Source organism: Poecile atricapillus, chromosome 5, assembly GCF_030490865.1.
Source record: "Poecile atricapillus isolate bPoeAtr1 chromosome 5, bPoeAtr1.hap1, whole genome shotgun sequence".
Lineage (NCBI taxonomy): Eukaryota > Metazoa > Chordata > Aves > Passeriformes > Paridae > Poecile > Poecile atricapillus.
In genome coordinates this window covers 30,578,184-30,629,417 of record NC_081253.1, presented here as the reverse complement: position 1 = coordinate 30,629,417, position 51,234 = coordinate 30,578,184, and the positions used below count along the sequence as shown (strand labels likewise).

Genomic DNA, 51,234 nt, shown 5'->3' with positions numbered 1-51,234 from the left:
AGGCACTTTTTGTTGGGAAAATGCAGTGTCAGGTACAGGTACAAGAACACAGTGTCATGTGGCACAGCATTCCACCCTCCCTCTCAGTATAATGGGCAGGATCTAATATGGATAACTTCCAAATTGTGGTATAAGCAAGCTGTGGGTGAGCTGCAGACATTGGTGTTTGCTGTAAGCTGGTGGAGAATGTGTTGCTAAATCTCTGAGTGAGATCCATGGCAACGCTGCCAAGGAACAATTGGCTTCCAAACTAGAATTAGGGTCCGTGGGAGCGGATCTGGAAAAGCCTCATGAAGGCTGCGTGGCCAAAACTGAGTAATTGCATTTTGTTGTAACTAAGCTCCTTCTTAATCACAATCAAGAGAAATTTGTGGAACCAGTTTTCAGTTGTTTTTCAACTGAAGACCTGAAGTTTAGCCATGTCCAACCCAAACAATGGGTGCTGAGGATTGTGTTGTGCCTTCTCTATAGACACGATCTGTTTTATCCATGAGGATTGTCGTTTGTGTTCATGTGGCAGTAGCAATTACTACAGCTCTGTTCAGATGAGGTCTTTTACAAGTGCAGTCAGTGTAAAGAAGTGGGCAGTCAAGGACAGCTACAGATTTCTGAAACATTTTGTTAAGGCCTGTAGTTTTCACACAAGTACACTGATAAAAGCAAGGCATTAGGGGTATCACTGCGATGAAAATGAAGTTGTGGTAAAAGACACCACTTGGTGTAGGATCTGTTTCCAGAGCAGTACCCTGCTAAAAATGATGGTTAAGATGGAAAAGTGCATTTATTGAAAAATACCTTTTCTAATTTTTTTAAATGTTCATAAGACTGCAATTTTGAAATACAAATCAGTAAATTAATCCCTAAGGTGATAGTCAGCTTTGGGTTTATAATTTTGTGATAACTAGAGCTTGAGTCTAGATCAGCATTGGTTAAAAAGAAAAGTTGAGACAGTTTGCGAGCAACAAGAGTAAAATGCTCCTAGAAAACAGAGGAGAGTTCTGTGAGGATGCTTTAGTAGTATTCCCAGCTTTGGTAAAGTATTGGAGAACTGAAAATACAGGAGTACAAAAAAATGTATTAGTAAATAAGTCACAAACTATAAAAGAAAAGGGTAAGGCAAGTATGCTGAGACTATTTCAGAGATAACACAGTGGCCTCAAAAGAGAATATTTTGAGTAGCTGCCTTTTCTATCTCAGGCAAATGGTGTAACTGTAAATGGGATTTGCCATGGTAGCAAAAAACAGGTTAAATAAATAATATTATTTTGATTTATCAAGTTTATTGGTGACTGTTGATACAAGGTGTTGTGAGGACTCAGGTCTGTGAGATCTGACTGCAGGTTGGAGTGTAACATTCTGATGCTACAGCTGCATGTCATAATATGATGAGAGGAACACTTCTGCATTGGGGAAAAGTCCAGTTTTAGGGTGCTCTTAGAATATTTCCTTTCTAGAAGGAAAAGACTCAGTTATGATGAAGTTACGCTGCTGTTTGTCAGAATAACCCATGTTCTTTGGTACCTCTGGGTACACAGTGATCATGACCGGAATCCTGTCAGATTTCTTGTCCCACCCCATGGTGGGTGAGCAACACAAGTGAGCAGAGAGCTCTGGCCAGCCAGCAGCACATTGTGGTAGGTGTCACCTCCAGCAGCGAAGCAATGGGCATTTTCCCCTGGACCAGCACCTAGGCTGAGCTTCCCCACATGACAGCAGCATACAGTAGGCAGCTGAGCTCAGCCCTAAGGCATGTGTTTGACGTGCCTCCCACTCCTCCGACCACCTGGCGCTGCGCAAAGCTGCAACCTGATGCCATAATGCGTGACAGCCAGGTGTTCAGTTTGCTGCTTCGTATGTCAGCGTTGCCGGATTTGAGGGATAACAACAGGGAAAAATGATGATGAAAACGTTAGTAGGAGAGAAGATTGCTGTTTGACTGAAATCAGAATAGACCTTCTCTTCAAATGCACAGATGCAAAAGCGTAAAGAAAATCTTTGCTCTTCATGCTGTTGTGTATGATGCTTAAGAATGTCTAATTGGATGCCACAGAGTGCCCTGAAATAATGCTCTAACTCCCTGGTACTTACTATGGCTTGGCTGGGAAGATAATTGCTCCTCTCCTACGTAAGAAACTAATAAGGATTTCTGCAGAAAGAGTGCATGAATCATGAACCTTAGCTGCAAGCTATTAGCCAAGTTATGAGTAATAATATTTTGGACTGCTACATATTCAAATTATGAAGCAACAGATTATACTTTAACTAGATTTGCTGTAAAACATCTTTTAATTTTGTCAAAGAGCAAACCTTTTCAGGTTAAGCATTCTTAAGACAGAAGAAGTAAAAGTTTAGCAAATGCCTTCAGTATCATTCTGGATTTGGGAAGATAAAATCTTTCTTGCTGCCTTGGTTTCATCCCTTAAATTATTTAACTGCTTTAAATTTCACTTTTTGTATTGTACTCAGCTCCTTGAAATGCATAGAAGCAGACCAGTGTTAGCACATGACTGCTTTACAATGACTGTTACACCTTGATTTCATGTTTATACCATTTTATACCATGATTTCAGTATATTGTCCTGTTTGTGTTGCAGCTGCCTCCCAAACTGCTTTTTTCTAAGTTCAGTGCAAGCTGTCTTCCAAGTAATGCCTCCATAATGGTTTCCCAGGTATTCTTCCCATACCATCATAACCTTTAGGTGCTCCTGGTAATTTTACTGGTGAAACATGGAACATAATGCCAAAACCAAGTATTTTTATTCTTTCCTAAGCAGAGATCCTAACAAGATCTCACCTAAGATCATACAGGCCTCATCAGGAGTAACAGAAAAGGCACTGCTGAGGCAGGGCTTGTTCCTCTGCCTTTCCACTGGTAGGATTCATTCGAGCTGAATACTTTCAGCTCTTGAGAGATTCTCTTTAGTTGTACAGAGGTAGTATGATAAATATAATGGAAAAGCTACAGGTTTGAAATATAACTTGATTATTGACTTGTAGGTAAAAGGCATTTCTATGGGGAGAAATTTCAACAGCTTTTAGGACCATTGATTACTTTTGATTCATAATTAGATTTAGAGCACAGCGAGCCTCTAAGTTAAGAGCACAGGTTCAATATCACAAGCTGACTCGTGTTTCACAGCTGACTAAGCTGTTTTATATTTTCTGAAAACACTGTTTTAAAAGCATGTATAGTGTGAGAGTTATGTCCACTAGTAAAGAAAAGGATCAATCTTTCTTGTCACCTCAGAGTGGCTAAGGCTGGTGAAAATCAGCTAGATTTAAACCCAAAATGCTGCAAAGCTTGTTGCTGCTCTTGACACCTCATCTACAGAGGGCTTCATGGCTGATTCTCATCTATATTCTGGAGCAATAAAAACACACAGTTTTTCATTTCATACTCACTGTAGTAGTTCTTTATCCCTCAAATTCACCCTGTCTAGACACCAAAGAGAATAGTTTTGTTTAATTTATCAGTACACCTAATAATTAATTTGAGTTGTTCACTGTTGAATGAGCTATACATTCGCATTTCTCGATTTCTTCTTGTTTTGCAAGATTGCTACAACAGATGTTAATGCTATCACTTTTTTTGGAGATTATTTAAGTGGCCAAGAGTGAACAGAGCTGTACTTCTTGCCTATTCAAATTCAGATGTTGGCCTGTAGCCCTAACTTTTTCCTTTGGATTTTATCAGGGCTTTTATAAACTAAATAGGAGAATTGGAGCTTTAGTTTTTCCAGAGTTTGTTAACATCTTATTTTTATGGATTCAAACATGTTACACTTGCATTTCAAGCCAGAGTTATAGTCTTACTTCTTGCAGGGGAAGACTTGACAGAAAAGCAGATGCAGTTGCATTACTGGTTTCATTGCTGATGTTAAATCAATGTATTGATATCTACTTGCTGCAGTTAAAATTGTTGAGAGGAAGCTGAAGTGAAAGCACAGGGCTAACTTGAGTCAGTTAAAACACACTGCTAAGGTTCTTCCTGGCAATTTTGCTGTTACATAGGTACAGCATTGTTTGTAAAGCTTCTAGCTTGTGCCTCCCATAAAGTACTGTTTCCTAACATTCTTTTTTTATTGAAATGCACTAAATTTATAAGTTGAGGTGGGATATTTTGGTTATTAAGTTTGTCCATACAGTACTTCTGATTATAATAACCTGCTTTGTTTTACTGCAGCTTTAACAAAATCTATCTGACTGGACTGAGCTGTCCAAACCTAATCTCATGCAGATTTATTTTTTGAGACGTTTAGCCAAAATAGGTCATTTGTATCCAAGATCCGATTAAAAAAGAAACCACCAAAAAAAAACCTTTAAAAAACCCCAAACCCCCAATGAACAACCACAAACCCCAAACCTAGACTCCACAGAATTGAGGAAAAGCTACCTAAAGCTATGAATGGATTTGGCCTTTAGTTCTTCATTTGAAATCTGCACATATTTAGCAAAACAGTCCATCTGTGAAAAATTGCAGTGCATTTATGCTTAGTGGTGACAGCTTCTGTGTTCAGCTGTTAAATTCCCCACGGGCTTCTTCTCCACAATAATGGGAAAGTTTCTCCCCTAACCTCAGATTGCGGCAGAAGCAGGATGCACTGGATCTGCTTAAGGGACAGGAGGGCAGTACTGCAGGGGGGCTGTTCCCCCTGCAAAAGGGGCCATAGGGCAGGAGTCTGGGGTGTGCTGGGGATGGACATGGGCTGGGATGGGATGGGAAATGCTGTTTAAGTTAGAGTGTAACTGAAGCTGGGTAGGAGGTAGGAGTGGAACAGCACTAGAAAAGGACTGGCTCACATTGGGAGGGAAGGGACTGGGCAGTAGAGCCAAGAGGAAGAACTGAAGCAGTGTAGAGATGAGGGACTGCCCTATTGCAGGTGTGCACATGCATCTTGGGGCACTTGGACATTGTCTTAGAAAGCTGGATTCTGCCTGGTTCATTCCTGTCAGGATTCTTAGGATGCCAGGCAAGGAAATAATGCTGTGTCTCACACATCATCCCTCATTGGCTATTTTCATTATTCTGAATACACAGCTGAACAGTGAGGTTTGAGAGCATACAAAAAATTCACAAATGCTGCTGAAGTCTCTCAGATCTGAGCCTTGTAAATATAAGGATGTGATTATAAGAACAGAAGGAATCATTGATGTTTTAAATTGATTGTCAATAAACACATTAATAATGAACTGTTCAGCAGCTAAAATCAACAAGATCAAAGCCCACAACATGTTCCATGAGTAGCCACTTATCTGTAAGGTGAGTATTAAATCATGGGAGCCATAATTGCTCTATGATAATTTTAAGTTTGGCAAAATATAAAAGATGCATACTGCCTAAAATTTACATGGAATAAAATTTGTCTGAGTGTTAAGATGGGATGCTGGTTGGAGTAGATACTTTTTTGAATTCCTACTACTTATTTTCTTGGTTTAATTTTGTTTTCATTGATTCCAGGAATAAAAAATTCCATCGCTTTTGCACTGCCTTTGGGCAGGGTACAGTTACTACCAGGCAGCCAATGATGTCACTTGTGTAGGGGTAGATGAATTTGCATTAGGTTTACTTTACCTATCATGAGTAAAAATAATCCTGCAGGTGTTGTAACTGGACTTTGGTGCAGACTGGGAGTATGTTTTGTTCCCTATCAACTACGAAATCCACTCTGCTGCATCTCTGCAGCTGTTGCTATATGAACTGGTCCAATTAAAGCAGTGAATGTTTAACTTCAGGGTATATGGAAGTTAATTGGAAGTCTCTGAATGGTTTAAGAGCCTCACTCGAGCACTCGAGGGGATGCTATTGATAGTTCACATGAGCAGGATGGCACTGCTTGGTGCCTGAATGTCACGAGTTAAAAGTCAAAGGGCAAAATGCTGGTCTCTGTTAAAGCCAGTGGAAGTTTTGCCATTGACTTCAACAAACAGAGGATTTCTCCCTTAATTCTGTAACTTTGGTTAGGAGCAGAATTGTGTTGTACTTTAAATTCTTGTGGCTTCACCGAGAGTCTGTACTCCAAAAGTTTTTAGATTTTTATTTAGTCTGATGGTGTTTTGTGGGAAACTAAATTGAAAGTGTATTTAAGGGCCCCAGGGACCTGCTCTGGTGAACTGCATCAGGAGAAGCTGAACATCTGCTTGATGCTCGGACACAGCTTTAGCAGAACTCCTAATCATTCAAAAGAAATTGCAGAAAATCTGTTTGCTTTTAAATTTCAAACCTCATAGCTCAAACTTTAAGTTTTAATGTCCTTACATACAAGTTTTAAAAAAAAGTTAAAAAAACCTCAATACAAAATATTTACCACCAAGGCAGAAAATATATAAAAGAGGAAGGGAAAGAAAAGCAGTTTTGCAGTTTTAGGGTGGTTTTACACAAAGGAAAATTAAAAACTGAATTCTGGAATATAACAAAAACGTGCATCATACTAACATGAAGATGTTTTAACAGTGATTGTGTTGTCTTAACAAACACTTGGTTTACCAGTTCTATTTCACATGTGAAATAAAATGGACTTTATAGTAAATAGATCTTTTTAATTTCAATTAACATTTTTTAACTATAAGGAATTGTACAGAATTTGTGTGGAAATCCATGTACTATGTTTACTCAAATACAGAAAATACTTTGCTGCAAACTTTTAAATATAATAAAATGCATTTAATAGCAATCTTTTTTGGTTTCATCATTATTTATGAACATAACATTCAAAATATGGAAATTCAGTTGTGGATCAAAATGACCATAAAAACAGTAACCCAAAGAACCTTATAAACATGTCAACAGCCATCATTTATCCTAGATGGCTCTACCAATGTAAAAAACATATAAAATGTAGAATAATTCTTAACATATGGTTTACTTTGTTGCATTGTTCCTACATATTATTTGTGTTAAAATCCAGAAAATTATATTATGAAGAGAATATTGGTGTTTGTTTATTAAACTAAAGTACAGGTTAAAGTCATTCTTTTCTTGTGATGAACATATACCAACAGTGATTAAAAAATAAACATTTATTTACAAAATATTGATGCATACATATTACACAAGTCAGTTATATCAAAGTGGTTTTTAAACAATATCTGTAGCAACCAACTATTTGCATTGGTTTACCATAGTGCAAACGGTAATGTTGCAAGGCAGGTTAAAATGTGGGACTGCAATTTTAATGTTGGATTTATCTGCTGCCTTCTGTTTTTTCTATGGCTAGAAAACTATTCCTTTTAATTTAAAAAATATCTATTTCTTGCGAATGTTGAATAGTGTACCTGAGGATAGGGCAAATTCATTATTAAGCCTAAATTCTTTCACTTATATAACTATCTTTCTGTTTACTCAGCCTGCTTACGTAGCACCATTGCCATTGATTACTAACATACTAATGAGAAAAAGGAATGGAAACACGCTAAATACATTATGCCATCCCTAATTTCAGGGTTTGTCCATTTATGTGGAATTTCATCTGATACATTTCACAAGTATGCACTATATATTCAAGTGTTTAAGGATGAATCTGGTGGTATTGTGTAGTGGCGTATATGTTACCAGTATATATGTTCCTGTAAATATGATAATAAATGAAGCTGAGAAGAAAAGAACCTAAAAGCCTTCTGTCCTCAGGTGAGAAGGAGCTTGCCTTTGATTACCAATGTGTACTGAAATCTGCACATAAATTTGCATCCAAATGACTGAATATTGATTCCCTCATAATGTAAGAACTTGGTGGATTAAATCCGGTGATTTTTGATTGTAGCTTTTCTCTTTTGCTGGCTTACGAGCAGCCATCAGGTAATTACATTGTCCCTTAGTTCACGTTCTGTAGCTGGTGCTGGTAGCACACAGGAGGTCGGCAATGCCTTGTGTACGTAACTTCACAGTTTGAAAGACTGGTGAGGGGGTACAACTTTTTCTATTTTTTCTCTTTTTTTTTTCTCTTTTTTTTTCTTTCTTTTTTTTTTTTTTTTGGTAGCTTCCACGATTTGTGAAGCGGCGGATCTGACGAGGATCTCATGAGCACCCGCAGCGATCTACAACCATGGCCGGTATCTTGCCGTAGATGATTTGTTCCTTGCCGTTGAAGTACAGCATGTTGATGGGGGACATCTTGGTGGGCGTGCAGCAAGGGCCTGCCGAGCCCCTGGGGTTGGCTTGGTGCACGAGGTGGGTGTGGGGGTACTTTTGTAAAAACACAAATTCACATTCCCCGGAGCAATAGTTGGCTTTGTATCTTTTAGGAGCGATAATCCAATCCCATCCGAAAGCTTCGAAATCCACCGTCAGTGGGTAGCGGCAACATCGGGATTCTGTCGAGTGCTCGTCACAGTCGAGACCGAAATCTCTGCGGGACCGTTTTGGTGTGTCTGTGACTCTGACCTCTAAAAATGGGTTCTGTGAGAAGAGGAGAAGGAATTGGAATAATTTCTGAGGTAAGCCCAAGTTCACTAAAAACATGCAAACAATTTTTCAGATTATGAAATGAAGTTTGCAAACAAAATTTGACTTACAGTTCTTTTATAGTTATCTCTGTATTTCCCTGCTGTTTCTCTCCATAGAGCTTTAAGACCTGAGAATTTGTCTCTGAAATTACCATTGTCTCAGTGCTAGTATCTTTTAACTGCTATAAGAACAGATTTTTATTTTGATGTGGAGTTTGTTCGTTTGTTTGCTTGCTTTAAACTCCATAAGAGCTTTTTTTGAGTCCTTCCGAAATTCCCTTCATTAAAATCATATTGAATTCAGGCTTTCTGGATATCAACGAAAGATTTTTGTGCAGACCAAGGAGGACAAAAGTTGCTTCTCTATTACTTCCATGCTTGAATGACACTATGACTGAATGAATTTGGAGGGGCAGCTAAGTATTTTGACTCCTGGAAGAGTTCTGTGGCCAGGAATGTACTTTTGGCACATCTCTGAGCGACATGCCTCCTACCGAAGGTGTGTTTCCACAGTCACCAACTTAGTCTAGAAGGAAATTGCAACCTTCACGACCGTGAGTTTGAAAAAGTTCCCAAAGTTTCTCCCTTCCACACACTGATTTCTGCCCCATGTGTTGGTTTGGCACTGATGGGTCCATCCCTTGGAGACCATTCTTCAGGAGTTACAGCCCAGCTGACTTTGTTACACAGGTTTCCCTCTCCCCAGATACTTGTGAGCTGTGGAGCCGCTGGAAGTGCCCTTTCCAAAGGTAAATTATATGGGGAGGTGTTTGATGGGAGGGGCACCCCTGTCCCGGGAGGGGAGCTGCTGGAGAGGAGCTGGAGGGAAGAGAGATTTCCTCTCCTATTATCAGCTGTCCCTCTACCCCTTCTCTGCTGCTGAAATGTTTATTTATAGATGATGATAGCCATGTATGTATCATCATTTGAATGGATGGAGGTGGTAAGGACATGCCTGATCATGATATCCAGCTGGCCTGTTTCAAATACACGAGATCCACATTTGTATTGAATGTACAATCAAGATATCACAGAGTTTTCCTTTTAAGCACTTTTAAATTATATTATACTGCTGTGAAGTTAAATGTTGCATAAATATGGTTGGACACAATGTTTATTTCCAACCTAAATATTTCTATATTTCTGTGATCAACAGATTCACCTACTACATAGAAGTAAAAGTAGAATAATATTCTTCATACAGTATTCAAAAGGAGGTATCACTTGGTTGTGATAAATTCAGAAATTTGTATAGGTTGTAGATGATTAGTGATAAACAGAAACAAATAGCAAGGGAAGTGCTGTAATTTCACTTTAGGTTTACTTCAGGTGTAATTGTAGGTGCACTTCAGATGTAATTTTTTCATCTATTTTTATAAAAACAAACCAGATAGTTATTTTGTGCTCTTTCTTATCATGTCTCGATTATTGTATCAAGCAGAATTTCTCTATTCAGATATTTCTAATAGATAGAATGATACACTCTACCAAATAACGAAATGTGAAGATCTTAACATTATGAACATCTGTTCTTACCTTCATAAAGAGACAATTTTTGTTGTTGTTAATAGAAAATATACATATAGAGAGTACGTAGGAACTCCCTTGACTTCTCAATATTGGAAGCATCTTTCCTAACCAGTGAAAGAATCTAAAGACTGTTTTTTAACATTAAGTAAAATAGCTTCTTATTAAGAAGTATTTGCTCTCAAAATTGAAAACAATGTTACTTTTATAGTATCATCTATCAGTAATTGCCAAAACCTTTTCTAGTTACTGCCTTGCAATGTCTCTCTGAAATACTGCAATTTCTTTCAATTTTTTAGATAGGGAAATGGAGGCAGAGGAAAGCTATTGATTTCTGGCATAATCACAGAGCAAAGAATGAATGAATTGAATACCCAGAACTTTTATCTTCCATTCCCTAAACAATGCATCCATTTTATCCTTAAAACAGAACTTAAATGCTTTTCAATCAAATGGGATTTTTCTAAATAGACTTACCAATCCATCTTCCCCCGGTCCTGGGAAAGTTACAGCAAGATTCCGTCCGTTCTCATCAAAAGCTTTTATTTCGATGCCTAAATTGGATTCAGGCTGTTTGAGCCAGTTTTGCAACACTGTCTTCACATCAATACTCTGCCAAATACCGGTGCCTGGGTTCATGTCAAGTTTCAAAGATCGAATTCCAGTGTATCTTGTACCATCTTTCATGGGTTTAATAAGTCTCAGGATCTGCACAAACACCGTTGTAGGTTTTTGGACTTGCCTCAAGTATATCCACAATTGTGCTTTTACTACTTTGTTATATTGTATTTTAGAGCTAAACTTAAAGAAGCAACATTTTGGTTTTCCCTCCATTTGTACAAGAAAATCAGCTATAAATGAATGGAAAGAACAGATTACTGAACAGGGAACAAGAAAAAATGCGTATATAAACCTGACTATTTTTTTTTCAGACTGTATAGAAAATATTACATGATGTTATAAAGAGTACCAGTAACAAAGTGGATTTAACTTAATTCATTTTCTATGGTTTACACTCTGCAGCAATTTTAGTGGATGTCAACAAAATTATTATTCTATCACCTACTATCAATTCACTTCTGCCAGTCACCTCCTGAGGACCTTCATAAAGCACGCAGAATAGCAGCTTTGCATAAGCTGACTCAACACGTGTGTGGTGATCCAGCTATTTCTAATTTACTCCAAAGCCTCAGCCTGCTGCAGACCATACAGCCCTGGGCAAACTGCACAAACACTTACATTTATTTTCTCAGTGGGAAGAAAATAATTGAGGGGATTAATATAAGGATCATTTTGTTTTCATTTGAATAATATTAGAGAAAAGTCACATGCAGCGCTGCGTTCCTCCTTCCTGTAGCCTACGATGCAGCTGTCATACCTAGTCATGGCAATATCTTTCCATGCCAGGATAAAATGGGTAGTACTAATCCTAAATGGTGCAGGGCTTTAACGTTCATAAATCTCATCACTTAAGATACCTGTCTCTTTAGTGAATTTAAAATAGCTCATGGGCTTTTTATAAGAGGTAGGAAATGAACTCAGAGCAATGAAATACAGTGACTTTTCTTCAGTCACTGTAACTATGTAGCAGTTTGATTAAAAATGGTTATAAGCCCTTGAATATAAAAGTCTGGAATAAAAGTGCAGGCAGACCTCAGCTTTGTGATAAGGCTGCAGTAAAATAATGTTATTAAGTGCCCATCTTAATAATTACTAAGTTGAAAAATTTCAGTGAAAAATTTACTTTTTCATCTCTGGGCTCATTTTTAGCTGGTGAGAGCAGCTGATACAATTCTCGTCTGCATATCATAACGATATCTATAACTGCTAACATGCCTTATATGTCCTGTCATATTTTTCCTTTTTGACATCATATTCATAAGTGTTATTTAAAAAAACAGCTGCCATAGTCAAATACTTTAGCTGATGAAGAACATGAGATACTACAGTATTAACTGTGCAAAAGATACTTGATAGGAGCCATAGCAGATGTTTAGCACTCGAAAGATAACTCAGAATCTGCTCATTCAGTAAATGCCTTCATTCTTCCTTGGCACGGTTACGTGAGCTGATTGCTATAGCACGGACATTTTTGCATTTAATCTGTTACACACATATTTGCTTTAAATATATAGTTTTAACTCCGAGGTGGGTGGTGCTAGTTTATGGGATCAGCAAAGAGGCAAGAATTTAACTCTCTACTTGCACTTGCTGTAGCATGTTGCAGTTAGGTAGGTGTAGTGCTCTAAGCTGCATTTCTGTTGATTTCTATTGCTTCCAAAAATACTGGCCAGTGAAACCTCCCTCACAAAATTATAGTTCTCTCATTATCTGCACTTGTACTTTATATTTGCAAGAGGAAATGCCCCGAGTGCTGCAGATAACGAAGTTCACTAAACTGCAGATCTCCCTTTGCTTTCTAAGGCAATGGGTAAATCCTGAGTGCTACAGGGCACACACATTATAAGGAGCTGAAAACCAAACAGTAAAACAAAGGATCGCCACACGGTCATTTGAACCTGGCTCAAATTCTTTAGAAATAACGCTCTTCTCCCTCCCTCCAGCAGACTTCAGCCAGCAGCCTGTTGGGAGAGCCTGAGGAGGAGTTGTGTGGCTCTACAGCAGGGAGACAACTCTCTCGGAGGGGCGGTGGGAGGTGAAAGAAGCAGGGTTACTTACACTCTGTAGGCATTGTGATAATCGTTTCGGTGGTGGCATGATAGTCATCATCTTCCAAAGAGCCATCGCTACTGTCATCTCTCTGCACATCATACTGATCAATCAGTTCCTGCAGTGGAGGAGCCTTGGGTAAAAGTTGTTTAATAACATCCCTGCTAATGTTAGGAGCTTGTTCCAGACGCAGTTTGCTGAGGATTTGAATTTTTATGGCTTCTATTCTGGAAGATTTTGTATTCTGTCTCCACGTACAAGCATTGCACAGTCCGTCCTTTTCAGCGTTCTCTGTGGGCTGACTACTGTCATCAAGAGCCACCGGATCAACCGAAATCAGCATGAACAGGTAAATAGAAGCATAGAGCACTAGCTTTTGCATGATCTCACATTCAGTGCAGCACTTTTCCCTTCTTTTTTTTCCCCCTCCCCCTTTCCCTTTCAGTACTAAACAGATCCGTGAAAGCAAATGCAATCTGAGAGACAGCTTGCCACACTGGTGTACCTTATATATTCCAAGGGGGCTTTTTATACTCCAACTTTGATTAGGCTCATGTCGTCAAACCCGACGATTGGTTGCTGTCCCAACAATGAATCTGGCTGTCAGAGGGTAAAGCCCTGTCGATCACAAGTCACTAGACAGCGTTTAGTTACAGCCAAGGGTGAACTGATTTATCTGGGTACTTTGCAGAGGATATGCCTTCACATTCTGAAAGGATATATTTCCCAAGTATTGTGGGCAGCAGTACTGAAAGACAGCACTGTCATTCTTAAATATTATACTAACTGTGTACTTGTACTATGAATCAAGAGAAACCTTGCTCTAAACTTGCTTTAGGCTTCTACCAGTCTTTCTGACTTGAAAGTTTGTTCTATTTAAAATAAAATCCCAAGGGGTTACTTTTAGCAGGCAGGAAAATAATACTTTAGAAATGGATTAAGAGTACTAATTTATGTTGTTCAACAACTAATATATATTCAGCAGTTCTTGTTTCAGAAAAGCTTGCTGGGTTTTCTTAGACACTAGCTAATGCAGTATTTTGTGCATATCTGACACTATGCAAATGCCTGTCTTATTTGTTTGCCCCTTTAGCATATATTAAAATACACAGAACAAATCCTTTACTGAATTAACAATCAGTAATGAAAAATGAGTCTCTCCTCTCTTCATGCTGTCACCAGAATCCTGGGCAGTAAATTAAGTAGCTTTAGTAGCAAAGGTATTTTTAAGGAATATCTTTAGCTACTCACTCTAATACTAAACAGGAATACTTCAACTTGCTTTTTTCATTATTAGTGAAAGCATTAAAAGACTTAAAATATTTAAATCTCTACTGTGTCTCTGTCTTCTCCTTGTAACCTTTTCTTTCACTTCAAAATGTCTCTGTATTATGTCAACTTAAGTGATATCTCTGTGCTTTTTTACTTTCCACTCAAATACTTAGAAATTCTCTTATGTCCTGCTTATATGTTAAAAATACAGATTTCATATGCTTTCTGCATAAGACATACATCTCTGTGTGATTGTATTGGTTATGGCTTATAAAATCTTACGTTTGCTCTTAAAATCAAATGTAGTTCACATTTGATATGCTGCTAGCAATAATTATGGAGCTCACACTTAATGAGAGGGGTGAGGGGGTTAACACAGGCTGCATGTCACAGCAAACAGAAACTCTGGAACTGGTATGTATTGTATACATTTGTATATTTGGAATCTATGTATTACAACAATGGGAAATCCTGGAATTTCATGCAATATGCCAAAGTTTCTCTAATTTAGGACTGAATTTTCAGTTTCTCACAGAGTTTATTTTCTTTTTCCATTCTGATTACACCTAAAAATATGTCAGACAAAGTGTTTTGCATGTGTTTCTGTAGGAAAAATGTTAGTATAAGTAAAGCTGTGGACAGAACTCTAAAAAAAATTTTTTTTCCTCCTGGTCATTCATATTCTTTTTTGTGTCACCTCTCCAGGGCATGCAAATTCACTGTTTACCACAGAACTGAGCCTAATATTCAGCTAATAACCAGTGACCTAAATCACAAGTATTCAATTGAAATTGATTGTCCTGCCCTGGTGTAAAGTTTGTGCAAGTAATAGATGTATCATGCTCACACATTCCAGGCATATAGCTTTAGGGTCAGACCCTGATATTTTGATTTTAGCCAAAAGCCACGTTCAAAGCAAGCATTTTGCTGCCTTACCTCCTGAGCATTTGATTTTTGCACCGAGACCGATGCAGCTACTCTCAACATGTGGTAACATAAATGGGCCGTGCTTCACTGGAACAAGAAGACAGGAGTTTGCAGTGCAGACTGCCTGCCATGGCTATAACATCTTTAAAACAGACTCTTAGTGCATTTCAAGTGCTGGAAATGTGTTTTTATAGAAGATGCATAGGATGATTCACAGTAAGTGCTTTCTGAAAAGCACTGACCTGATAGTGAATTTTGGGGGGATTTAAGTTGGGGGCTGCTTGCCATTTCTATAGTTAATGTCATAATAAAATTATTTTTTATTATTTCTTAATTTTAAACTATATTTAATCATATGGCTATAGAAGGGAAAGTGGAAGTTTCCCCAAGTGGAAACTTTGACAGGTACCACATTTCAGAGCAGAAACAGTTTAAGATAATGCTCCATCAATAATGATGGAAATAATGATGCAGTCATTGATATGAAAGTAATTCAGTGTTCTGGCAGACCATGGCTAAAAGCCCAGGGAGAGGGGCAAGAGAGGTGCTCAGCAAAGCAGCGCCTCAGCACCGTGATCCTCTTGGGCCGTGCTCTGCAGCCACACTGGGCCCTCGCCTGCTCCTTCTCCTGCAAGTCCTCCCGCTCTGGCTGGCTACCATGAACATGCAGAGCTTCACGGCTCTTTTCCCAGTTTTCTGCAGAGAGTCCATTAATCTGCAAGCAGGAGTCCCTTTGCTCCCTTCTGTGCAGCATTTATTTATGGCTGCAGCACCAAGGCCTTCTCCTGTAAGCCCAAAACCCCGGGGAGCTCTGGGCAAGGGCTCAGCTTGCTCTCAGGTGTCACGGGTGGCAAACAGACCCTGCTGAGCACCGCTGGTTAGGAGGCAGCAAGAGCAGCTGGAATGTGACACAGGGACTGGGGGGGACAAAAGCACCCCAGAATTCACCAGCAGCTGCACAACAGAGAGCAGTATTTTTCCATTTCCCTCATAAAATGCATTTCATATGTACTCTAAATACAGGCTGTTAGTAGAATACTTTTCATCTTTTATGGTTGCTGGCTTATTCTTTTTTTCTCTGAAATTGCAAGAATTTAGGAAAAAGCACAAAGTTGCACTTGATCAGGAGCCATTGAAGGATCTAATCTATTTGATAATAATAATAGAATATGTGATTTATTTTTCTGTCTGACTGGAATTGTAGTGGTTTTGGAAAAATTATGATGACTACAAGTGATGAAAGGTGATGACTACAGAAGTAGGTGATAGAAGAGAAAAAAATAAGTGATGAGGAAAAAAGGTAAAAATTTTTCTAAAATTTATTAGGTAAAAAAATAATTTAAAAAACCTCAACAGCAACAAAACCCTACCACATTATCACTAGCAAAACTAAAGAAGAGTTAAAAATGAAATGCACATCTTACTGAACTTTATGGCATTTTAATATTATCTTTGGGATTTGTGTCATTCTACCCGTTGTGCCTGCCAATAGTGAATAGTATTCCCAATCCTGACTATGCGAAGATCATGGCTCAAGGCCCCCAAAATCAAGCACAGCAAGAATGTTCCTTTGTAAAGGAAAAAGGCATACATCTGTCTACCTGGCAACTTCTCCTCTACTTTCCTCCTTCCACCATCAGCTTTTGGAAAACCTTAAAAAAAAAATTAAAAAAAAAAAAAATTAAAAAAGGGAAAATAATCCAAACCCACCCCCTACAAATTTGATAAAGAGGTTTCAAAGACATGCTGTAACTGCAAGTTCTATGGAAAAACAGTGACTGCACAGAGGAAAAGGAGATTACTAATGCCCTCCCTGAGGAGAAGGCGAGCAGAGCCCAAGCATTACCCATCCTTTTTGGCAGGCTCTCGTCAGGCAGGGAGCTCGTGCTCCCTCGGCAGCGCTCAGCACGCCGCTCGCCCTGGAGCATCCACAGCCTGTCACCCCTGCCCGGCCAGCAGCGCACAGGGACAGCAGGCTGAGAGCTCAGCTTGTTTTGGGGGAAGACCAAATGGACATGGAAGGCAACCAGGACATTTCTGAGAAAAGGGAGAGTTACAGGAGTATGAAGGAGCTGCTTTCCTGGCAGGGGAGGAAAGGGACATGGGTTATAACCCTGCCAGCAACTGGACGACTTCATCCTGCTGTAGGCTACATTTTCAAACACTTCCTTACAGCCTGCAGGATCAGAAATTCACTTTTCTTTATTCTGTTGCTTAAGTTAAATGAAATAGTTCTCCTAATTGATTCACCTCAGAAGGTAGAACTGGAAGAAACAAAGCAGGTGTTGCAAAATGCACTGTAAATCTGTGATTGCTATTTGTGTTGATGTCAAGTCCTACCTCTGAACCAGTTGGCTTCTCTCCCTGGTTTGCTTATAAGGAAGAGATAACATTCTTCCTGAGCTGCTGAAGAAGGTACTAATTGAGTAAGCTTTTTTCTCACTTTTGTCAGCACAAAGCCTAAATTCAAGAATAACAAAGTGAAATGGATAGAAAGCTCCATTTTAAATCTTTTTGGACTAGACTCATCTCTCTCTTTGCTGTGTAAGCTGGAAATAATGTTTGTGCAGTTATTTGGTTTGGAACAGTTAAATTTAAATAGACAAATTCAAATATATAAAATGTATTGGAGTGAGGGTGTTTCAAGTGCTTAACTATTAGTCCAGCTCACCAGGTGCTTTCTTTTAGCCACCTGAACCACAAGATGAATGCATTACTTTGAATCACAAAGCAGATATAACACCATGTCTATAAAACACCTAGAAAGAACTCTTGCAATAACAAAACGCCTATGGAGGCATCATCCCAATTACATTATGTAAATGCATCTACTGCAAGGCAAACACAGCCACTTTTAAACTTATTGCCATGAGCTAAAATATGAAGGCTGTAACTTGTGTGAGTTCTTGCTCTGGAACAAATGGCCTGGAAGAGTTTATCCTTTGCTATACTATTTTTTTTCCCCCTATAAAAAGTAGTCATATATAACATTCTAAGCATTCTGCTGTATCAGCTACTGGAAATCAACTTCATAGATGTTGATGGTATGAATATTCAATTCCCTTAGCTTACCAAGAAAGAAATACACCTTGGTTTTACCAGTTCTGAGTTCTAGATATCCTATTTCACACAGGAAGAGAGCAGGTGTGGCTCAGGGTATGGATGCCTTGGTACACTGACATCTGGATGGGGTATCCTGCAACTCCTTCTCAACCCCTGCTGGCAGGTGGCTTTTCCATGAAGACCGAGGCATTCAGCAATTTGGGATTTTTAGTGATTTCCCACGAGGAGTGTGTGGTTTGAGTACCAGGACAAAATGTCACTGTCTGGCAGATGATTTCCTGCACTCAGGAGCTGTAGGTGTTGCACTGGTGAGTCCTGCCTGCTAAGGAGTGTCTCACAAGCCACGACATGCAATTGTGCAATGGATAAAATGGGGAAACAGGTAAAACTGGTGGCAAAGGGATGCTGTGGCTGTTTCAGCCCATGATGCACCTCTCACCTTGCCCAAAAGATGCTGCTGAACGTAGGTTTTGGGGAAGTTGTACAGGGTTACCTTCAGCTTCTGGCCATCTCCCTCCTGCCTGCAGCTTTTGTGTTGCTGTGTATAATTGTGCCTGTGCAATTAGGCCAAAAATGCCCTGTTGCTTTTTTCTCTCCTGCATGTTACAGTACACATTGCTCCAGAACCAACCTGATACAACAGTTGAAATGAAACCCAGAAACAGGGAAGTATATTAAGTTCATTAGAAACTTCTAAGGAAGAATGCAGTTATAGTGAAAGCTTCCAGTTTTTCTGAGTTCTTTTGTATTTCATTATTTTCCTCTGCAGCCTTTACTGTGGTGTCTATATATATGTAAAAGAGCCCTGTTAAATATCTAGTTAATTCTAAGGGTTCTGCCCTCTTAAAGGATGCTGTCTTTTCTTTTTTTTCTTTACAGTTGTAGGTTTTCTGCTTTTACCCAGATTTCCTGACATTCATCCTGACTTTCATCTTCAATGTCTTTTAAAATAGCTGTCTCAGCTGCTGCATTGCTGATGGGAAACCTTGGATTCCTCTCTAGAGTTGTTACTGCTCTTGGAGTGGTTTCACTTTTGCATTTGCACAAAGTGCTTGAAATACCAAATATATTATCTCGGCATCACTGACTACAAGAATGCTTGTATTTTCTCAGAGGCAGAGCTCTTCGAAGGGTATTTTCACCCCAGGAGGTCAGTGATTTTATGTGAGTGGCCTGTCCTCTGCTGGGTTCTTCTGGAACAGCATCTGCTGGGAAGCGAGGGCCTCTGCTCTGAAAAAGTTTTTTCCTTTATCTGTTTCTTTTTCTTTTCTTTTTCTTTTTAATTTTATTTATTTTATTAATACATATTTAATACATTAAAACTCTCTGGTGTTTCTGTCTTGTCTCAAATCACCTCACGGTCCCCTGGCTCATCTCCATAGACTTCAAGTGTACTTCAGCACAGCAAGTGTGTCTTGGAGCCACCAGCTCAGGGCTCTCACTTGCATCCCATCCCTCTAATCCTGGCATGTCATCCCACAGCTTGTCATGGCCAATCCTGACATTATCCCCTCTCCCTTCAACTCTAGTTTGAAGCTCTGTCAATCAGCTCTTCTGGCTCATAAGCAAAGACCTTTGAGGAAGGTGAATTCCAGCAATAAGATGAAGTTATGGCAAAATTAAGCTTCTTTCCTTCCTGCCAGCACACGGTCAGCTTTAGACAGGCTAATTTGAGGCACTAGGATTGAATGAAAAGTGTTGGTAACATTCTCCAAGAAATCAAGCAACATTCAGATATGCAGTCATCCAAGAAGGCCTTTGAATCTGGCATATTCATCAGCAAAGGTCAAATTTACAACTTAGAGATGGACTATCCTGATTCAACCCTGACATTAAAAATGCTGGGAATATAAATTTTTAATAACCCTATAGAAAAAAAGTTAATCAGCTATTTTCTTATGATGAAATATAACATATTACAAATGTATAACCCTACAAAGTCATTTAATGTCCTAAGTGTGTTATGGGAAAAAGCAGGCACAAAAGGCTGTGGTTTCTGAGGAAGCTGCTTCTTTTAAAGTAAGACCTGAAGAATCAGGTATTTATGAAAACCCCTGTACAAAATAATGCAGAGACAGGAAATCACATAAGCTGCTTTAGGGTTTTAGAGGACAAAGAGCAGATCAGAGACTGTGTAAAATTTCTTGACGTATTTGATTCTCATTTGGAGAAAAAGAACATAAATGCTAAGTTTTTTTAATAAATTAGGTACCTTTGAAGGATTTTCACATAACTAGTACAAATGTTTAAAGGTGTTGGGGCATCCAAGAAGAAACTCAGCTTTTACTCCCCCTCCTTTATTTATCTTTCATTATTTGTTGTTCACTCCCTGCTGATGCAGTAAAGATATTCTCTATTTATGAGCTCTGTTATGAAGCATCACATAAGAGTATCAACTGAAGGAAAGCTGCCTATACTGGCTAAAGCTTTAGCTTTACTGCCTTTTTCTCTTGGGAATTGCCTCTGGATACTCCAGCAGACACAATTCCTAGCAATTTTAAAGGCTGATGCTTTAAAAATTTACAAGTTTGCTTTCGGTTTTTGTTTTTTATCCTTGAGATTTCAAGGTTTTTTCTCCCATCAGCCTGCTAGTTGGCAGCATTAGCCAACTGGTTGATAGGAAACAAGGATAAACCACAAAGGGAATTGACTGTTTTGGGGTGCTTTACCTTCAGTCACAGACTTTCAAACCCCCTCTACCATTCTGCAGTATAAAACTATTTAAGAATTAACCCTTCAAAGCAAAAAGCCTGACTATCACTGTATCCATGGCTATAAGCATTCATGGAAATAATCTAAAGATTTTATACTCTCTGTTGACAATGCAAATGATTGAAAGGATGCATAAAAATAGGAATTCACATAGGAAATCTGAAATTGTTACAGTGGCTGTTGCTTCAAAGTTTAGTTTTAAGATGTCCTAGCATAATGAAGGCTGGAGAATGGCTTTTACTGAGTGGATCTGGAAGAGTTAATGGAGAAAAATATTCCATGGATACCCAGATTAATAGATACAGAGTTATTTGTTTGCTACTGACTTTGTGATAAGTACACAAAGCTTTTTTTATGTCGAGTGAACTTTGTACCAGGGTTTTTCCAGTACATAAATCTGAGGAACTTCACAACTGCTTCTGAAGTTTTGAGAAGAAAAAAGACTTGCTGCATACAAAACCGAGGTTACGATCAAATAAAAATATAATCACTTGACCAAACTTAAGACTTTTCAGACCACACTAATAAAAGATTGATGGTACAATTAGGAATGCAATGCAAACTGGAGATAAAATTGACTACATCAAATTACTTGATTATACTTTCTTCAATTTACTGAAGTAGCTCAACGTTAAGAAATGGAAACATTTTGTCATTTTGTCCAAAGCCTCTAGAACAAAGGGAAATGAATGAATAACTATTGAATTGTGCACTTGCCTTCTTTGCAAATTCTAAACTTTAATTGATGTATCTAATGATTTATATGAATAACTTTGAGAAAGCAGTGTGGTAAATTTTAACATCCCAGTAATAACTTGGTAGAGAGGTTAAACATTGGGGTTAAGCTGTTCTTTGGGAACTGGCATTATTACAGTTCCTACAACACACTCGTCATGCTTTATGCACCTCTTCCCTCTCAAATGAGTGTGTTTGCCAACCTTTCCCATATCCTTCTTCCTTGGGAAGATAACAGGCACTGCGGATCAGAGCATGGCTGGCTGGATGCTTGTGCTGGAAAGAAGGGCAGTCAGGGGATCCACACCCTTACCAGAAACACACCAAACTATCACCTCACAGGAGAAGGGCCGTGGTGGCCTGGCCAAACCTTTCCTCTTTCTGTACAGAATCAATAAAATCAGCAAATGGTACAGGGAGGTGTTTCTACTTCAGTTTTCTCACAGCACAGTCCTCACGGAGTTTCTCTTTCAGTATAAAAGCAGACAGCACAAGAACACTCAACACAAGCATTCCCAGTCCTGGGAATTTGTGGAGGTTAAGGGAAGACTAACAAGCGCTCTGCAGATGCTTGCTTTGTGAAGTAACAGCTATGGAGCATGGGAATGGTGGCTCCCTTTCTCCCAGATGCAGGTTGTGGTGACACTAAACAAATATTTTTCCATCTTCCAGAAGTGAATTGAGCTTGGAGTATATTATTTGGGCTTTAATTTGGGGAGAAGTCAAATTTCCTCTGAGGAAGTACATTTTCCACCTTTGCCTTGAGAGACATTTTCCTCACATTCTTTGTTCCTGAGAAGTGCCAAAAAGGAAACCAAAGGCAAGGAAAAAAATTAGCACCTGGAACCAGTTTGCCCAAATACACTGGCACTGGCTCAACTCAGCTGATGATGAATGTTGGTCTGAGACATGGCTAAAGAAATGAAATAATTTTATTTTATCTTATCTACACAGGTTCATTTGCTCCTCACAGCACAGGGGAAATACCCATCACAGTTTGCATCCAGGTATTCCATTCACATTCCATGGCAGTTGCCATTATAAAATAGAGTGGATTTGGTTTGGGGTTTTCCTGGAAAACTTCTGTTGGCACTCCACAAATGATAGAGTAAGAGCAGGTGTTTAAATAGAGGATCACAATAAAACACAAATCTTCTTAATGAGTTATAATCAACCAAAAAGCTAATGGGATTAGGACAGTTCTTGAGAGTGTCTGAGGAGTTTCGTGCCTCCACAGCAGGCTTTGCATCTGTATGATAAAATCCTTGGGAGCCAGGAACTCAGGTTGCTTTCATTCCCATTCAAACAAGCCTGGTAGGGCTTCTCTGCTTTTGTAACAATGTAATGTAAATATATTTTCAATATCTCATTGCTGACTCTCAGGGTTGTCTTCTTGGCTCTAATTCAGCTATTTAGGGTCCTAAGCATTAACATTCAGTTGATTTGTATTTCTGTGTTTACTAATTGCTAATTCCTCAAAATTTATGGGCTTCTTTTTCATCAGATTCCACGGGCTTTATCCAGAGGTGTGAAGGGAAACGTGGCTACAGGGAATGCAAATTTTGTTACTTGAGCTGCTGTTCCCCCGTTTATCTTTCCATTCTCTCTTCTGGTTCTCACCAGCGTCTTTTGTTTTCCAGGGAAAGTGTCTTTAAGCTTCATGTTCTATGGAATATGGGCTTTTCTGTTTTCTTCTTGTAATTAATTAATTAGTTTTTAATTTTAAGGTGTTTAATTAATACCTCACCAATTTTGGCTGAGGCTGTGAAATCAGAGATGACCTGTGCTTGTTTGAATATAACCAGGTCTTTTTTATTTTACCAAAATCATGGGTGCTAGGAAACTGCATAATCCTCAAGGAATCTCAGCAAGAATGCAAAATAATCTGTCACTTCATGCCTTGAGCTCTGCTAAGGACTGGCTTTAGTGTCAAAGTGTGAGATCAAAAATCCTTTCCAAGCTTTGAGGTGCACACTGCAGTAAATCTGGGTGCTCTAAATCCATTATAATGATGGCATCTCCTGTAAGCTAGTTATGTATTAAGTATTGTCTTTTTAACCCCTATGGAGTGTCCTTTCTTTCCATTCCATTATATGGTCTATTGTATTCTTTTTTTTTTTCTAATTTATTTTTATGAGAAATCAGTGATTTCTTATCTCCCTTCTCTGTTCCATGATTAACTTTAGATAATCTTGTTCTTTTTTTCTATAGTAAATAGCTCTGCTTTTTTGGCATTGGTGCTTCAGCTCTGTATCGTTTTTGTCTCCCTTCTCTAGGGTTATGCTGTAAGGAGTTTCTTTCTCTGAAGATGGAGTAATCAACAATATTCTGCAAATGTCTACTGTACTTCTGGCAAGGTAACATATAGATTATACAGATGTAAATAAACTAGAGTTGTCCTATATTTACTCATTCTACACACCACTCTTTTGGAGTTGCATAAAAAGCCATCTGCATGTAAAAGAGAAGTTTTTAATTAAGCTATCCACAGTGGCATTCACTTTAAATAATAACAGTTTTTAAAAAGAATAATAAACATGAAACCCTGTAAGCTTTGCAGATAGTTGAGGTGTTCCTCTGGCTGACTGAGTAGTCCCAGCTGAACAGTTTGCTCCACAGGTTTGTCTGACTGGAAGGCAGAATAAAAACATTTTTCTCAAAGTGCTTCCTATTTAGCTATGACCAAACCTCATGAGAACTATGGCCCTTAAAAAGCAGCCCAAAATGGTTCCATTTGGGCTACTTCTATAGCATGGAAATGTCTTGAATCTAAAGCCAAATTTGCATAGGTTAGATTAATGCAAACAATGTGTTATTATGTTTTTTTTTTTTAAATCATGTAGTAGTTTTAAATACCGCACTTGAGTTTACTGGGGTGATAATTAGAATACTAAATACTTCTATCAGTGACATCCCTTAAATGTAATTCAACAGTGGATAAGAACCCAAAATTTTTCAAATACAAGATTTTATTTCCTCTAGAAGACCTGAAATGTACTTTTCCTCACAAGGTAAAAGTAAAATGTAACATTATTATTACTAGTACCCAGTGGTGTATCATGCAGCCAGCGTATACCCCACCACCTGTGATTTTGCTTGCTGCATGCTCAGTGTTCAGGAAATAAGCAAGAATAAATTTATTTTCCATCTGCTGTATGCTTGAGTGTAGGAGCAGCAGGACTATATTTACAGAAAATTCATGAGGGAAAAGAAGTGTTTCAGAACTTAAATAAACATACTTTATTCACTTGACTGATGCTCAGTGATGACTTTTGGAATTGGCTGAGAACCTTCCAAAATGGCTTTTCATTTGGGGGGGGGGTTGACTTTGGGGAGGAGGGTGGGGTGGGTATTATTGCAGTGCAATGGTATCATCATCAATGTGCCTATGTAAACATTTCTAACACTATCAAATTCTCTGCAGAGGGGAGCACAAAAACTTGCTTGTAGTTTTCTGCTAGGGAGAACTGAGAAGCTGTATCAGTACCCAAAATGATGCAGACAGCTTTTCACTAAATTCTGTTTTCATGCCTATAAAACAGAGTTCAAAACAGAGATATTATAATGTGAAGTGTCTTTCTTCTTTCTAAAGATGAAATAACAATAAGTTTGAAGCATGGTACAAGAAAGGCACAGTGCTGGTTGAAGAGACCAAATCTTGTGTGCAGTTCTGTTCTTTAAGAAGCACATATGCAAAGCCGTGAGTAAATACTAATAAAACCTGGCAAAATGTCACCGAAGACAAAATATTCCAAAGGCGATGTTTTCACAATCCTTTGACACTGAATTAAAAGATCATATGGACTTGCAAAAGCTGTGTGGATCAGGGCCCAAGAGAAGTCAATTCTTGACTTTAATTTCCAGTATCTTTTGCTCTTTTGCATCAAGTAGGGGCTTCTTCCAAAAATAATTTCCTGAATGCAAATGACCTGTTATAGCACTTATTACTTGGGGTATAATGTTCGAAGCAGGAGTGACCCTTAAATTAGTTGAGGAACACATATGAAACTTGCAACTTCTAATAATAGTGAGGCAAGTCTTCCATATGTTGTTATAAATTTCAGTCCAAGATGATTAACGTGGTTCACAGGCTACTCTTGTAAGATGATAGAAGAGATATTTTTGCTGCCTCTCCTGAGAGGGCTAGTGTTTCAAATTATTTCCAAACAAGCTTCTTCCAAGTGAGAGATGGTTCTCATTTTTTTGTCACCTTAATAAAAAGGTGATGAACGCTCTCTTCTTAACTGTGCCCTTATATGCACATCAAACAAATATTATGACAGTATGATGTGATAACAGCGTGTATGTGCTATCCATGAAATAATGTTATATTCATAAATACAAGTCATTAATTTATTGTGCCTGTCATTATGTTTGGAATAGAAAGCTTATATTGTAAGCCTGCAGGGAATCTCAGAAGTTAATTCAACAGCTACATCTTCATTCAAAGTTATTTTTAGTTATAGCAGGTCTCTATCTAGTAAATTTTACATCAATTCTGTCCAAAGACTTCAGAAGAAAAAAAAAAAAAATCTTATTAACTCCTTTATTAATTAAAATCAAGGCAATAGTAAATTGGGTAGGAAATTGTTTATGGCCATAAACAAGATGGAGTGGCCTAGGATTTTTTTTTTTTTTTTTTAATAGAAAAAGGTGACTGATGAAGCTCAAAGGATCATGTTTGGTTATTTATTTATTTGCGTGTTATTTATTTATTTACTGGTGCTATGTGATGCTGTTCCTAGATGAGATACATAAAAACTCTAAATATTCTTGTTTGGCTGAAACTATTCATCCTGATTCATCCTATCTGATTCAGAAGAACTGAGGCTTGAAATGCCTGTCTGTCTGTGGATGCTGTTGACGCTGGCTGAAAAGAATTTGTCAGACTGGGTGTTTGTGAGCTGTTAGCTGTGCCACTGAACAACTCCTTTAGTTCACTAAATTCTGGCTTGTTTTGAAGCTAAGTGACACAAGTTTTGCTGTGGAAACTGCATCCAATTGTTGGCCTCTCATCACAGAGACTGTATTTGAGTAAAGTTTTCCAGCTAGTAAGAGGTCATGCCACATACAAGCGGGGTCTTGAACTTCGAACTGCGTGAGATGAACAATCTTTAATTCAGCCATCAAAAAGCGGACTTTTGACTTGAAGGAAAGGGGAAGAAGGGGCTGCCAGAAAGAGAGTGAGAAGTTATTCAAGTTGGTATTAGGCTATAGGGTTGTTGGCAGATCACCTGGGATCAAATGGTCTTCTTGGGGTTTTTTTAGTCCATTTGTCTCTCAGATATTATATTGCTTTCCTATATTAATTACTTTATTAAAACATAAGTATATAATCAAACTGAAAATCCCCCCAAGGCATTTTCTAGTTTTATGAGCTACTGGATCAGAGATTATTAGGGTACAAAACTCTGTGTATGTGTGTGTATGTCTGTGCATATCTGTCCTCGTTAAAACTCAGGGCCACATCCCAAACTGATGGGATACAGGATGTCTGCACCCTGAAACAGCCAGAGGCTGATCCAGAGACATTTAATTCTCATATAATACTCATGACATTTTTCTCATGTGCATTTCTGCTTGGATAACAAAACCAGGCATCAGTTCATGCTGCCTGAGGTATGCTTCTCTGTAAGCCAGACCTGGCTGGAGGATGGATGGAGATTTGAGCTTCCACCATTAAATTCCAGCTCCCACCATTAAACTTCCACAGATACATTTTGTAGCCTTGGTGGTTTTTGGCAGGCATCTAAAAACAAGATTTTGCCTTAGATCCAAGTTTTCTTCCAGCCTAAACCCTATTTGTCTTTGCCTAAGCCAATGCTTAGACATCACTTCTCCGGTCATACTGTCAGTGTACTTCTGGATGTTAATTTTTTCTGTAGGTCTGACCTGCCCCTAGCTCCAGCCCTGGCTTAGCTCAGCAGCCTCTGCCAGTCCCAAACCTATAGGTGCACCCCCCAGCTGTCAAAGGTGAACACTATATCTCAATCAACACTAAAACAGAGGTATTAATCCTGCTGTTATTCTGTCCCACAGCTTATTCCACAAGCCCTTTACTATTCAAATCATGCTTTCTCAATTTTTAGATCTTTCTAGCAGTAGATGATCTTAAGCTTCAATGGCTTGTTTAGAATGATGCATATTAACAGATCAAATACTTTGAGTCTTTTTATTCATAAAAACTTTTTTATATGCACTCAAGATTAGCTTTTCTTCAAAGCCCTGCCTTAATGAAGGAAATGTGTAGCAATCTTATGCCATCTAACTCCAAATTCCAACTGAAATATTCTTTCTACTCCTATATTTAAGGTAGGAATGGATATCATAAAATTAACAAGAAATTGGGAAAAACGAGACTTGAAGCAGAACTCTGGTCCAAAAAGGCTCCTGAAATGTTGAATCTCTGAGCATAGAGTAACTGTTACACACACTATCCATAACATTATTTCAGCAGAGTTGTTCTACTTGCTTATGATGTTCTCAAGACAGTTGTGTCCTCCCAAATAAATTATTTTTTCCCTGTTAAAAGTTGGGGTTTTTTTCCTCTTGAAATCAAATTGCAGAGTTATGTGTATAGGCATCTACCTATAGCATGAATGAAATTTGTTATTTTCTTCTTTCCCGTTATGTGGTTATAGGTAATATTTTTAGTTATGACCTCCAAAAACTATTATTACATCTTTCTATTTGATCTATATAATGTCATAAATTTCCCTGTGTACAAGAGTTCTGATTTGAAGACGATGCAGCTGAAAAACCTCGTGGTAGAGTGGAAAGGACATTTAATGGTAACTCAGATAAGATAATTAGGTCATTTGGGTTTTGAATAATGTCTAGAGCTATAAAAATACTTGTTATATGAGGTAATCATGATGACATTGTTGGTAAATGAGACTCTTCTGAAAATTAATTTCAAATTTATCTTCTCATTTCAGTGACAGTTGAAGTAGTTTTGTGACTTTATAAAGGAATTTATTTGCCATTTGTGCTGCAAAAGGTGATGTTGGTGTATGAGAAAAAGTACAGAGGGCTTGATCTCAGCCAGCAAGGCAATTTAGGGAAATGGAAGTTTTCAGCAGCAGCAATAGCTCAGATTCAGTCACCCATAAATCTCCCTGAGGGATGCAATTCCCCAGCATCTGTATCCTTCAGTCCCCTGTCTTTGCTTTAATGTATCCTCCAAGGGAGTCACTACCCCAGCTTCTTTCCAAGGCATCTTCTGGCTCATTTCTTCTGGCTCATTTGAAAATCCATTTGCCCTGTGTTCAAAGGGAGCCAGTTTTATTGCCCATCTCCTTGCACACTGACCAGTTCTGCACAGCAGGGACAGTCCTTGGTGGTCTCTGCATGGGCTGCCTGTGATATCCCTGATAGTCAGGGGGGATGCATGCCTGCCCTCGAGGAACATTGAGAGAGGTGGGCCAGGCTCTTAAAGCAGCAAAAGCCATCACCACTGCTCTCATGACAGCAAGAGTTCACCCTTTCACATGTTTGTACTGCTTAATCTTTCAAGGTGGAGAAACTGATCTGACAGAGAAAGGTGGATTGGAGACTTTCTGTAGGTACCAGGAAAATCTGCATTTCACAGGCATTCATCATCTTTAGCCTTGTCCCTAAGGCACATGAAGAACTAGTTCTTAGGGACAGGATGCCTTATTCTGAACAAAGCTGGGATAAAACAATGTGGTGGGTTAAGCTCGGTTAACAGCCACACACCCACCTGGCTGCTCATGCCCTCCCCTCTCCTCCTGCATCTGAAGAAAGGAGAAGAAAGAAAGGAAAGACTTCTGGGTGGACATAAGATAGGCAGGTGCAGCCAAAGCGAGGTGTGAAAGCAAAGCAGAGGAGGAGGAAAAGGGAGGAGTTGTTTCTCATAACAATGTGGATCTCAATGTGAAAATTTGAAGGTACAGACGTGGGTTCAACATTCCTCTGAAACACATGACTTCCCTACATTAAGTACATTAATATCCACAGATGGCAGAAAATTGAGAGGAGCAGGGTTTTAGTGTGTCACTGTTCTGCTGATCCTCAACCTCGCTGTGATGCAGTGATGCCTGCCTTTATCTCTGCTGGGAGGCAATTTCCTGTTAAATAATTAATTTTAGTATCTTTTTGGAGCGGAAACACCGACTGATTTTTATTTTGGAGAAGGAAATGCTATGGCAAGATTGGGCCTTAAGTTTTTATTTCTCTGTATTGTTTCCTTTTATATGGCAATTTTTGTACAGCTACTGCTTTGCTCCTGCCCTCAGTGCTCTTTGTTTTAGGCATGCCAACAACCATATTTCAGTGTGATTCTTGCTTTTTTTTCCAGCTCATATCTGACTGTCACAAAGCTGTCATTTTCAGTGTAGAAAGAAGATGGCTTTGTTTGCAGTTCCATGTCTCAGGGAAGCCTGATCTGGTGTTGTATTGCAGTGCACATCCCAAAGTTTGAGTTTATTCTAAGAGACATCTAAATGCAAAACATTTACCCGCTTTTTCTCTGTCCGGCTTCTCAGCTGACTGTAATTCTGGTGGGTGGCTTTTCAGTCACAAATCTCTTTTGATCCTCTTTTCAATATTCTAATGCCTCATGTTTGGTTAATCCTCTTGCTGTGCTGCTGCCTGGGTTTTCCAGGGCTGCAGTTTGCATGTCTGCCTAGGCTTCATGCCTTAGTGCTGTTAGGTACTGATAAAAAATTAAGTAAAAGAGGACTTGCATATAAATTAGGAATATTTCTGTGGCTGGTATACTGCCTTATTTGAAAAAAAATGTGAATAAGATTTGGTATTTATTATACCTACTTATGTTTTCCAGCCCTGCACACGGGGTGAGGATGGTCTCTGCTCACCAGGAGGGAAGGCACTGAGTGCACAAACCACACCAGGGCTGCTGCTGGGCCCTGGGAGACAGGAGCCACGTGTGTCCACGCTGCCTTTCATCGCCAGTGTATGCTCAGACTCACTGCTGACCTCCTACCAGACAGTGTCTTCAGTTTCATAAATAGACTGAAAAAAAAGCTATCTCTGCCTCTTCCCCAGACTGAGCTCCTGGGGGAGTTTATTGCTGCTGTTTCTGTTTTCCTCCATGATGAATGTGCATTGCTGCTGTGGTGATTTAGCACCCGGTTTCTGCGGACATCACAGAAGGAGCCATCGTGCAGGAAGGTTTCTTAGGGAAAAACAACCCCAGTTATTGCTAGGCCCTCGAGATCAGCCCCAAACCCGAGGCCAATGTGCACAGGGGAACAGGCTGCACTCTTCTGTCAGGGCAGAGCCCAGGTTGGGGCTCACTGCCAGCGAATATTCCTTAGCTGAAATGGTCAATCTCCCCCTGCTGGAAGATATTACACTGTTCTGGAAAACTCATCTCGAGTGAGAATTAATACTCAATATCTTGTCCGCTTCTGAATTCCCTGGGCCTTTGTTCCGTGGTTACTCAGAGACACTGACCTCACTGCCCTTGGGAAGAGTTTGGAGAGTCCCAGAGTGTCAGCACCACTGTCCATTCCAGGACACAAAACCTGGAAAGCCCCAAGAGCAAAAATTCCATTTTAAAGATTCCTAAAATTGCCCAAATAGATTTCCATTACAAACTTTCTAATAGTTTCTGGATTAATGACACAAATTGAAACAAAAGCATCTAACAACTATTGCATTCATTTGGATAAACATTTGTGCTGTGTAGAAACATGCCATTTAATTTACCCCTCTTCTTGATTATCTTAGAAGTTTCCCAGCTTAAATAATTCTTTTATTCTGGTTTCTGCTTTTTTACTTTAAGTATAGCTTGTTCTGTGGGAGAAAATAATACCCACGTATTCCATCTCTTTTTTTTTTAGCAGAGCGCCTTTATAGTGTAACTTTATCATAATTATCTTCTTAGCCCATTTTTAAGCATCTAGACAAATTCCAAATAGATAGTGTTGGGGTTTTTTCCTAGAAAATTTTGCAAATATGGTGGCTTAAGCAGTTCTAAATATCTTTGCACAGGTGTTGCTGACTGGATGAAATGAATTTCTGCAACTCAGCCCCTATCCAATGAAGAGCTGCAGGACGCACTGAAGTGTAAATACATGAATGAAAGTGAGCATGTTCTTCAAGTTCTGCTGCTAAATGAAATATTTCATCATTTTTAAAAAAAAAAAACAAGTCCTTCCCTAAATGTGCCATTGTGATAATCACAAAGTGCTGGGGTTTCTTTAATGTGTACACAGTTCAGTGCACACACTGATTTTGTGTTTTTCCTTTGAGTTATAGCAGTATATGCACATCCAGCTAACACCAAAAGAAATAAAACTAATAGCAATGGGTTCAACCTATTTTATATATTCAAGGTCTCCTCCTTCAAGAAAGTGGAATTCGACTTTACAGCTATATTCTATTATATTTTAACTTAAATGTAAAAGCTATCAAACCATTTTTTGAGAACAGGAGGATGGGACATTCCAAATATAATCATGATCTAGAAATCAATGTTGTGCCCTGAGGTTTGGAGCAGTCGTGCAATCCCCACTGTCATGTACTTTTGGTGGTAACAGAGTTGAAAACTAGGGCAGCACTGAGGGACTGCTATGGCAGTGCTTGGGCATCCTGCAATCATATTTGTCCTCACTTTAAATCAACCTGGTTGCAAACATCAAGGAAATATTTTAAGAAAAGAAAAGCTCTGAGAAAAGGCTTCAGTAAATCTCGGTTGTGCGTAGATCAGCGAGAGCAGCTGAGACCAGTGTATAATGAAAGAAGAGTTAGGTAAAAAAAAAGAAAAATCCATAGCTGAGGAAAAGAGCACCTTTCCCATGCACAAAGTTTTTGAAAATAGAGCCTTTATTTAGATGGTGGTCCTACTCTAAAAAGCTGTGTTGCAGTGGTCTCCTTTGCATCATGATTTTGATTTTGAAACTCTACCAAAGTACTTATTAGAAGATCTTCACATAATATCAGGTACAACTTCAAGGCTTTTGGATTATTAGGAGGTTTTAGTCAATAGGAAAAATCTTAATGGCTTTCTAGCTCTTTGGATTCCATACTGATTCTTCTCAGACTGCACAATGTTTTCCAACCCATACAGTTAGTGGATTACTGCATGTATAAATAGATTTTGTAAAGTCACCACATGGCTGTGGGCATGCTGGGGGGAGCTCCTGGGGCAGACAGTGCTTTTCATCACTTTCCTTTAACTCTTCAGCTGAATTAGAAATATGTGCCTCAGTGAGGCTCTCCCTAATACCAGTGTCTGTTTGTATAGTTAAAAACATGAATTAAGAAACAGAGCAAGTGTTTCAGCCAATGACCTCTGACTGGGGATTGAATTGGTGGTTGGATTTGGATAAATCCATGGAGTTTTGTAGCCCTTTTTTTGAATGCCACATCATTTGTCAGTGGTTTCTTAAATGAATTTAAGCACTGCTTGGGAAAAATGATTGTGTTTTCTCTGCTTTCTGTTGGAATGGCAGGGAGAATCTGAACCAGCATCTGTGGTGAGCAGCACTGATGGACTGACCATCCAAGCAGCACCTTGGCAAAATCAGAGCATGTGCTACTGCTGCCACCTGGCCAACCACACAGCTCAGGTCAGAAGATGTGGAAGAAAGCTGGGGTTACTGGAAATTGGGCACAACTTACAGGTGAAATGGGAGGGAGCTGAGGCAGAAGAAGATACAAGTCCATAAATTAGAGTGGGGTATTGTGGGCCTGTGGGACAAAGAAGAGGAATTGAAGGCTTGGAGAGGGGTTCACAGATGGGGAGGAACTGTGAAGGGTAGCAAGGGCAGGAACTGTGAAATTGTATCAGAGGGAGGCAGAAAACAGATTTCATTTATTCTGTTACCCTTGGACAAACTCTTTAAAACTTTGCCATCTGGTGCAAAGTGACAAATTTCAACACAAAAGAAGTAGATTAGCAGTTTTTTACCCAAGTTCCTCTGAAGATTCATCAGAGCTGAACTATTCAGTCTAGGTACCGTTCCAGCAGTTCCAATGCTAACACCATTCCCTGTCTTCTGTGGTTCAGTTTGCACCAGTTTCACCCATTGCAGCTGTATTGATGCTGCATCCACATCACTCTGGGGTGAACAGCTACACACAGAGCAGGGCTTGCTCTAAGAATTTAGAGGCTTTGGGCTATATTTAGGAAGAACTAGCAAACTCCAATAAGCAAATAACTAGTAAAAATAGCTAATGAAATAAATGCCAGGTCTTATGACAACAAAAAGTAAAACCTGCTTTAAAACAATTTATTCTGGAGGGAGAGTGCCTTCCTTATCCATGCAGGAAAATGCTTTCAGCCACTGAAATTCAGGAAGGGGTGCAAAAGGCAGCATTATCTGGCAAGTTGAGTTGCAGAAAAGGCTTTGATGCCTGTGCCCTCCCAAACCAGTCTGCTCAACAAGGTTTCCTGCACCCTGGCAGGGCAGGGGACCTTGAAGCCCCACAGCCCCACTCCCTGGGCAACTGCTGCACCTCTGAGGCCTTCATGCTGGGGGCTGGGGCACCTCAGATTTGGGTATTGTAGTTTTCAACATCACAGCACCCATGTCTGGCCCCAACCTTGCACACTGAAATGCTTTACAAGCTAAATATTTCATCAGCTGCCTGGCCTGTGTCTGGCTGTAGTCATTTCAAATGGATGCTCTGCATTTAAAAACACTGCCTGCTTTGCCTCAGCCCAACATAATCAGCTGTCTTGTAAACTCCACAGCTAATCAGATATTAAATCCATTTTAGCACCCAGAAATAAATATGGGCTCGAGGCTCTCATCACATGTATCTCACTCTCCTTAGGTCCCTGTCCCTGCCACATCCCACAGAGGTGCTGCTGCTCAGGACAAGGCTTGTTGTTGGGTGGTGGCACAGGAGAAGAGCAGTGCCCCAGGACCCCAGAGTATTATCTATTGGGATGCAGTGAAGTGATCCAGTCAGGCACCAGCTGTGCTCGCAGCCTGTGGAATGTCTGCCCTGTGGCTCCAAGTTGCTCAATGGGAGCTGCATTCATTTAAAAGCTGAAGATAAAAGTAGAAACTTGCATTAGAAACCAGGCTAGAATAATAAAGAGCACAGTAGCCGTAAGCCTTATACAAGGACATTTAAAATTTAGTTACAAAATCCTTGTTTAAAAACAGGATATGGTTTAAAAATCACTGTTGTAGTAATTCCACTGTGTTAATGCAAGGTGACCTTGCCATTCCGGGACTTCATCTTGTTTTAATTCTCTGGGCTAGGAGTTTATTTGATTTTCTCCTCCAGCCACCTACAGGTGAGTTAAACGGTAATAAAACATCTGCACAAAATCTGTCCAGGTCAGCAGGTCCCAAGTCAAAGCTCCTTGAAATCAGAGGGCACAGTGTCACCAGCCTTAACAGGTTTTGGGTCGAGCTCCTCAGACCTGCCCCTGCAAACACTTGCAGCACATGCTGAGTGCCCAAGGGGCTTAATCCTGGCTGGGGAACTCGTCACTTAAAAATCACACATGTGAGGAGCTGGAACTGCCGAGGACATGAGGTTGTCTGCTCTGGGAACTGCTTGCTAAGGGTCGAGCTTTGGTCTCCTGTTGCACCCCAGCCCCAGAAACTCTGCCTTTGGTCTCTTAGTGAGCATGGTTCCCATTAGAGCTGGGTGAAATGACGCAGCAAACGCAGTGTGTACAAACCCCGTGCACAGCACTTGGCAGCACAATGCTTTCTCTGGGCCCCAGGGGCAGTAATTAGTAAAATAATGTGGGGTTTTTAATTCACAGGTGGACTGTTTGCAAGTAATGAGTGTAATATTGTGTGGTGGTTTTGGGTGGTCACAGCAGCTGTAGCAGCAGTCCTTTCATACAAGGAACTGCTGGATTTTGTTGTTGGATGTGTACAGGGGTGGCTGCCTGCTCCCTGTCTCCCAGCTTTCCAGGCTAGGGAGGGTTTCCCAGCCACTGGAGAGCAGAGGGATGTTATTTTTCTGTACCTGCCCATCCCCTGGCTCTCCCTGACTGCACAGCCCCTCCAGGAGTGCAAGGGATAATCTGTGACCAGCAGCTACAGTTACAGTAGTGTTTCTCCTGACTAAGGTTACCAGTGTAGTATTTTCTTTGGCTTTGAAAACACTGCAAGAAATTCCTTGGCAAGCCAATGACTGACTGGAAATGTGTTAGAAACCTACTTGACAATTGGAGACCTGCTTGGCAGTAATCTCTGAGGTGCTGCAGCATGTCCAGGAACAGGCAACTGAGCTGGGTGAAGGGGCTAGAGAGTCAGTCATGTGAGGAGGGGCTGAGGAAGCTGGGGGTGTTCAGTCTGGAGAAAAGGAGGCTCAGGGGAGACATTGCTCCTTAGAACTACTTGAAAGGAGGGTGCAGTGAGATGGGTTGGTCTCTTCTCCCAAGTAACAGCAATAGATCCAGAGGAAATGGCCTCAGGTTGTGAGGTTTAGGTTGGATATTTGAAAAAATTCCTTCATCAAAGGGGTGGCCAAGCATTGGGCAGTGGCAGTCACCATCCCTGGAGGTATTTAAAAGCTGTGTAGGTGTGCCACTAAGGGACGTGTTTTAGTGGTGGACTTGCCAGTGCCAGGTTACCAATTGGACTTGATGGTCTTGTAGGTCCTTTCCAACCTAAATGATTCTCTGATTCTATAAAACCTGCCTAAATAGATAGGAGATTTAGCCAGAGCTCAGCACAGGCACAGAAAGCAAGTGCTGACTCCAGTGAGGGGCACAAGCACAGTGCCCAGCCCTGCAGCACCCCTGGCTTTCAGCCTGTTGCTGTAGGACAAGCCAGGGCCAGCATGAGCCTTGTATCCCCAAGCCTGTCACCATCAGGGCCAGGAGACTCCTGCATGTCCTGGGGTGCTGTTTGCCAGCCCCAGCCAGGCATGAGCTCTGTGACAGCTTCCCAGAGGTGATGCCCAGGTGTGCTCGTGTGTATTGTACAGTAGTTTGGGTGTCAAGAACTCCCCAAAAGCAGGAATGCTTTACCCAGGGTGTCTGTTTGCAGCCTCTCTTATGAAATAGTTTTCAGTTTTAGCATAGCTTTTATTTTTGAAAAATTGAAAACGTTATTTTAGTTTGCTCAGCTCCTTCATTCTGGAAGCTTTCTTTTGGAATGGGGGTGTTCCCTAAAAAGCTTTGGTATGATTAATACTTCTTCTCTATGGTTGTACATGATTTGATGCTGCCTGACAGGATAAAATCAGAGAAGCATCACCCAGGCCTCTCCCCCAGTCTTTTCCACTGTTCTCTTTGCTTTAACGCTCACCAGTCCTTGTGTGCTCCACATGTTCTGGCACCTCAGTGCTGTCCCAGAGCTGAGTGGAACACGCAGTGGTGATGGTCCAAAGCTTTTATATGGCAACTCCATTCTCTGAACATCCTTTTCCATGTGTCACAAAATCACAGAATTGTTAGGGTTGTTGGAAGAGGACTCTGGAGATCATCCAGCCCCTCCTGCGAAGACAGGGTCACCTGAAGCAGGTGGCACAGGAACATGCCCAGGTTGGTTTGGAATGTCTCTAGAGAGGGAGACTCCACAACCTCACTGGGCACCAACTGTTCCAGTGCTCTGTCACCCTCAGTATAGTTCTTCCTCATGTTGAGGTGGAACTTGCTGTGTTTGTGGCCATCGCTCCTCATCCTGTCACTGGTCACCACTGAAAAGAATCTGGCACCATCCTCTTGGCACCTGCCTTTGAGATATAAAATTTATAACTAATGATGAGATCCCCTCTCAGACTTCTCTACTCCAGACTAAACAGGCCCGGCTCCCGCAGTCTCTCCTTGTCAGAGAGTGCTCCAGATTCCTCAACATCTTTGTGACCTCTGCTGGACCCTCTCCAGGAGCTCCTGGAGTGCCGAGGAGTCCAGACCCGGACGCAGCCCTCCAGATGTGCCTCACTAGGGCCGGGTAGAGGGGGAGGAGGATTTAAAGGACGAGAAGCCAATAAGAGGCGGCTTTCCTGCCGGGGTGATTTTTTCCCCTTTTTCCCTTATTTTAAGCGGCTGGGCCGGTGCTGGCTCGGCGGCCCCGCTGCCCCCGGGCGGGGCAGGAGCGCCGTGGCCGGTGGCGCACGGGGGATGCGGGGCGGGCTCAGGTGCCGCCGGGGGGGGACAGGTCGGGGCCGCGGCGCTGCTCCGGGCTCGGCGGCGCTCCCGCCCCCCGGCCCCGCCCGGCCCCGCCGCCACCGCCCCGGGGAGGGCGGGGAGCGCCCGGCGGAGCGGCGGGAGCGGCGGCGGGCGCGGGGGCCCTCCCGGCGCTACCTGTGCGAGCGCCGCGGGGCCGGGCGGGGGCCGGGAGGCGCTCCCAGCATGGACTTTGACGGTGGGTTTGCGTCTTTGCCGTTCAGGAGCCCGGAGGAGGCGGCGGCGTCGGTGGGACGAGGGCCGGATCCCGCGGGCACCGCCGGAGGAAGGGGCAGCCCGGCGGCCGGGGACCGTGCGCGGCGGGGCCACGCTTCCAGCATGCTGCTCGCACGGACACCGCCCCGCCGCGCCGGTATGTGCCCGGCTCCATCGCCCCGAGCCGCGCCGGGGCCGGGAGGGAGGGCGGATGCGCGGCCGCACCCGCGGGGCGAGCCCGGCCGCGGGCAGCGCTGGCCCTCGGCCGCCTCGGGCTCGCGGCGTGCGGAGAGCGGGGAGAGCCGAGCTTTGAGGTGGGGTTTCTCAGGACAGGCGGCGGTGCTGCTTTACTCCTCCCATCGTCTCGCAGCGAGGTTGCCGGCCACGGACTCCTCCAAACTGAGCGAAGCGGAGGTGCCGCTCCCGCTGGGCACCCTGAGGAAAGGTGGTGCTACGGACGGCAGTGAGAGTGATGCGGAGTGGGAAGGTAAACGGCGTGGCTGGTTCTCTCCAAGCGGTGTTCCTGCTGTGGGGAAGACGTGAGACTACTGTATTTGCCGGCCGAGGTGATGTGAGGGTCTGTCAGTCCCTGCTTTGCCTTGAGTACCTTCCCAGGCTTCCACACTGACCCTTATACGGAGCAGGTTACTTTCGTCTGGCATGTTAGAAAGTACAGATATAATAATGTAATACTCTTCATGGCAAAAATTGTTGAAGATTTAGAAATATTTTATGCTTTCTCATAGTTCAGTAAGTAGCAGTCCAAATTAGGTTTCTAAATATAATAATTTTAAAAAAAGGAAAAATGCAGGGATTTATCCTGTAGCCTTAACAAAGTGGCATTTTTAACCTTCAAATACATACAAATTATTTTTCTTCTGAACATCACGTTCTGCTGAGAACATTCTTGCTTTAAAATCACCTTGGTTTGTACAAGTTGCCCAAGGGGTTGTGCAGAGGCTGGGGACGCTCGTGTCCCTGGGGACAAGGTGTTTCCGTGGGCAGGCTCCTGGGGGACAGAGCTGGCAGCGGTGTCAGGCTGTGCGGGCACGGCTGCCTCGCCTGGCTGCCGGCCTTCCCGCTTCCCAGGCGCGAAGGCGGCAACTGCTGGAAGTAGGAGCTGGCACGTTGGGAGTGATGGAATTCAAGGAAACAAATACCGGGGGAGAGCTGTGAGACAGAGTGATTTTTAAGGCTGACATAGATCTTTGTTGCAATTCGGGGCAGCTTTTGTACAGCTGGAGCATCTGGTTGTTAACTCCTCACTTTGTCCTCTTACTCCTCAGTTTGTGCAAATCAGTAGTAAAATAGTTGTGATTTTAAAATGCGGGGCTGTGTCTTCCTGTGCCTTCCTATGTGAGATGTGGGAAAATGGTTTTTCTGGTGCATTCCTCATTCCCTTTTTATAATTGGCTTCTGGAGATTAAAGAACAGAATGGGGTTGTGTGCTGCTTTTATTGTGCTCCTCTGCAGTCATTCTTGGGCAGATCTTGACCATCTCCTTCCTTCTGACTTTCATTTGTGTTAATCCAGTGGAGCCTTTGGCTTCCTGAGGGCGTCACAAAGCCAGGCAGTGTCCCTCATTCATACCTTATGCTCTGCAGCTCCATATGTTCGTAGTTGAATCTTGTGACAGCCACTACAATAAAACCTGACCCTGTCAGCCTGAGACACCGATCCGCTGTTTTAGCTGCTGCTGTTCCTCAGTTCCTGCTGGCAGGATCCCCAGGCTGGGCAGCAGCCAGCAATAGCTGCAGGAGGGGCTTTTCTTGCTCGTAAAGATTTGTGCATCCCTTTTCATTGTCTGCAGCTCTGTCTCTGCCTGGCACCTGTGGAGGACAGTAATGCACCTTTACAAACCTAGGTCCTGAGCTTTAGTCTGAGAGTAAGTATCTTAATGTTTCAATGTATTCCTGAAGAGGACTGCTAGTAGGAAGGCTGTGACTCCACAATTGAGTTGTTGGGATGGAAGTTTTGTGGTATATGTAGGAAAATTCCTGTTTCCACTTTGGTTTGTTCCAGTGTTAAGAGCATTGTAATAACCAAGAGGCTGCTTTGTCTGGGCACAGTGCTGTGCCTTAGAGCAGTCTAACCTCGGTGTGGGACTTGGCCAGTGTCTCTGACACCTTTGGTGGCGTGCCTTGTGTTTTCCCCTGCCGTGGGCTTGGTCTTCAGCCCGTGGATTTGCAGCTAGTATGGGTGGGAGGGGCTAATGATGACAAGGGCTGTGGGCTTTGCTGAAAGAAGCGTGGAACCTTCATCCTTTGGTGTTATGCAGGCCAAGGAAACAGCTGTACATATATATGTCAAAAACTTTATATCCATTTCTGGTATTTTGTTTCTGTTCATTCACCAGTTTCGAACATTACTTTGTATCTGGGGTCTTGGAGAATATTGGATCTCTTTTATCACTATTACCTTTCCTTTCCAAAGGCATTCCTCCATAGTTTCTGTAGCTGAGTTCCTTAAGTCTTGGCTAAACTTCCTGCAGATGGATTTCTTTAAGTCTTGGCCAGACTTCCTGCTGAGAAGCACTGCATCTTTTTCATGCCCATTCTTCTACAGCCTCACTCCAAGGCCTTAATTGCTAAGGAAGTCCAGTGCTTCATTTTACCCACCTAGAAAACAGGCTTCCATCAATGGTAGGCATCCTTCTCCTGTTCCTGTGCAGGTAGATGGGTTAATGTTCCCTCTTGTCCATGGTCTGGCAGAGTCTGTACTGGTGCATGCTTGTATTCTGAGACATTGGGGGGAAAACCATCAATACATTGTAAGCATTTCTGTCCAAATTTGGACTAACAGCAGTCTATGTGGCTGTTTGGACAAGTAGCTGAGGTAGAATATGAGCAGAACCTGTAAGAAGTTTCTAGCATCCTGTTCTCCAGTGGCCTTCAGGCTTCCCCCTGAGCTGTGTGTGCAGTTCTGGTGAATAAACTGCTGCACAGGAGGGAGGATTTCAGGACAGGCCAACTGGGTACAGTTTTACTTTCATGAAATTAGACAGCTACCAAGCACACAGTGTTCTTTGCTTTTAACAAGACTTCTTTTTCCCGGATGAAGAATAACATTGTGGCTGCTGAGGGCTGTGCCTACTGGCATTGCTGTTCTCTGAACTACTGGTATTTTCACCCAAAGGTTTCTTTTGGTACTTCATCTCTGTTTGCCACTTCCCAAAGCTTGGGTAAGATTGCTAGAACAGTGCAGAAAGCCCTTTTTTTTGTTCCCTGGCTTCTGTGGTCATGTGTCTTGGGGAGGGGGCAGACTGTTCTTGATTTTGTGGGGGTTTTTGCCTTTTTAAAGTCAGTACTGGTTTTAGATTTCCACAGTTTGTCAGCATAAAAACTCACATCAACACAGCTGTACTGTTTAACAGCAAGAACACGCCACTTGCGCTATGCATGTAAATCATAAAGTGAAGTAAGAAGAAACGTTTTCTTCTCTCTTGTTTTCCCTTCTAGTTTGAAGATTTTCATGTTCCTTAACTGCATTGCTAAACTGCTTGAGAGATGAAATTTGACATGGAAATTGCTTCCATTAAGTAACTCAGTTCTGAGAAAGGAGGTTGTAGGCAGGTGGGGCTCAGTCTTCTCTCAGGTAACAAGCAATAGATCCAGAGGAAATGACCTCAGGTTATGCCTGAGGGGGCATAGGATAGGTTGGATAATAGCAAAGATTCTTCACTGAAAGGGTGGTCATGATTGGAACAGGCTGCCCAGGGAAGTGGTGGGGTCACCATCCCTGGAGGTATTTAAAAGAAGTGGAGGTGTGGCTCTTAGGGACAGGTTTTAGTTGTGGATGTGGCAGTGCTGGAATAATGGTAGGATTTGATCTGAAAGGCCTGTTCCAACCAAACCAATTTTATGATTCTGATCAGCTGTGCTCTTATTGAAAAGCCTTTTAAAGTAAACTAGAGGTCTGCCTGATTTGGAAAAGCAAATGTGTCATTTCCCCATTCAGTTAAAAAATGGCTTAAAAGCCTGGAAAAGCTTTATCAATTCTGGCCATGGAGGGGAAAAACCCAAGCCTCTGAAATTCCGGCATGTACCTTGAGACAGATAACCAGGAGACTTTCACTTCCACGCTGATCCTGCACAGCAGTTGTTTGCAGTTGCTGCATCCAGCCTTTTCCAATCTGTAGCTCTTATCTCTTGCTGGCACTAAGCGACAGGGGAGGGAGGGGATGGCTCTGAGAGGAAGAGATCTCCTTCTTTGCTTTTCATGTCCTGAGTTCTTTTGGGATATTTGGGTATCAGTGATTGCCTGAGGCAGCAGAATCTTTGATATTGTGCTTGTCTTTAAGTAACTGTAGCTCTTTAAAACTTCATTTTCCTATGATGAGGACGAGTTGTTATAATAAATGTTACGCAGTGCATCTCCTCTGTAGGATTTGCAGGAAGCTGGATGTTAAGGAGAGGCAGAACTGGTGGGTTGGACTGCTCAGGGAGCCCCTGCCTGGGGCTGCTTTGCATGGGGAGCTCTGAGTCCTGCAGCAGTGGAGGGGATGCTGTGCACTGCGCGAATGATTCATCCCTCTGCCATTTCTGTGCCGCTGCTCTGCTCGGAGCTGCAGAGTATCCAAAGGCCAATGCCACGTGTGCTCCTGAATTACAGCCCACCTTGTTAGGAAGAGGCAGACAGTGGATGTTCCGGGTTTCCTCTCAGTTTTCACATGGAGGGTGTGAATATTTTATGTGATTGGGTGCAGTTCAGAGGTGTGGATGCCTAAGTTTGGTTACCTCTGCTGGTAGGTCACCTGCCCAAACTCCAGCTTTGAATACCTTTGTTCCAGAGTTTGTTTCCATGATAATGGCAGCACTGGGATTGTCTGACTGCTTTCCCTGTGTCCTTGCATGATCGAGGTCCAGGTCTCAGCAGAAGCTTTGAAAGGGAGAAGGGAGAACAGGAGAGAACTTTTGAGGTTAGGCAACAGATGGGGCACATTACCCTTCCCATATCCTTGCTGAAATCCTCCTTACCTGGATTTGCTGTGGGAGGAGGTTGGCATTCTGCACATGGTCAGGAGCCACTTGCCCAAGCAGTGGCCCCACTCTGAGCCTGGCATTAGGTGCTGTGTAAAATTGTTGCAGCCTGTCATTCAATCTAATTTATTAAGTGCTGTATCATCCTTTTACCTTTGTCAAAGTCAAGTTCTGTGGGAGAGAAAAGGCAGCAGGCTTGTGCAAGGCCAGCACTACAGATTGATCACCTTGGTAATAATGTGCACCTCTGACATCCTGGCAAGTGCTAAGCTCTGTTCCTGGGTTCCCTTTGCAGAGCCCCAGACGTGAGACTGTCTCTGCTCTCCTGGGGACGAGGGGATGACCTGTTAGAAGCAGATGTGGTTCTGGTAAGTGGCACTCTGAGCTCCTGCAGATACCCAGGGGAAAACTGAAAGCCTCCCTGCTGGAGGAGGAGTCATATTTGAACCAAAAAGTTTGGCTCTGTCACAGCAGGAATTACTTGCTGCCTTCAGCTGGGCAAAGTTGCACATTCTGAAGCTATTTTGAAAACTGTGACTTATTTTTAATCTAGTGACTGCTGTAACATAAAATGTTGCAGAAAGCAGTTTCTTTTAGTGTAATACTGAACTTCAAGATTTTTTCCCGAGGTTCTCATGGATAGAATACATTTGAATGGTAGCAGGAACTTACCTGCTTATGATGCTACAGATGTTGCATAAGAGCAAAAGGCTTACTCTTCTTCCTGTTTTCATCATATGATGATGTATTGCAGAGGCCAGTGAAACCCTTATTTTTTGATGTCTCATGTTTACCTTTTTGCAATTATTTTTATTGATTATTTTTATCCTTTAAAAATGCTATTTGTTTTTTAAAATGGCAGTTTTGTGATTAATGCTTTTTTCCTCTATTTTATATTGTCTAATAGTGAATTGCAGGCATCCTTTCACCATTGTTTTGTTTCCTTCAGTAGTTAGAAATGAACTTACCTTGGCAGGAAACACTTTGCCAGGCTGGCAAAGAGACTGCTTAGCCCTCGTGTGCCCGGTGAGTTCAGCTACCGCCCCCTCAATATTTTCTCTCTCCTAGTATTACCACAGTAAATAAAGTGACAGGTGAAAAAACACATGAACTTATCCTTGGGAACTTCCAATTCCAATATGAAATTGATTGTTTTCAAGACTTCCATTAAAGTTGTAAACAGTGTTTGTTGTGCTGAATGTTAAATGAATGAAGTTAAATGAAACATTTAAAAACATTTTGACTGTACATCCAGTAAAACTGAGCACAGCTAGGAGCCTACATTTTTCAGATGAATAAATCAGCATTTCACCTACTGTAAAATCTGTCTCTAAAAAGAGGAGTTCTGGTTTGTGATGGTGCTGCTTTAGCTCCTGGTTGAGAGTGAGCAGAGCAGGCAGAGTTCACTGATCTCTGGCTCCAGCTAAGCCCAGCAGCTTTGTCATGTGAGGAACTGTGCTGCAGAGCTCTTGGCCTGAGCCCCAAACCATCTATGCAGTGGTGTCTGAGGCACAGCTGGCCACAGAGCAGAGCTTGGGCACTGACAGAAACAGGCTCCTATTGCACAGGTTTGCTTTGTGCAGTTACAGGATGAAACATTGTGCTGGGAGAAAAACAAGCTGGTTTAATTTGTTGGGTTTTTTCCCTCTCAGGGTTATGAGCGTTGTGAGGAAAGGTAGAGATGTTAAAATCCCTGTCAGAACTTAACACTCTGGAGATGAGTTAGGCAGAGAAGATTTAAACAACACTTCCCCGTGTGTGTGCAGGCAAGAGCTGTCAGGAAAACAGGGAAGCAGCCAGAAGGTTGAGGGCAGCTTCATTTGCAATCATTTCTGTGCCAACAATTATTAACTCCAGTAGACCGGGCAAACCGAAACACTCACTGCAGTGGCTTGGAAAGTACTGAGCTCTGTAAAGAATGAAATGAGCAACAGGCAAGAATTTAAACGAGGGTTGATAACTTTGCTTTGAAGCTCAACTGATTTGGAACAGTTGAGTTGTATTGTGTGCCTTGCTGTCTGCAAGCTCTAGAGCCACCCTGTCCTCTGTGTAGGACAGTCCCTGGAACGTTTGACTTGGCCCAAATGAAGAGGCAGAGGAGGTCAGTTCTGCAGAGGAAGATGCTGACTGTAGGGAATTTCTCCCTGTCTGCTTTAGGAGAGATTTATCCTCCCCCTACTCACTTTTTGTCCTTTCCATTAGGCACTAACTCATGTGCTGATGTCCCCTAACAGAATCTCCAGCTGTGTGAGGGAAACATTAAAGCAATGATAAAATCCTAACTAAAGCTAGATTCTATTTAACAGACCTCAATTAAAAAGCTAAAAAAAAAACCAAGAAAACAAACAAACCAAACAAAAAAAAAAAAACCAGACAAAAAACCCCCCAAAAAAGATTGCTCCAGACTTGGGTAAAAAATTCCAAATCTGAATAGTCTATTTTATGGAAAGTGTCAGGGATAAATTCTCATAAAAATACACTGAAGCTGTCTATTACCTTGGCTGGATCAAGACTGCAGCTTTCAGGTATCAGCAGTTCTGGGTGGTACCTGCTGCTAGTGATTCTTTACATTGTACTTGGATCTACATATTTGTCCAGGAGAGAAAGTGGAAGTGATTAGTATTAATGTTTTATTAATGGTAAATATTGCAATTAGACATGCATAAGACATTGCTATTAAAGCTCTGAACTGTTCAACCATCTGAATTGCTTTCAGGCCTCTCCTTGGCCTCTGGTCTGTAGGCATGGTAAGTTAGATGAGTCTATGTGGTGGATAGACAAAGGTATGAAACTCCACAGGGATAAATGTAGTTTTTTCTGCAGTGAAGGGAATCCTGCTGATTACTCATCTAATGACAAGTTATCCATCCAGTCTTTACTCATTTAATGACAAGTTATTGGAATAAAAATCTGATAGCTTGGCTCTTCCCTGTGTTGGGTAAAAACTGCTAGGGGAGGTCAGCCCTTGGCAGCAGGGTTTGTATTACAGGCCTGTGAACTACCGTGCCTGTCCCAAAGCACTGGCCATGTGCTGCAGCAGGTCAGTGTGCACAGAGGAGACCCACTGAACTTCATTGAGGTGATTTACAAATGTTCCTCTAAATGCTGAAATGTCCTGGTGCAAAGCTAAAAGTGTGAAAATATTTGTATGGACTCGGTGGTTTCTGGAGCCCTTTAGAACCAACTTCCTGCCAGGAGCGGCAGCCACCCCTTCTGTGCTGCACTTCAGCCCTACAAACAGGTAGCAATGGTTTTTATGAAGCAGCAAAGAGAGGAGCTTGTCCCAGGAATCAGGTTCTCCTGAGTCAGCTGCCAGACCGGGGAAGTCCCATCCTACTTGTGAAGCACCATTTGCCTGCAAATGGGATTGATTTCCTCAGCAAATGTTTGCCTGTGATCAGGTTACCTGATTGGAGCCCCTATTTCCTCCAGTGTATAAAGGAAATAAATAAGGCTTAACATCTTTGCCATGATTGTGTTTTCAAAGGCTATTTACAAAAAATCTTTAACTTTGGCTGACCTTAGTACAACGTCATTGGGTGAAGCTGTAGGGAACAGTTGGTTTCTGTGCCGCGCAGTCTTTATTTTGGCTGGCAGTCTGTTAACTCTGATAAGTGGGTAAGCACATGCCAAGCAAAGTCAGGCGTATCGTGAGATTCCGCTTTGCCTGAGAGAAAGTAGCCCCAGAAACGGGCCAGTAAACAAAAACTCATATTCCAGAATTTGGAGTTGACCAGTTCTGGATTTTGAGGACTTGAAAAGGACTCTGCCAGGTGTTTTGTTGGTCACTTCTCTAAATGTAGAGTTGTCCTGCTCTAGTGAGAATGGTGCTCTGGCTCTGTTGGCACTGCCTTGATCACAGCAGGCTGCTGCTGCTTTCCCTACCCTCTCCAGGGAAAAAACAAAACCAGCTCTTGTTCCTTGTGAATACCTTCTGCTGGCTGCCCCGCTCCAGCCTCCTTGAGCAACAGCAGAATGACACTGGGAATTAATGTCATTGTGCCCAGAGGGTGTGTGACAGCCATGACACGGGACTCTGGCTACGGAGGTTGTGTGGTGCTTCTGTGGGGTGGTTTTGGTGTTTATTTCCAGCAGCAGCAGTCTCTGGAGCTAAACATAATATGTTTGCATTTTCAGCGCAAATGTATGGTCAGCTTGGATGAAACACTTTATTTTTTTCCTAAGACTTTTATATTCCTAGATGGCCTACATCCCGTACTGGGAATTGCATTCAAAGGCAGTGTGAATTCAGGTCAAACTTTGCCTACTTGTAGTAGATGGATGTTACCGATAAAAACGTGTGTGCTACGCACACTGGGCAGAGATTTATTTAAGCCGCTTCAACAAGCGCCTGTAGTGAATTTAGGTTTCCTTTGAGCTCACTGAGAATGGTAAACTATTTATTGCCTTTATATGAAACGCTGTTTTGACAGATTTCCTCAGAAGAAGCACAAAAGGAGATGTTCTGTTCTTTGAAAATAACTGAAGCCACTGGCAAGAAGCAGCGACACTGCATCGAACAAGGGAACCGCTTCCAGGTTATCAGAACATGCTGTTGAACTGAATTTTGCAGCTGCGTTTTCCAATGTACCATGGGATGCATCAAATCCAAGGCTGCCTTCCAAGGTTCCAACACTGTCCAGGATGAGAAGATCGGGGGAGGTGGCGAGGGGTGCACTGGGGAGAAGTCGTCACTGCTGGTGGTGAAGGCGGAGGAGAAGGGCCCCTCGAGCACCATCGTGCTGGACTACGCGCACCGGCTGTCGCGCGAGATCCTGGAGCAGGCGGTCAAGCAGTGGGCAGTGACCGAGAGCAAGTACAGCGACATCCCCTTCATCGAGAGCGACGTGCCCTGAGCCCTGCCGGAGCCTGGCCCGTCCGGGAGCGCTCTGTGCGGGCTGCTGGCGCAGATAAAGCACCCCCAGCTGTCCTCGGAGCATCCCTGCGGGGAGGTGTCTGCAGGGAGAGCCTGAGAGAATTTGCCTTTTAACATAGGTTGGTAACAAACTAACTGGATCCCAGTAGAACCCGCTCATCAAGTGTCATTCGTTGTCAGCTGTATGTTGAGTATATTCTGTCTTTGTATCTGTTGGATGTGACCAGAAGTTAGCATTAAAAAGAGGATGAGAAGACTGTGGCTGCCCTGCACCTCTACAAACACTGCCACAGAGGACAAAACATGGATTATTTCCATGTTCTGCATTAAAAATCAGTGGTCTGTAGGTGAGATGAACTCTCCATACTTGGTGAATTTTTCTGCATTTTGCTAAAGTGAAATCAAGGTCTGCATGTAGCAAAGGTTACTGCTATCATGAATTTTACTTTTGATTCTATGACCTGACTAGATCTGTAAAACCACAAGATAATGAAGGTGATGAGAGTGCTATGTAAACCCCAGTAGTATTCAGGGAGCCATTTGGATGATGATGCTATTTACCTTCCATTGAAGTGAACCAGTGAGAAACATGCCCGTGTTGATAAGCAGCGCATTATCATTAACAGATGCTTCTGTAAATGCATGAAAGCTTGTCTCTAAAACCCTGCAGTAAGACAGGTTAATGACATCTGGTTGCTGTGTTCAGACTAAAGCTGTTTGGTTTTTTGATTTTGTTTGGGGTTTTTTTGTGTTAGGGTGCTGGTTTGGGAGGATTTGGTTTTGTTGTTTTACTGTAACCCAGAAAGATGTGCAAAAACTACTGATGGTAACTAGTGAAAGGAACATTTAAAGGCGTGGCAATGCTTTAGGACAATTTGTTTCATGGGAACTGTGGCTGCATTACGCTGAAATTCCTCTCTGAAGTACCACCCTTGGGACAGGATGTCTTCCGCTTCTGCAGGCTGCTGCTTCCCCGTTGGAGAACCTGTTCATGGCAATGCCAGCAGGAGTCACAGGAGCCCCAGCCCTGAGCAGTGCTCTGAATGCAGAGTTAGGGACTAAGCCTTAGGCCAGAGTTCAAAGGCTGCATTTCTTCCCCAGTGCATCCACACGCTGCTCCCTGCTTGCCCAGGATTCGCAGCCTGAGCCACTGCACTCACAGCTGGCATTCCACAGATCAGGACACCCATGGATTGTTCCTATTCATCCCAAAGGTACAATGTTGCTGATGTTTTATACAAAGTGAAGGCCTTCTAACAGCTTGGCTTTTACCACCTGTTTGTTCCTGTTTCTGTGATGCCCAGTTTAAAAGATACAGGTTTTTTCCTAGATCAAAATGCTTTCCATTTTGTTTTCATTTTATAGAGAAATGCTTTCCATACTGGCTAAAGCTGTTACTATTTTTAAAAGGTACACATAGTTCTAGTAAATGATCCAAAGCATGATTTTTCAAGCAATGGGAAGCAAGCAGAAAGAGGACCATGTCAAATGCTGGTTTTAGTTCATTCTCTGATGTGACAGTCTATGAATTGAGCTGTTTTGCAAATGTTGTGACACAAATTTAGGTATTTGAAATTCACCTATACGAGGATGTGGTTTTATCAGGAATAAAGGGTGAAAAATGCTTCTCTGTGACACAGCACAAGGCTGCCATTAAATCCAAGTAATCAGACTGGATTCCCAGTGACCTGCTATTACGGCTGTTCTCAGGCCTTTGCTGGAAAAGGGAACAAAATCAGCTTATGCTGTAATGTCATCGTCTTTGAAGTTACGTAGTCATCTTCAAAGCCCTGTGCAAAGTGGGACTAAGGTTTATGGTTCACTTAAATTCTCCTGCTAACAGTGATGTTCCTTCAAGATCTACAGCATATAAGACATTAGGTCATACTCTGTTTGCTCTAAAATACCTCCATATATTAGTGTGAGTTAGAAAGCAAAGGAAGCCAAAACCCTGATCAAGTCAGTACATATCAATTTGATATTGCTTAACCACAGTATTAAAAAAAAAATCCTGTTCTTACTCTAGATAAAATAAAGCTTTATGACAAAAAAGAAAAAAGGGCCAACCTTTCTACCATGAGTGTGGGCTCGAGAATGTTAACACTTGTAACTACAGAAATTAAACAAAAAGCCAAAGCTCCACAGCCAGTGTTGGCCAGACAGGTGAGGAGCAGGTAGAAAACTGCGCTCACTGTCAGAGCACCTCGAGGTGGATCTGCCCCACCCTTTTACAAGGCACCCTGGCGGTTGCCACAGGCAGTGGGGTGTTGCAGTGCTTCCTGTTGCCATGTCTCAAACCCTTCCTCTGGATGTAGCCTTAGCATCTGACACTCTTCAGGAATATCAGATGCACTTCTGAAAGCAGCTCCCCGTTGGCAGGCTGCCACCACCCGGTCCAACAGCAGGCAGAGTTACCCAACAGCCGCAGGTTCCACCACAGCATCTGCTGTGATCAGCACTCGGAATTTCCCCAGAGGAGGTGACCCAGGCACACTGACCATGCCCAGGACTGCTCCCCTGGGGAGGAGCTGCTGTGTGGGGTGCCTGCCCTGCCCTGCCCTGCCTGCCCCGAGAGCTGCCCACGGGGTGACTCAGCACCAGCTGCTTGGTGGCCCAACCAGTCCCTCACCTGCAGCCACCAACCTTGGCCCTCACTGGTGCCTGAAGATTCCAGCAGCTTCAGCATGGCCCCAAGTGCAATTCCAGCTGCTTTACGATGCTTTCCGTGACACTGGCACTTCAGGGACGGCACACAGCAAATGGAAAGCAAACAAGCTTGCAAACAACAGGGAGACAGCTTCTCACCAGGAAAATCATCTCTTTTACAGGAAGCTGTCCTTATAAATAATGCACTTACCCTTAATAGAAAATAAATCTGTTCAGTGCTACAGTCTGGTAAGAGATTGAGGGAGATCTCTCTCCAGAGCTCTGCTGTACATTTAATAGGCACAATTCTAATATATTGTAAAAATAAAGACTTCTTCACCTGAATAAATTTATGCTAAGCTGTGCTAGAGTTTCACAGAGCCACTGACAGTGGGTTTCCAGCTAACTTGCCATTGATTCATTGACTTGATTTTGTGTAATAAAGGCACTCCAGTTTGGGACTGGCATACTCTGCAAAACTGTTTACTTCTATTTAGGAGTTAAAAATACATTTGCTTTATATTTTCTCCAGGAAACAAGATAAATCTGAGTGCATATGATGTGACTGACTTGATATTCTAATAATGGTTCAAAATACATTAACTGCAGCACAACTTTGTAAAGGTGATGTTTCTGGAGTAAGGCACATCAGTATTCCCAAATAAGACACACTACAATATATTTTTACAATATTTTTTGTGGAAAATATTTTCTTGTGGACCAAATAAAATTCAACTTACCATCTGCTTGTATGCCTTTTATTTGAAAAAAAACATAAGATTGCACAGACTGGACAGGATCTCGTTACCTTGATCTTGGGATAATTCCTGTTCACATAAATTTTGGAAGCAACTGAAAATGCAAGTCAAAGTTTATTAATCCAAAGTATGTTCTTCCTAAAATCTTGTACGTCATTTACAATCAGAGGAGCCATGATCTGTGCTCCCTGGGAATTATTGTGTTCTTCATTTAATATAGCTGGCTGAAGACTGCTTCTTTTATACAAAAATAATGGAATTAACCAATCTTTAAAAGAAATTAAAAATAGCGATTGTTTATGAATGTAAAACATATAAAAATTTTAAATAATA

The 51,234-nt window shown here is 41.8% G+C and overlaps 2 protein-coding genes across 8 annotated transcripts; one reads left to right on the top strand and one right to left on the bottom strand.

Moving 5' to 3' along the window:
* Positions 1-7,002: 7,002 nt before the first annotated feature.
* MSTN (myostatin) lies at positions 7,003-13,147 on the bottom strand. The gene is made up of 3 exons (XM_058839669.1): positions 12,646-13,147; positions 10,444-10,817; positions 7,003-8,392 (listed from the first exon to the last, which is right to left on the bottom strand). The coding sequence occupies exons 1-3, from the start codon at positions 13,016-13,018 to the stop codon at positions 8,012-8,014; spliced, it is 1,128 nt and encodes a 375-aa protein (XP_058695652.1). The 5' UTR covers positions 13,019-13,147; the 3' UTR covers positions 7,003-8,011.
* A 10,474-nt stretch (positions 13,148-23,621) lies between these two features.
* Positions 23,622-49,539, top strand: C5H2orf88 (chromosome 5 C2orf88 homolog). 7 transcript variants are annotated; one of them, XM_058839673.1, is made up of 6 exons: positions 23,622-23,702; positions 30,152-30,283; positions 31,327-31,419; positions 32,790-32,906; positions 42,917-42,989; positions 47,055-49,539. In XM_058839673.1, exon 6 carries the CDS (start codon positions 47,214-47,216, stop codon positions 47,475-47,477), a length of 264 nt encoding a protein of 87 aa, XP_058695656.1. In that variant the 5' UTR covers positions 23,622-23,702; positions 30,152-30,283; positions 31,327-31,419; positions 32,790-32,906; positions 42,917-42,989; positions 47,055-47,213; the 3' UTR covers positions 47,478-49,539. The 7 variants fall into 7 exon arrangements, with proteins under 7 accessions (XP_058695656.1, XP_058695655.1, XP_058695660.1 ...); XM_058839672.1 differs by lacking the exons at positions 23,622-23,702; positions 30,152-30,283; positions 31,327-31,419; positions 32,790-32,906 and adding exons at positions 37,227-37,271; positions 37,651-37,799; XM_058839674.1 differs by lacking the exons at positions 23,622-23,702; positions 30,152-30,283; positions 31,327-31,419; positions 32,790-32,906 and adding an exon at positions 37,507-37,625.
* Positions 49,540-51,234: the final 1,695 nt, after the last annotated feature.

Coding starts and splice junctions, on each gene's coding strand:
- C5H2orf88 (XM_058839670.1), top strand. CDS start 37,613: ATGGACTTTGACGGTGGGTTTGCGTCTTTGCCGTTCAGGAGCCCGGAG. Junction 37,800..37,970: donor GACACCGCCCCGCCGCGCCG/GTATGTGCCCGG, acceptor GGGGTTTCTCAG/GACAGGCGGCGGTGCTGCTT.
- MSTN (XM_058839669.1), bottom strand. CDS start 13,018: ATGCAAAAGCTAGTGCTCTATGCTTCTATTTACCTGTTCATGCTGATT. Junction 10,818..12,645: donor TATCACAATGCCTACAGAGT/GTAAGTAACCCT, acceptor ATTCATTTATAG/CTGATTTTCTTGTACAAATG. Junction 8,393..10,443: donor GACCGGGGGAAGATGGATTG/GTAAGTCTATTT, acceptor CTCTTCTCACAG/AACCCATTTTTAGAGGTCAG.